General features: G+C 36.1%; 4 protein-coding genes and 1 pseudogene across 4 annotated transcripts; 3 read left to right on the forward strand and 2 right to left on the reverse strand.

Annotated features, from left to right (window-relative positions):
• Positions 1-4066: 4066 nt before the first annotated feature.
• Positions 4067-5894, reverse strand: LOC127128995 (uncharacterized). The gene is made up of 2 exons (XM_051058333.1): positions 5146-5894; positions 4067-5019 (listed from the first exon to the last, which is right to left on the reverse strand). Exons 1-2 carry the CDS (start codon positions 5569-5571, stop codon positions 5008-5010), a joined length of 438 nt encoding a protein of 145 aa, XP_050914290.1. The 5' UTR covers positions 5572-5894; the 3' UTR covers positions 4067-5007.
• Positions 5895-18462: 12568 nt separating this feature from the next.
• Positions 18463-20284, reverse strand: LOC127125811 (auxin response factor 8). The gene is made up of 2 exons (XM_051054636.1): positions 19157-20284; positions 18463-19040 (listed from the first exon to the last, which is right to left on the reverse strand). Exons 1-2 carry the CDS (start codon positions 20189-20191, stop codon positions 18546-18548), a joined length of 1530 nt encoding a protein of 509 aa, XP_050910593.1. The 5' UTR covers positions 20192-20284; the 3' UTR covers positions 18463-18545.
• A 75-nt stretch (positions 20285-20359) lies between these two features.
• On the forward strand, positions 20360-22071 carry LOC127125813 (auxin response factor 8). The gene is made up of 2 exons (XM_051054640.1): positions 20360-21409; positions 21526-22071. Exons 1-2 carry the CDS (start codon positions 20375-20377, stop codon positions 22018-22020), a joined length of 1530 nt encoding a protein of 509 aa, XP_050910597.1. The 5' UTR covers positions 20360-20374; the 3' UTR covers positions 22021-22071.
• A 1136-nt stretch (positions 22072-23207) lies between these two features.
• Positions 23208-39716, forward strand: LOC127125812 (triacylglycerol lipase 2). Its single transcript, XM_051054637.1, has 9 exons — positions 23208-23457; positions 23577-23678; positions 23755-23895; positions 23989-24099; positions 24197-24340; positions 24434-24474; positions 24605-24684; positions 39089-39184; positions 39285-39716. Exons 1-9 carry the CDS (start codon positions 23281-23283, stop codon positions 39602-39604), a joined length of 1212 nt encoding a protein of 403 aa, XP_050910594.1. The 5' UTR covers positions 23208-23280; the 3' UTR covers positions 39605-39716.
• An 11215-nt stretch (positions 39717-50931) lies between these two features.
• On the forward strand, positions 50932-58599 carry LOC127130060 (uncharacterized; annotated as a pseudogene).
• Positions 58600-72089: the final 13490 nt, after the last annotated feature.

Raw genomic sequence — 72089 nt, forward strand, 5'->3', positions numbered from 1 at the left:
TATGTTTTCCTGGTTTGAGAAATGTGGTGTGTTTAGAAAATATTTTGAAAGGAGAGTTTAACTTTGTAATGATTCTTGTACGAATGTATACAAAGTGTTTATCTCGTTTGATTTTGAAAGATGTTTAGAAAAATATAACTCGACGATGATTCTTGCGCGAATGTATACCAAGTGGTGATTTTCTAAAAGATGTTTTGAAAAGTGTGAGGTGTGAAAAGTATTTTAAGCTGTGAGCAAGCATTTAAGAGTTATACCTAACCAAGGTCTTTATAGGCATTTTCTATCCTTAGGAGGGTAAAACTGTCCTTACTATTGAGAAGTAAGTAGTCTTATCCTTTGGAGGTAAAGGGACATCGTGGGGTCATCGATTGGTCATTGAAGGCAACATTTGTAAGGATACCTTAGCATTCGAAGGGACGATCATCATTTAATCGTAGGCTACAACGAAGGGTCATCGAGGAACAAAGTCATATATTCGAAGGCAACGTTCGAGGGACAAGGTCATATATTCGAAGGCAACGTTCGAGGGACTATGATTTATCTTGTAGGGACATTGACCTTTTGATCGAAGGGATTATGACTTATCTGTTTAGGGATGATGATGATTTAATCGAAAGGGTCTTCGCTAAGGGTATCCCCACATTTGTGGGACATGACCGTAATATCGTAAGGCAACAAAGAGAGGGTTACCCTAGAGGTGCCAGTGTGAAAATGATTGGATTCAGATATATTATCTTGAATTAATTTATCTAAGTTCGATTATTTATCTTTCCATGCAATCCTATTAGCATACATGTAGACAGTTATATTCATAGTATGGAAAAATTAAAGTGCGAAAAATAAGACTACGCTATTACATGGGTTCGGGATGGGGGTACATAATTTAAAAGGGGATATAAAATATCTAAATCTTAATTAACGAGTACAAAATTAAAAGGGCATACAAAATAATAAAACCTAATTAAACTAAAAAGAAAGAAATAAAAAAAATTTAAGAATGAATTAAGAATCTTTTTAGTCTATAATAATAGATTTTTTTTTTTTTTATGAATTTATGGGAAAACTTAGACTAAATTGATAGAAATTTTAAAAGAAAAGAGAAAAAAAATATAATTAGATTTTTATTATTCAAAATAGCCCATTTTAATTAATTAAGTGATATATGAAAATTTAATTAATAAACTAGATTAAATTATATCCTAATTTAAATAAGTAATATAATATATTAATTAGAAAATTAATTAATGTGTTTTATTTTAATAATAGAAAAATAGTGGTGAATTAATTATAGTGGAAAGGGAGTAAACATAGTAAAAACACTGAAAAGCTAAAAAAATAGGTCTTGGGGGCTCAAACCCAGGACCTCTACGTTGCAGTGAGGGGGGGAGCTACCAACGAGCCACGTTGGTCCATTCGTTATTTATTCGCCTTCATTAAAATATATATTAATTCTACATGAATTTTTCCATTTTGACACAACACCACCATGCATGTTACAACTTTCTCTCTTACGGCAAGCTACTTTATTTTTCTCATGCTGTTTCTTTCATATGAATACAACAAACCTGTAACTTATATCAAACCACACACATAAAATAAGATCATATGTAATCATCATGCAATAATAAAAATAGCCATGCACAAATCAAGAAGCTTATATTATTTTACTCATGTATTAGTTCTCTTTACTGCAAGTGATAATGATAAAACAAAACCTTACACATACATGTTAAAGACAACCAAGGATTTATATTATCACCATTATATCATCATTATTATGTAATAACAACACGTGAAATAAACATAATCATGCTAGAAACAACACTCATATAATAATAATTAAATGGCAGATATAATTCTTTAATCATGCAAACAGAGTTTCTCCAACATGCTATGACATATCAAGAACAGATGCATACTTGAATAAAGCAATATCAACATCCACCAAACCATGAATACATCATCACAATATATAGATTAAACCAATATTATTCATGCATGAATTAAGGAGTATTGCAAGGTAATCATGCTGGATGCAAATTCCATAATGAACACTTACTGGGGATTTGATTCTTCTAGCTTGCTCACTGTATGTGTGTTGTTCTTATTCAGGCTATGAGTGCTTTATGGTTGCTTCTCTTTTCCCTGCCTGTGAATCTTCTTGCTTCTGCCTTGCCTTGTGTATCTTCTTCTACCGTATCTCTCCTCTTTTCCGTCTTCCCCTTCTCGCTGCAGCCATATGAAGTATTTATAATAGTGTGGATTAGGGTTTAACCTTGCTAAATATTTGGATTCCTTCCTATACTTTAGAGTTTAACCTTGCTAAATATTTGGATCCCTTCCTATACTTTAGGAGAGTTAGGGTTTAACCTTGCTAAATATTTGGATCCCTTCCTATACTTTAGGAGAGTTAGGGTTTAACCTTGCTAAATATTTATTAAATACAAATAATGAATAATTCAAATGACTTTTAACAAATAAAAATTAATTTAAATTTTAGTTACATAATTGAATTAAAATTTAAACCTATTTCTATTTTTACTTTCATCATTTAAAAAAAATCAAAATTATTCTTACTTATATCAACCAAAATTATTTTATAATTTATGGGCTTTTAAAAAAAATGTTACTCTTATAAATGAATTTTATTAGGTAAAAAACGTGAATTACTAAATAAATACTATGTATAAATAATGAATAAATGGAACATGGGTCACTAAATTATAATGAGCTTTAACAAATAAAATTAATTTAAAATTTTAATTATACAATTAAAATTTAAATCTATTTTTATTTATCATTAAATTAAAACTATTTTATTTATATATATAAAATTTATTTATATCATACAGATAACCAAAATTATTATTATTTTTATATTTGTATCACATAATAAATAAATTAAAATTTATAATTTATATGAGAATGTATGCTAATGAATGAATGCAAATGTGAAATGAATGCCATGCATGAATCAATTTATCATAAAAATTAACAGGCAAATTTTGGGGTATGACAGGTTCGATCTCCATTCCGGTTTTTAAAACATTGATATAAACACTTGTATTATTAGAGAATATAATTTTATTTTTTGTATTTTATTAATTATTAATTAGTTTCTTGAGTGATAATTATTATTTAAAAATAATTTTATTAATTATTAATTATTCTTATTTTATTAAATATTTAGTTTTTTATTTTTTATTAAATAAATATCATGCGAAATAGAAATTACATGGATTTTTTTTGAAAAAAGAATTATTAGTGGCGTATTTTCTACGTCGCTATTGATAATTTTATGCCGTGAATTTCACGTGGCTACCTAATTTACAATGACCCATATTCTCTCTATATCTAGATATTGCAGTGTGGTGGAGTCTATTTTTTAGCGACGTGAATATCATGCCACAATTTGGTGGCATGTTTTTCACATGATAGTGTGGTGCAATCTAATTTTTAGCAACGTGAATATCATGCCATAGTTTTGTGACTCTTCTCCACATGCCTTCACTTGATTAACTAATCGAGTGATTCTTGTTGTGAAACTGTTGATTGTCTCCTTTTCTTCCATTTGAAACAATTCACATTGACAATTGTGACTTTGTGAGTTTTGTAACCTCGCCACCTTTGTCTTGTCAGCCCTTGTGTATGCCTTCTCTAAGATTTCTCACGCTTTCCTTGACGATTCGCAATCACCAAATCTCTCAAAATTGTTAGGGATTTAAAATAGTGTCTTGAAATCTTTCTTCTTCTCTTCCTTATGTGTTTCTTTCTATGCATCTGTTGCACCTTCGATAAAAGGAATCACCCAATTCTTGATCCCTTTAAGAATATCTTGGTAACCAAACAACATTTTCATTTGTTTCACTATTTGTCATAATTATTCGTATTAAGGATGTGTAGGTTTGCAGGAGTTCTTTCATTAAAATTCATATTTCACGCTAGATGTTTGTGGATCCGAATAAAGCTCTTGATGCAAAATGTTGGAACTTGGAACTACAAGATTGCTGAATGATGGAGAAAATTAGAGTGTGGAGAGGGAAATAGGAAATTAAGAGAGAGATAATTGAGGGTGAAAATATTTTCATTAACTAAGATGAAGATGCCTCCATGACATTTATACAAACAATACAAAAGTGATTAAGACACAATACACACAATTACATAACTGAAAACAAAAAAACTAGGGCATGTAATCGATTACACAAAACCCGTAACCGATTACGGCTGACACTAAAATAAATCTCCTTTAAATGGTAACCGGTTACATGCAGATATTAATCAGTTACAGCTACGAAATTTTCATTGTTTCTTCAACTTAGAAGTGTCTTTGATCTTGCTGTAACCAGTTAGACCTTCGTGTTATCCGGTTACAACACTTGAATTATCAAAAATACTTTTAACAAAAGTGTGTATAAAAATTTTAGAATGATCATTCTTTAAAAAAAATTAAAAGATAAAAATGAAATATGAGATATTTAGGAGGAACATAAACATATCTATCGCGTTTTTTTTTTATATAATGTTTTTGCCACAAAAGTGTTATTTGTCAAAAAAATTTTTTTTAGCATTTTTGTATTGTAAGTTCTATCGATAATCAAAATACTATATTATTAAAAAAAAAATACTTATAAGCTAATAACCAATTGTTTATTATGTTGGGCATTTGTATGAATTCTAACCATCTTAGAAGTAATTATATAACATATTGGAGATTTATTTAAATTGAAAATAACTGGTTAAACTTACAATAATAGAACAAATTTTAGTTCACTGCGATAGACTAATAAATAAAGTTTCCCATGATAGATTCAAAGTTGTTGTTTAACAAGAATATGAAAACTCCAAAGTTGACTTTTGGAATGACAATGATTGAACTCAGAAAAACGGAGAATAACCTTGATTGTTCTTTTCTTTGTTAAGAAATTGATCACTGCTTTGATAATGTTTTGAAATCACTAATGATTGTCTTCCTTTAAATTAGGTTAACAAAAATAACCCTAAAATTTATCCGGCTTTCTGCGATAAAATGATGCATTAGATTATTATTTGTCGCATTATTCGAGACTACATTCTAAAAATTGATCCAAAAGTTACAAAAAGGCCATTGGTGTAAAAAATTGTGCAAAAAGATGGGAAAACTACCTGAAATGAAAACTGTCGAAAAATGTCTGACCCACCCATACCCGTCGTCGGGCCCGAACCTCCGCAGTCAACCCGTCGTCGTACAACACCGTCGATGACCTGCGGTTGTACAGTGTTGTGCCTCCGCAGAACCCTTTCGACACAGATAACGCCTGCCGCAGCCATTGGCCCGTGATGCGACACTGAACTCCGGCTCCAGCCATCACGGCATCGCCCAACCGCCGTAACTTTGTCGTGCGCACCCCGCGAACATTGTTTACCTCTATCGCGACATGGCCTGCCACAGGTGCGGCACCGTTCGTCTTCCGCAACCATCGTGACGCGGTTTCGCGACCCCTGGTCGCCGTCATCACGACGCAACACAGTTGTCGCAGCTCCGCCACCCGACCCTCCTTCTGCGATCTTGCAGTCGTCGACTTCCGCCATCGCGGCGCGACCCGGCTGTTGCTCCGCCGTACGGCCCCATCTCCGAATTTCTACGATCGTCAACTACCATTACGACCCAGCCTGGTCGCTGCCTCTCCTCCGCCCGTCCACCTTCTCTAACCTTCTCTAAGACTCAATTTTTTTTTATTTCTTTTGAATCTAATTTTTGAAAATTTTGTTTTTTCTAACTTTTGAAAATTTTGGGAAAATTACACGGTTCGTACAATTTTACAGAAATTGGAAAAACTGAAATGTACAAAAAAATGTTCCAATTTCTACACCGTACTCACAACGATCCACAATCTTATCACATAAAATTCACAACTCACATCAATACATCCTCTCTCTCTCTCTCTCTCTCTCTCTATATATATATATATATATATATATATATATATATATATATATATATATATATATATATATATATATATATATATTTAGGATCAAATGACAACAATGTGTCAAATTTAGTAGTATGACACATCTGACAACTCTTCACCACACATCCATATAACAAAATTCACAGTTGGATTGAAAACTATTATCATATAGATCATCTTTAGAAAATTTAACATCAATCAAAAATCATTTGATATGTCAACAAGATACATAAAAATTAACATCTTACAAAACTTTACCAAAACCGTTAATTTTGATATATATCGTTAACATATCAAATGATTTTCGATGGATGTTAAATTTTATAGAGATGATCTATATGAGAACGATGGATTTTGTTATGCGGATATGTGGTAAAGAGTTATCAGATGTGTCATGTTACTAAATTTGACACTTTAATTTCATTTGATCATGACCTATATATATCACTAACAAACCATTTACGGTGACCATATATGATTCATCCCAAATCTCATTTGGTTACCACATTTACGCAAAGAAACAAAACTATTTATTTGATACCAATGGCAATTTTTCCCAACCCCATTTGGCCAACATAATAATATACATTGACAAAATATTCCTTCAATCAATGCCAATAAGGTTTTACCCAAATCACATTTGGCCAAACATACCAAACAATTACAGGAAATCAAAGAAAGTTCTAAAATCACTCATGACGCCAACTTGACTGGTTTGCTCACCTTGAACTTCAATTTCTGCATCAAATTCATCAGCCAAACAGCTTGATAAGCTGACAAAGCACCAACTATATATCCAACTTCACATGTTGACAATGCAACCACTAGTTGCTTCTTGGAACACCAAGAAATAGGATCCCCCAGATACATATACATGTATCATGTAGTACTTCTTATGTCCACTTTATCCTCACACCATTCATAGTCTGAGTAGCAAATCAACTCAGCATCACCAGATACTCTACATGGAAACAAAATCTCATGCCTCAATGTTGCTTTAACATACCTCAGACTCCTGAATGCAGCTTGGTAATGTGACCACTTTAGTTTACTCATATATTAATATATATAATTTTATTGTTTTTTTTACAAACTAAAACATTGATTTTCACTAAAAACTAGTAAAAAAATTCGTGCCTACGCATGAGTTCTCGTCTGATACACACCTTTTTTTCACATATATATGAACTAGTTGTTTTATTAATAGTTGACTTTTTTCGTATATAAACATTATTTTTATTTTAACATCGTTTATAAAAATATGTGTATCAACGGTACACTTTTTACCATTTATAAAAAAAATTTATCAGCAGTAAACTTTTTCTCTTATAAAATTATTTATATCAAAGGAACATATTCCTATGCCTGAATAACTCAAGCTGCCAAATATAATTCACTGAAGCATCAACATAGATGGCATTGGCATCAAAAATAGATATTGAATTAAACAATTACCACTCCAGTCATTTAGTAGAACAAATCCAAAAACCTTATCAGAGTGAAGAGTGAATTCATGTTATTTATCTCTTCTTAGATTTTAATCTCTCTCCACAATATGCATTCTTTTAATATCGTCTGCATCTTTGCACCCCCTTTCAATAAGATTTCATTTCTTATGAGCCATATGGACCACATAGTTGCAAAATTGGATTCCCTGCATTAAAAAAACGCACATTCATACCTTCAAAGCATTGGTATCCGTTGGATAAAAATCTGATGGTCCACAAAATACAAATTATAATTTTTGATTTATAATTTAAAATATACAAAATGAATTTTAACATTTCGATCTTGATCAAATGACCACCGTGAATGTGTGCTGCTATAAAAAACAGAGAAACCTGGTCATATAGTTGCATCCAAAATAATAGCTTAAATTTCTCTGTGTTATTCCCTTTCATCTTCGCATAGAAACTAAGCAAATGAGCACCTATAGCTTCTCCATCCATCATCGTAAACACCTTAAGCCACCTAAAGATTCAGCGTCACACGAAAACAGAAATTGTGCAATGGAGAAAGAGGTGAAGATGGGAGTCATCAAGCCCCAAACACAGCGGACACACTAGATCATGATGCTAAGTTTGTAATTTGTTAAGGATCAATTATATTTTTTTCAAGTGACATATCCATTTTATTAAAATCACAACAAACCAATATCACTTCATAAAACCAGAACATAAATTGTTTTTTTTTTATAAACATCAATTTATAAATTGTTAAGGGAAATGCTAACAAATATTTCAAAGACACTCTTTAAAAACTTAAGAAAATAAGTTTCCGAAAATATATGTATTTAATGCATTGAAAATTATAATAATTGATTTTTTTATTTAAAAACTTTAAAAGAATGTCATCGAGGCACTGGTTATCTGACCCAATTGTTAATTCACTTTTGATAAAAATAAATAATTAGACATTAATTACCTTTTTTATTGAAGAGAGCTTAAAATGGTCTATGAAATGTTCATTACTGATGATTTTAGTCTCTTCTCTCACATTTAAGGTTGAAATTATCTTATCAATCAAGAATTCATTGATTTTGTAGGATGATAAAATCCTTTGATTACTAAATATATATTTGTTTTATTTTATTTTATTTTGGAAGAGGTAAAAGCAATTCTAAAAATCAAAATTGGATTTTTTATAGGTTTTTTCTTAAATCTAGAATCGATTTTGCTTTAAGAATAGATTTTAAATAAAATTAGGATTTGTAACTTTTAAATTTAAAACTGATTTTTACGTTGAAATTTGTTGTTAAATTTATTTTTATATAATTATATTTAAATATAAATTATTTTACATTTAACTTATTTTTAATTAGAATTAGTTCTACTAAATCAATTTATTCAAAATCGATTCTCATCACCCAAAAACAAAACAGTTTATAAGTTTTTTTGTTAGCTCTTTTCCTTGAATTATTTCATTAATCAGACTAACATGTTTTGTCTTAGAAGTCTCGTCCATTTTTATAATATATATTTCAATTTTGATTCCTAAGGTTGAAAATCAGATTTTTTTTTTACAATTTCTTAGCATTTAGGTTATAATATATTCATTATTAATTTCATCTCTGATTTAAGATTATTGATTTCAAAAATGAATTTAAAACAATTGGATGAAGCTAACAAGAAATTGTTGGATTAAATATTTACCGATATATTGTATATTTACAAAGGATACATAGGAGGTAAGACAAGATTCACTAAAGGCAAAAATAATCCATTTTTTAAAGGAAATTTTCAAAATACCCATGGTTTCAAAAAAATTCCCAAAGTACCCCACTTTTATGAGGAGGCGTCAATTCAATTGGCGATTCCTCTTAAAAATTGAATGGAGGCGCCAATCCAATTGGAGCCCATGTGTATTACTTGAGAGGAGGCGCCAATTGGATTGGATCCTCAGTGTAAAATGCAATTTTTTGTTATAAATAGATGTATTGTGTGAGTCATTCTTCCACATCTCATTTAATTAATTGATAATCATGTTTGGTGTTCGTCGCCAATACGGGAAGGTAATTTATGCGAGAGACAAATCTCAGATGTTGATGCTCTTCTCGAACATCAGTACGCTCGAGCAACTGAAGAGGGAGTTGGGTCGTTGGTTAGATGGGAAAATACCAGAAGGGGAAAAAATTAGAAGTATTGAGAAACTCGACAGTATCTTTGGTTGGATGCGAATGAAGCCTGATAAGGATGCTAGGGAAATGATGTTCGGTCGAGATGACATCAATTTGATTGTTGTAATCAGTTAGAAATATTTCTGTTTTGTACCGATGTTCGTTGCTTTGACTTATTTTGTACTGATGTTTGTTGTGAACCTCATTGTAACAAAAACTTAATGATATATAATGATTGAAGGTTACAGAAATACAATGTTACAAAAAGCTTAAGACCTAGATGATGCTCCTCGATTGGGACAATTGTTCTTGTTGTGTCCTGGTTGACGACAAATACTTCATAATCTTATCATTTTATCTGTGGATTCCATTTCTGTCCTGATACGTGTGCTGTTTGGCCTTCCTTTTTTCTTTCTACGCATCTCGTCGTTATGCCAAACTATATCACCTTCATATGGAGGCCAGTATTCCTTCATTGGTAGTACTGAGAAGCTTTGATTATATACATTCATGACGGTGACGACCTTGTACACATCAGATAAATGGTTGTAGGCGTCTTGACGAGTATATGCGCATGTTGCAATGACATGGGAGCAAGGAATGCGGAAGGCCTGGAATTTTCCACAGTCGCACCAACTTCTGTTTAGTCTAATATCATATGCTAAATTTGGTATCCCCTAGTTGTGGTTAATTGTTTCCTGGACGCTGAAATTTTGCCTATGACGGTCAAAGACTGTTACAGCGTGTGTGCTAGCTTTGATGCTCTCCTCTTTCATTACTTTCATGCAACACTCACTGAATACCCGCCCAGACATTAACATCGCACTCCATCTTTCACCTCTGGTTGCGAACGTAAAAGCCAACCTATAATAGGTCGACCTTACCAAGGCGGTTATTGGCAGATTTCTAATTCCTTTGAATACCCCGTTCATGCATTCCACAAGGTTTATTGTCATGTGGCCCCATTGACAACCTCTGTCAAATGCCTTTCTCCACTGCTCTACTGGTATGTTATTTAGCCATCTCCCTGCATCTTCATTAGATAGTCTAATTTCATCACGATAATATTGAAATGACGGTTGAGTTAGAGCATACCCAGCGTTCATCACCTTCTTACAAAGATTCTTATCTTTTATTGCACGCATGAAGTTTTGTGCAATATGTCTAATGCAATAGACATGGGTAGAAGGAGGATCATGTCATCCATTGTCATGGTTGTTGTAGGCACTCTCAATGGCAACATGTCTATCAGAAATCAAATAGAGATTGGCATGTGGAGCCACATGCGTTCTGAGATGTCGAAGAAAGAAACCCCATCCACCAGCCGTTTCACCTTCAACCAGAGCAAAGGCAATGGGAAAGACATTGTTGTTGGCGTCTTGTGCAACCTCCATTAGTAAAGTACCCTTGTATTTGTCGTATAACCAAGTTCCATCAATTTGAATAATAGGTTTGCAGAATGCGAAACCTTTGATGCATGGGTCAAATGCCAAAAAGAGACGGTGAAAGATTCTATTACCTGTAACACAGGTTCTGTCTGGCATCGTTGCTGACAATGTCTCCATAATTTCCACAGTACCTGCGAAATATGTTTTTAGTGCCCATAAAAACCGTGACAATTCTTTGTATGAATCCTCCCAGTTGTCGAATACCTGTTCAACAACCTTTGTCCTCACAATCCAAGCTTTCTTGTAAGATGGAGTATAATTATATATTGTTCTGATATGGGATATAATTATACTCACCTTCACTGATGGGTCTTTATTAACCAACGGCAGAATGTCTTGACATATCAATGCAACACTTAATTTACGGTGATCTTGTTCAATGTTAGTTGCAATGCAACTGTGAGGTGGGTCTATTGAAGCGATCTCCAAAGAGTCATTTTTATTTTTGTAAGACGCAACCAACCAAAAATTACAAAGGATGTTACGACATTCGATAACATGCCTTCTTGAATCAGTGTGTTTCACTGTAAAATCAGCAGAGTTGTTCATGTGGAATTTTTTGATAGCTCGCACACATTCTTCTTTGGTACAAAACATGTCTCCCACCTTTAATTTGCCTTCTGTTCGTGGATACGGGTTATAGAAAACATTGTTGGATGTTTCATCATCGTGCAGATCCATATTTGTCATATGTTGAGGTGGATTGTAGACATGACTAAGAGGTATTGGTGGTGGTTGATCATCATCTTCAATGTCGTTGTTCAACATGTGATCAACTTATATCGCTCTCCTCTTCTTCTTCATCAATGACGTCCACTTCCGCTTCTGCTTCTGGGTTGACGTCATCTGACCATTGTGAATCAAATTCACCAGATTCATCCTGATTGGTTATTTGAGACTGCTGAGATGGTATACATGGTTGAAGAGTAATGTACAACTCAATACAGTTGCAGCCTGAATGTTCATGATGAACAAACATGTATTCAACATCTTCATCGTCTCGTACCTTAAGCGGGAAAAACTTGCATTGACTATTCTAAAAAAATATTGGATTTTGATGCGTGATCTTTGACACAATACCCGATCCTATACATGATTGTATTCTTTTTTTCAAATGCAAGAAGGTTGCATTTCTCTTGATCGTAAGTCTAATGGTATAAGTGTTTCGAAAACAAAAACCATATAACTCAGACTCGTATGTTTCACCGTTGCAGTGAATGTTGACACTGTATTTTGGTGAAGATGACATTGTGTAGATGAAAACCATTTTCTTGCTGCAAATGAATGTGAGTGATGTGTCTTGGATGTTGATAGTAAGACACTTAAATATGTGAGTGAAGTGTCTCACATGCTAGCCAGCTCGAAGTGATGTGTCGCACATGCAAGATAGTCTGAAATGATGTGTCAACCATGCAAGCTACTAAGAAGTGACATGTTCAGCATGCAAGAGAGAGGACAACCACGTGTCACACATGCAGACACACACTCCAATTGAATTTGCGCCCCCATTCATTCCTTGCACATGGGCGCCAATCCATTTGGCGACACCTTGTCTTGCATGCATGCAGACCTCGAAACCAAGCAATCAGACCTAGGTCTTGCATGAATGTCCCTATAGAGGCGCCAATTTGAATGGTGACACCATGTACAAAATGCACATGGGCATCAATTCAATTGGAGACAACATGCAAACACAACTTTTCATGCTCTCATTCATTTGCCTATAAATACATCCACACCATCAACACTTCTTCCACACCATCACTCTCACTACTTATTCTACAATTTCATCTGCAATAACTTCTTGTAGTTTCATCTGCACCAACCACTTTCATCCCCGACAAAATGTCTATCCTCACAATGGGCGAATCACATAGAGGAACGGTTGCAAACATAACAACTTATGTAAGTGTTTTCTTCTTTTGTTATTTGTTTTAATAGAGTCCCTTTTAATAACATACCAACTTAGTCAAGTGTTTTGTTCTTTCTTTTATAGGATGTTTCAAGGTTCCGGACTCGGGTCCACGAATATGTCCATATGGACCCGATGATTCAACCTTATGTTGAACTCGCCGGTTTTGGTCATATAAGCAAGATTTTTTTCTTGGTCCGTAGATAACAAATTCATTCTTGCTTTATGTGAAAGATGGCGTCCAGAGACACACACATTTTGGTTCCCAACCGGTGAGTGTACCGTGACGTTAGAAGACGTTTACATGCTTTTGGGACTTCCTGTTGAAGGTAAGGCTGTTAATGGTAAAACCAACTATGCAAATTCAATTTGCATGGACCTCTTGGAGACTGATTTGTTATATGATAACTCAAGAGGTCAAGGTATACTCCTTTCATGCCTTAAGTCATACTATAATAGTTTATACTTAGATGAGCATTCTACCGAAGATGCTCGGATAATAAAAACTAGGTGTTACATTATGCTTTTAATTGGTTCATTTTTATTTCCCGAAGGTAGTGGTTCTAGCATGCATATTATGTATTTACATTTACTTAGACATGTAGATAGAATAGGAAGTTACAGTTGGGGATCTGCTTGTCTAGCCTATCTCTATAGCTCATTGTGCAAAAACTCACACAAAGACATTTACATTTTATGGATGTGTTGTTTTTCTACAAGTATGGGGTTGGTCAAGACTACCGTCCCTAGCACCCGTCAACAACAACCCTTTCATATTCCCGTATGCACAAAAGTAAGTTGTTTAAATTGCTATATATTTACTTACTTCTTCAAAGATTAATATCTCTACCTAATATTCTTACGTTTTTGGTGTAAATGGTATGCACATGGTATGAGTTATAACAGATGTCCTATACACTGTATTACTCAGTATCGCAATCTGTTGGATCACCTTCGACTAACAGACGTAAGGATACTAACTTCATTATTTTGTTATAATTTGTTAACTTCTTCTACCTAGATTATAATCCTATCTTCTTTAACATTTCAGTTCATTTGGCGTCCATACATTAATTTGGATCATGACCATGAGGTCAACACTGAAGACGCGGCTGTATGGACTAAATGCACACCGATAATACGGTTCACAACTGTGGAGATGCACAACAATGATCGTGTGAAGTTGCAGTTCGGTATTGCCCCAAAACATCCCAGATCCCCCAGCAAGCCTAGGAGAATGGCATCTGCGCAATGTTAACGACCAATGGAACTTCAATCTATGGCAAAGCTTCGCAAGATCGGAGTGTCGCAAATGGAAGCACTGCCATGACCATGACTTAACTGACGCAGTCATGGCAAATGAAGAAAAACCAAGTCGTACTTATATGACTTTGGTACAGATCGGTTGGTTTTCAGTTCATCGTCGAGGATATGTACCTGTACGACTCACGCCAACAAACTTACACACCTGACACCTCAACATCAAACCCCTAACAACAGTGCCAGACCGGATACACACAACCCCTTGTCTGTCAAATGTTCCGTTCAACCAACACACAAACATACAACCAAAATATGCCATACACCCAACCCAAATACCAAGAGCATACCCCATACCACCACCAACAAATTGACCATCAACCTGAGACCCAACATCGCTTCGCACCCACCACATCACCCTACCAAAGCCGCCTTAGCCAGAACACCCAACGATCATTCAACACCAACCGCCCCTCCTCCTACCATAGCCAAGAAGCCCAAACATCACAAAACCAAAACATCCAATAACCATATCTCTACCAAACACCCCAACAACCTTTCCAACCTTTCCTCGATGCATCATTCACACTCATGTCTCCCTTCAACCGTCCTAGTCGCCCACCAATGAGTCAACCATAACCCAACTACTCTGGCATGGGTCATGAACTCAACTACGACGGTACACCCTCGATGCATACTGAAGACTATGCCGAATTATCTGACTACCTAAACAGGCCATCTCCTTTAGTTGGTAGTGACGCTCCCGGCCCCTCAAATTCTCAAACACCAGTGGTGAATCATCAACGCGTGTTAGGGCCACGGGTTAGGGTAGTTATGGGATGTGGGACCGGAGGTCGGTTAGGTGAATCTTCTCATCATCATTAGGCTTTTTTGTGTAAACGGAAAATTTTATTAATATCAATTGGTCCTATTTCAAATTTATGTATCACGTAGACCATTTAGCAAAAAATATTGCATTTTACACTGAGGTGTCAATCTAATTGGCGCCTCCTCTCAAGTAGTACACATGGGAACCAATTGGATTGGCTAGGGCACATGCCCTAGCTAATCCAATTGGCGCCTCCATTCAATTTTTAAGAGGATTCGCCAATTGAATTGGCGCCTCCTCCTAAAAGTGGGGTAGTTTGAGAATTTTTTTGAAACGGGGGGTATTTTGGGAATTTCCTTGAAAAAGTGAGTTATTTTGGTAAAAAATTCCTTTATTTTCCTTTTCTTTTTAATCTTTTATTCACTCTAAGAAAACAATTAACATAAGCTAACATTCAAATCGCAAATTAGACTAAAAGGTTCTTGTTGAGTACATCGGACGTGAGGGGTGCTAATACTTCCCCTTGCGTAATCGACTCTCGAACACGAATATGGTTGCCACGATCATTATTATATTTTAAAAAGGTTTTATCGATATTTTTTTGTTCCTTTAGGATAAATAAAGTTCGGTGGCGACTCTGTTCGAACTATTTTTCTACGACCATCGCGAGGAATCGTATTTCTCAAGATGCGACATATAGGTTCTGATTCATCAATAATTAATCCTTACATGGGCGGAATTCAACAACGACCCTTCTTCTAGGGACTAAAAAAAATTACAGACCCATGAACATGAAAATTACTACCATTTATGGTAAGCAAAGAACAAACACCATGAAAGAGTTAACACCTTTAATTTCATCTTCTCTTTTTTCCAACTTCAATTTCATCTTCTCTTTTTTCCTATCTTCAAGATATTTAATGATGCAACCTAACTCTTGAACTACCTTTGAGCAATTGCTTCCAATTGAGTTTTTATGTTCAGTTGATGTGTTGCGTTCAAGTTCATCATCCCATATGAAAAGTTTCAACCTAATCCCGAATTAGAACACTTCGTTAATCTTCTTTTAGAGTTTTTAGTTGAATTTGAGATGAACATCCTCATTGTTTTATTGCAACCACAAACTGGGATATCAGACTTAGAGAAATTATCTACAGATAATGTTGCCATGGTTGAATCTGCACTAAGATTTGAAGATTTGAAGAGAGGAAGAAGAGAAGAAGAAGCGACGAAGAAGAGATGCAAAATGATACCTTTTTTGGATTTAGTCCTCTTTTTCAAAGCCTCTCCACTAGATTTTCCATGTATTACCCCCAAAAATTATAAAACAATTCCACGTGTGAGTCGATTGCCAAGTCACAGTTTTTTAACATAATTCTAATCTCAGGGACTTACGCCAACACAAAAGTGAGATATAGGGACTCAGACAAAAAAATAAAAAAAGATACATAGACTAATTTCAAAAACTCGATAACTTACAAAGATCAATAGACTATTTAAGCCTATTAAAATTATATTATCTCATATTAAAACAAACAAAAATGCATAGTGAAATTACATTACATTTCATTCATAAAGCTAACCAAAAAAGTAGTAAAATAAATAAAAACATTGAATATTGATAAAACATATTGAATTTAATTTACCCATAATAAAACATATTTATGTTTCTCATAAATATTTAATACATATATTAAAATATATTGAATAAAGTATATTTATAATAAAACATATTTTTTCAAATACTTTAAAAAAATGGATTATAAACTACCCAAATTTTTATTCATTTAAACGTTATAAAAATAAACTATTTTTTAGTATTAAAATAAATCTTGTAACTTTAATTATTTTAATTATTATCCATATAGCTTATAAATCAAAAAGATCACAACAAAGATTAATTTGAAGATTTCATTTTGATTAATTAAAATATTAAAATTTGATAATATGATCAAATCATTAATTTTTTATTTTATTTTTAATAGTAAATGAAAGTTAAACCGATTAAAAAAATATCTTTGTCCAATTTAAAAAAGCAGAGAAAAAAAAAACTAAAATGGAGAATGATGTATTTGAATCTGGTTGGATAAAAACCACAACTAAATTGAGAAGGTTGTGTTAGAAAATGATAATATATCATGGTTTTGGACTAAAAATATATTGAGTATCTCTTATCTTTATTCATAATAAAATGTTATAATAGTCGTAAATGAATTATCAATTAATTTATTTAAAAACCTATAAACAAAATAATAAATTGTTTAAAATTACTATAAATAATTTTTTTTTAAAAGGAAACAATAGATTTTTTCAACAACATAATTTATTTATTTCATAGAAGAAAAATAGACAAAAACCAAGAACTCATCAAATATCTTCAGTAAACTAAGTGATAAAATCCTTTTATAAATCAAGTCAATCCAATAACAAGCAATAGTAAGTAGAAACACAACAAATAAATTTAAACAGAATAAGTAAAAAGATGCATAAGCATTATATTTAGGTAATACATAATATTATGAACAAAAACTCTGGTTAGTAAAAAATAAAATATGATCTTTTGTAAGATATTTTTCTTTTCATGTGATCTTTTTTCTTTTAGACTTTTATGTGAACCTTTTTCAAATTGTTAAATCAATTGTATAGAAAAAACATAAACAATTATTATTTATTCTAAATAAAGCATAAACAAAAACATCATCAACAAATAACCATCAATCTTAAAAATAGGAACAAAATATAACAATCAATCTCAAAAAAAAAAACAAATTGGAGATAAAATCGTTCAAAGTCAAACGAAAATAATAAGGAATATTGTGCAACACAACAATGCACAAGATCCAATTTTTGTGATGAAAAATGAAATTGACTTCATAAAGGTTGAAACTTTTAATTCCATAATAATTATTTATACATTAAAAAGTGAAAAGAACACTTTTAAAATAAATTTTATTTATTAAAATGATTGTCTTATTGAAAAAGGGAAGAGTGCTATTTAGAGGGGATCACTCTCCTAGTTTCTCGGAAGAATTGAAGAAGGTGGTACCGAATACTCCAATTTCTAAGGTAAGATATCTTATATATATAACCAACAACGTGAGCTTGAATCCAAATTGTATCATTTTGTGTAGTTGTTTTAAAACATTTTCTATCTTTTTTTCTTCACTTTTCAGGAAACTAGCACAATTCTTGGTAATGTGCACCAATTTTTTGAGCCTTAGAATGCACATCATGCAAGATTGACAGCAACTTCTACTGCTTCAAGAACATCTTCAGCCTCCCCTACCCGTAATCTTATCACTTATTCTCAGTCCATTTTCTTTATCATTTTTTTGAAGTTTATTATCTATCTCTTCCGAAGTAGGATGATCCAATACGAATTCCATTTTCACTACCAAGTTTCCTCTTTGAGTGACATGATATAAAATTTCAGCTTTAGAATACACATGATGCAAGATGAATCAGAATTGAAAACAAACGTGTAATTGTAAGAATACATAGTTAACTTCTTATAAACCAAACATGTTTATAGGATCCACTCACATTTATTCAGTTTTTTCTTCACAGCATTTTCATGCCCCGGGTCAATCCTAATGGTTTGGCCTAAAAGCACAATCTGAGTCGGCTTTGCATGATCCTGCTTCTCTGATGCTGAGCACGAAACATTCTCACTGTCATTCGCCTTTTGCAATACAGCGTTACTCGGGACTGTCATCGATGGTGTAGCATTGTGATCAAATGGTTGTTGGAAATTAGGATTCAGGAGACCCAATGGAGACTCATTGATGTGAAGGTCTGATAAAGAGAGACCAAAAGGATCATGCCTGGCTCCCTGCATACCAGCAGGACTAGTTTCTGGTAAATGAAAAACTGGCATTGAAAATTGGCCATCAATGGGGAAAGCTTGATATTCAAGCAATCTCGGTTTCTTCCTTGACGGTGGCATGTTCGATACTATTTCCACTTGCCACGGATTCACCCTTTTCGTATTTTTAAGTAAATAAGATACATCCCAAGTAACCTAAAAAGTATGATATAAAAAATTATTAAAAGCAGAAACAAAGTTGAAAATGCAATTAGTTATATTTGATTATTACCTAGTTCAAAAGGAGTATGTAATGATAAACAAGTCTATACCTGCAGAAGTCTCCAAAGAGAGTCAGGCCATGCTGGATCAGCAGCCTGAACAGAAGCAATTGTTCCGATAAAGCAATGTGTCCTTGACGAGTCTTCCATTTCAATGGCCATCTTGAACCTCATTCCACAACACCGCCTAATTTGGAGTGCTTTTCTAATCAAAGAGGGTTTCACAAAAAACTCGGGAGTACCAACCCGAGGATAGTAAACGACATCAAACGGCTGCATATTGACAGCAAGTCTTACTGCTTCAAGAACATCTTCAGCCTTCACTTTTCCCCTCCCCATAATCTTATCACTTATTCTCCATCCATTTTCTTGATCATTTTGTTGAAGTTTATTATCTATCTCTTCTGAAGACGAGGTAAGTCCGAAGTAGGATGATCCAATACGAATTCCATTTTCACTACCAAGTTTCCTCTTTGATGAAGGGTTAACTCCAATATCGTTTTGTCTTTTAGACCTTCGAATTCCAACATGAATATCACCATTTTCAGCCCTCAAAAACACAAGGGAATCCCCCGAAACTAACTGCTTATCTTTTAGAAAATCACTCCACCCAGTTGTTAACATATGCACCTTTGGCGTGCCCCTACAAACATGTTTGAATTCCCATGTTTCACCGTGAACATCCGTGACATAAATGTCCTGGGAAGTATGGTTACCTAGATAATCTAATGGAGGAAAAATGGTTTCTACACAGATCTTAGGACAAAATAATCCACTAGAAGCATCAGTACGTGTCAAGGTTTTTGTATAAGATTTATATTTATTTCTAGTTACGGGCATATCATTGATGCCACCAACAGCGTCATCATCAAAACTAACGCCGGTATTACTCAGAGGAACAAGCCTAAGTTTTGCATACAATTCATCTGTGTGAGGATCAGCCCTATAATGGATTGCTGCAACTCTACATGAAATTTGGGATGGAATTTTGGAGTTAGCACTAAAATTGACAGGTTCACATGCATGCTCAGCATGACCTTGAGGGAAGTAGAAGATGCTAGAGTTAACTTTTGGAATCTGCACCATTGTTCCAGCAAGAGCATGCCACAGCTGAGGATCCACATCTTTGTTCCCATCAGTCTTCTTCTTCTTTGACTCTCTATTGCAACCTTTTTCTTTAACTTTTGGAAACAATGAGAGTCAAAGAAGAAGAAGACTGATGGGAACAAAGATGTGGATCCTCAGCTGTGGCATGCTCTTGCTGGAACAATGGTGCAGATTCCAAAAGTTAACTCTAGCATCTTCTACTTCCCTCAAGGTCATGCTGAGCATGCATGTGAACCTGTCAATTTTAGTGCTAACTCCAAAATTCCATCCCAAATTTCATGTAGAGTTGCAGCAATCCATTATAGGGCTGATCCTCACACAGATGAATTGTATGCAAAACTTAGGCTTGTTCCTCTGAGTAATACCGGCGTTAGTTTTGATGATGACGCTGTTGGTGGCATCAATGATATGCCCGTAACTAGAAATAAATATAAATCTTATACAAAAACCTTGACACGTACTGATGCTTCTAGTGGATTATTTTGTCCTAAGATCTGTGTAGAAACCATTTTTCCTCCATTAGATTATCTAGGTAACCATACTTCCCAGGACATTTATGTCACGGATGTTCACGGTGAAACATGGGAATTCAAACATGTTTGTAGGGGCACGCCAAAGGTGCATATGTTAACAACTGGGTGGAGTGATTTTCTAAAAGATAAGCAGTTAGTTTCGGGGGATTCCCTTGTGTTTTTGAGGGCTGAAAATGGTGATATTCATGTTGGAATTCGAAGGTCTAAAAGACAAAACGATATTGGAGTTAACCCTTCATCAAAGAGGAAACTTGGTAGTGAAAATGGAATTCGTATTGGATCATCCTACTTCGGACTTACCTCGTCTTCAGAAGAGATAGATAATAAACTTCAACAAAATGATCAAGAAAATGGATGGAGAATAAGTGATAAGATTATGGGGAGGGGAAAAGTGAAGGCTGAAGATGTTCTTGAAGCAGTAAGACTTGCTGTCAATATGCAGCCGTTTGATGTCGTTTACTATCCTCGGGTTGGTACTCCCGAGTTTTTTGTGAAACCCTCTTTGATTAGAAAAGCACTCCAAATTAGGCGGTGTTGTGGAATGAGGTTCAAGATGGCCATTGAAATGGAAGACTCGTCAAGGACACATTGCTTTATCGGAACAATTGCTTCTGTTCAGGCTGCTGATCCAGCATGGCCTGACTCTCTTTGGAGACTTCTGCAGGTATAGACTTGTTTATCATTACATACTCCTTTTGAACTAGGTAATAATCAAATATAACTAATTGCATTTTCAACTTTGTTTCTGCTTTTAATAATTTTTTATATCATACTTTTTAGGTTACTTGGGATGTATCTTATTTACTTAAAAATACGAAAAGGGTGAATCCGTGGCAAGTGGAAATAGTATCGAACATGCCACCGTCAAGGAAGAAACCGAGATTGCTTGAATATCAAGCTTTCCCCATTGATGGCCAATTTTCAATGCCAGTTTTTCATTTACCAGAAACTAGTCCTGCTGGTATGCAGGGAGCCAGGCATGATCCTTTTGGTCTCTCTTTATCAGACCTTCACATCAATGAGTCTCCATTGGGTCTCCTGAATCCTAATTTCCAACAACCATTTGATCACAATGCTACACCATCGATGACAGTCCCGAGTAACGCTGTATTGCAAAAGGCGAATGACAGTGAGAATGTTTCGTGCTCAGCATCAGAGAAGCAGGATCATGCAAAGCCGACTCAGATTGTGCTTTTAGGCCAAACCATTAGGATTGACCCGGGGCATGAAAATGCTGTGAAGAAAAAACTGAATAAATGTGAGTGGATCCTATAAACATGTTTGGTTTATAAGAAGTTAACTATGTATTCTTACAATTACACGTTTGTTTTCAATTCTGATTCATCTTGCATCATGTGTATTCTAAAGCTGAAATTTTATATCATGTCACTCAAAAAATTGGTGCACATCACCAAGAATTAAGCAAATAAAACACACAAGAGTTGACTAATCAACTTCAATAATATTAAAGCAAATGGAGAGTTTGAGATTTTCTCTACTCTGTTGTTAGTTCTAGCATCTCTCTTTTATTGACTGATCAATAGGGTGAACAAGTAATATTAGTATAAACGAAACTTAAATTTGAAATAGATGATTAGTATGGAATTAACATTATAATGACAGAAACAATGGAGATTGAGCATTCAGGTATTATTAGAAATGAATAAAATTTAGTATATTTTTTATATTGCAAAAACTGGTTCATCTCTTAGAAATTGATATATGATAATAATATATTTGGTGTTGTTTCAGGGAGTTCATCAAAAGAGGCAGCGTGACTGTTGTATTAGCAATGGAAGGAAGAATGAACTTTTGATCTTTTATCAGAACCTTTTAAAACACTCATTCCAACTACCAGTCATCATGTTGTGCATTTTTATCGAATATTTTCAAGTGTCACTGGATATGTTTACCACCTAATTTTAGTTATTGTAATATATAAAAAGATTAAAGAAATGTATAATGTTTTCTTAACCATGCTTAAGGAGATGCATAATATTTGTTGAGTAACAGTTTCTTAACAGAGACTACCAATTGCATAAAATTTGGAGTTTAAGTATTTGTTAAGATTAAGCCATAGTACATGTACAAACTCCATGCTTCTATGATAAGATAAGTCTCTAGTCTAAGTTTCTAATACAAGGCTTTGTTTGGTTTGTGATAAAAAAAAGGAACTATTACACAACATTTTCTTCATGGCACATGTTTTGGCTTTTTATATGCACCACATTGGTCTGGTCATAGGTCACCTCTGAAATTCATAACCATCCACGCATTTCATGTTAAGCTAAGGAATCATGTCACCAAAATCCAAAACACAGTAATTTAAAAGTATCCAACAATTATTGACCCCACAATTGCATTTTTTAAACCACTATGTCCAATCTATTGACAAAAAGGTGGTTCAAAACTCCTCATGTGAATAACTTTTTTAACTTTATGTTTATCTTTTCCTTCCTGTGTTTTTATTCTGTTTTCTTTTCATATAAATAATGTCTGAATTAGGAAGATTAATTCATCAAGAAAAAATAGAAGATGGCAAAGATTTCACTCTCAATAACACTTGTGATTCTCTTGTGTGGTTTAACTCTTGCATCAAGAACTAAAATATTACCCCTCAGCAACACTACTACTGCATTGGCTCCAGAACTCAATGATGGTGTTTGTTCATCACTAGTGAAAACACAAGGCTATGCTTGTGAAGAACACTTGGTATGTATACACTGTGCAACATTGCTTTCATCTGTTTCTGTTTTTTATTAGAAATCAGCAACTTTTAGAGAAATTTAGTACTTCTAACTAGCTTTTTATGTGTATGTGATTGCTTTTAGGTAACAACAAAAGATGGTTATGTTCTCAACATGCAGAGAATTCTACCAAGGGGGAAACCTGGAAATAGCATACCAGTTGTGCTACAGCATGGACTATTCATGGTTACTAACAAACTTTGTTTTTTGTTATTGTTGTTGTTGATGTTGGAAATTAATGTAATGTTGTATGTTTTTGTAGGATGGTGTGACATGGTTGTTGCTACCACCAAGCCAATCTCTTGCATTCCTTTTGGCAGATAATGGTTTTGACGTTTGGATTGCTAACTCGCGCGGAACCAAATATAGTTATCAACATACATCCTTTTCTAGTAACAGCTCGGTTAGTCCTCGAAATTGAAAATCTCCGAACACATTAGCACTTTTATGTAGGCCAATTTGAGTCCATTGCTTATATGAAGTTTCCATTGTTTAGGATTACTGGAATTGGTCATGGGATGAATTAGTTGCATATGATCTTCCAGCAACATTCGAGTACGTGCATGATCAAACTCGACAAAAACTACACTATGTTGGTCACTCACAGGTGATTCATTGGTGAAATTTTTTCATCTTTTCACCTCTCCATATGTATAATTCAACGCGATATTAAAGAACAAAGGTTTTTGGATTGTTTTTTGTAGGGAACTTTGGTTGCATTGGCTGCCTTTTCCAAAGATCAACAACTGGACAAATTGAGATCAGCTGCCTTGCTTTGTCCAATTGCTTATGTTGGTCAGATGACCTCACAAGTAGCTAAAAAGGCCGCAGATAATTTCATCGCAGAGGTAACTGTTGTTAATCATAGATACATTGTAGATATGATTATTACTCAAAATTCAAATTATTAACATTGAACATATGCGGTTCTTTCTCAACAGACACTATACAAGTTGGGAGTTTTCGAATTTAGTCTGAAAGGGTAAGCAATTCTTATTATCTTTTCCGTGACACACATTAAGCAAGTATAATAAGACTAATCTTATGATGCTGATTAATCATGAGTTCAGAAATATCGGCTTGACGCCATCTTTCCTCTAATGTTTGAATAGGGGATCTGTTGTAAAGTTTCTTAAGGACATGTGCGCGGGAACTTCCATTGATTGCACCAACTTGTTTACATCTTTCACAGGTTTTACGCATCTTCCAATTTAGCAATAAATCCTCATACAAAAGGTTTATGTTTCCCGTTTGTAATACCCCAAAATTTACCCTTCATTTTTCCTAAAAAAAAAAAAAAAAAAAAAAAAAAAAAAATTAAAATAAATAATTAAAATATAACAAATTATTTTGGACTTGGGTCTCCCTCATTCCAAGCCCACAAGTCCACGAAAATCAGCTATAAATATAAGAGTTTCAGTAGGGTTTCAGACACTTGGAAATTCCCTGAGAAATAGACTTGGAGTTCACGTGGAGTTTCAAACCTAGGAACTACTCTGCAGCAACCTTCGGGCAGCCCTGAGAAGTTCATTCCGCCTCACGCAAACCCTAAACGTTGCTTCGCCAATCCGGCCTTGTCTTCCAATTTTAACAGGTTTCTCATCAGGTATGCCTCTGTTCCTATTACTCTATGCCTCGGATTGAATACTGAATATATGAGGTAACCTCAGGTTTGGCCCACAGGGTTATATTTGTGTATGAATATGTGATTTATGCCTTGACTGTTTAACAATTTCGTTTATAAGGTGAATGCCATAGGATCTGGAATCTTTAACATCGTGCAGGTACCAATGGGAAATCCAAATCCCGCAGGTGCTCGCTAGCCGCTTCGCTAGGCGAGCACGCAGCGAAGCTTCGCTAGGCTTTCGCTAGGCGAAGCAGTCGCGAATGTGACAGTATCTGCTCTTATTCTGTTTTGTTCTAACCTGTTCTTTGTGTTGCCATGGCCTTGTTATCTTTTGATTTCATCCTGTTTGCCTAACCCCTTTTGTTGAGTTTTTGTGAGGGCTCACATATTCTCGTAGGGATACCCTCCGGAGGTTTATTCCGATTTCCCGTACTAATTGGTTTTCTTTGATGGCATCAGCTTGGGAGAATCTCAGGGTCGCTTATCCTTTAATTGCTGTAACTTCGGATCTTGATCCGTGTGGTATTTTACTTCTTCCCTTTTATTTCTACTGTTTCTTAGCTGGAAGACCTCGATAGGAGGCAATGTTTGAGCCCCTTTGTGGCATTTTTTCTATTTCAAGATATATGTTTTGTGTGATGTGATTGTTTCCCCATAGGATGCGAGGCTTCGCATAGTCTCCCGTTTGCATGCCAATTTAGGTAGCACTGTTCCTCCGCCTAGGACTTCCTTTTTGCATGCGCGTTCCTACAACGCAAACAAAACCTAAAACCCAAAGCAACACGTTTACTCCTTTTACTACAGGCGAGTAAGTCTCCAAAGGTCGAGCATCCGGTAGATTGCGTAGTAACGTTGTTCACCCCGTAACATAATCCATAACCCCGTAGTTAGTCGAACTACGGCTTGCTCTGATTCTCATTCCAGATGAGATACGTAGGCATAAGACGCGATGTCTTAGCGAGCACAATTACCCCCAACCCATAGGTCAGCCGAGCTACGAAGACTCTGATTCTCATATTCAGATGAGATACGTATGCAGTGGATGCGACATCCGCGCGAGTCATTTCTCTTAACCTTTTTAGTAAATAGCACATTAGGCAAAACCATACCCTTTAAACAGAAACCGCATAAGTGGATCCCGTAGAGTACTACGGATGCGTAGGGGTGCTAATACCTTCCCTTCGCATAACCGACTCCCGAACCCAAGATTTGGTTGCGAGACCTTGTCTTTTTCTTTCCTATTTTCAGGTTTACTTCGAGCGTTTCCTTTCCCTCCTTTGGGATAAATAACGCACGGTGGCGACTCTTCTGTCTTTTTTCTTCGCCGGTTGTTTTTTTTTTCGCACTGTATTTTTCAGGTTGCGACAGCTGGCGACTCTGCTGGGGACTTTAGAAGTTGACCTCTTGCTGGTCCATTTTCCCTAAGCGAGTCCCTCCTAGCTTGTGTGTTTTCTTGTTTATTGAGTGTTCATTCTTTTGTGCAGTTACTTATTTGCCTAATTGCATTCATGTACATATGTTTGCTGTATCTGCTGCTGTTTGTTTGTTTGTTGGGATGGGGTGTTCTACGAGAGATAAGCCCATTACCCAGGCTTGAGTGTACACACAGGTTTTAGAGTGGATGTTCATGAGGCTTGCGTGGCATGTTGCTGCGTTAAGTCGTTCGTGAAGAACCACACCCAGACGAGGTTTCTCTTGGATATACTATGTCCTACGGATGTTCCGTAACGACATAATATTCCCCTAGAAATTGTCGACTCTGGTGACCATTTCCCGAGAACTCAGTCGAGGCCTCTCCTCCGAGACGTGATTATGTTAGCTCTGGTGGGCGCATTCTCGCTGATCAATCCGAGGACCCCGAGACTGGGAACTTGCTTTAGGATGTCCTGTTGAGGGGAGTCAGTGGAGGTCTTTTATTCCGTAATAATGCCAAACCTTCAATGGTAAACGTATTATTCGCGACTGAAGGGCTGAAGTTGACGAACTTCTGTTCTTAGAACCTACCAGTGAGGGGCGGGCTAAATTCAGGAAACCTTAACCTCCAACCAACCCGGTTTTCTGGAGCAGTGCTTTGATCTCGTATTATATTCCTCAGTGGTTTTCTCTTCAGACAGTGCAACCTGACAAATGCTCAAGCAGATACAGCAATCCTGATTGACACGCCGCTGCATTACATTCACATCATCACATCATTCTGCATTCATATCATTTAACACATGTTTATCCATTTCTAGGGGGTTTACATCTTCTTCTTGATTCCGGTCGGGGTTTTTTTTCTGGTTCTCTTAAGATGGATATTGGCAGAAAGAGACTCGTCGCCTACAAGTTTCCGGTGGTCTGTCTGGAGCTCATTCAACAGTTAATGAAGTTAATGGATCCTGGTTCTCTAGAAGGATTCCGAGAGGATTACGGTTTGATTCTAAGTTTCGTCACGGTTCTTTCCAAAGATCAACATGATGCTCTCTTCACACTGCTACAGTTCTATGACCCTCCATTGAGGTGCTTCACATTCCCGGATTATGTTTTGGTCCCTACTTTGGAGGAGATTGCCAGTTTTCTCAGAATTCCCATCAAGTCACAGTTGCTATTCTACAGCTCGGAGTGTCTGCCCGATCTCAGCATGGTTGCTTCAACCACATATTTGAGGGAATCAGTTTTGAAGGCTAATATGTGTCAGAAGGGAGAAGTTAACGGTTTTCATCTGAGTTTCTTATTGGGAGAAGCAAAGAAGAAGCTTGAAGATGGTGACCAGAGGGGTTTCAATGCTGTGTTGGCTCTTTGTGTGTATGGGATTGTCTTGTTCCCTAATGTCGCCAAATTTATAGACGTAGATGCCATACGCCTCTTCGTGTTGGGAAATCCAGTGCCGACCTTGCTGGGAGATTTCTTTCATTCAGTGCACCACAGGAATAAGAATAGAAAAGGAGGATTGTTGAATTGTTGTGCGCCTTTGTTTTATAAGTGGTTCAGTTCTCACCTACCCAAGCAGGAGCATTCGTTGATGCCAAGGACTCGTTGAGTTGGTCGAAGAGATTGATGGGGTTAAGAGCTGAAGATATTTCTTGGTGGTCTGACCGGAGTTTGCTTCGGGCAGATATTATTCACAGTTGTGGGAACTTCCCGAATGTTCCGTTGGTAGGAAGAAGAGGAGGAATCAACTATAATCCTTCTCTTGCAGTTAGACAGTTTGGATATGCCTTAAGAACTCCACCTTTGGAAAAGGATGTGGAAGAATCTCTGTTTTTCCATTCTTCGCCTGATTTGACTGTATCCCGTAAGGCAGCTGAGGCCTGGCTCAAGGTGATCAAGAAAGGAAGATTTGTGCTTGGAAAAGGGGATTGTAGAACTTACCCTCAGTATGGAGAATGGCTTCAAGGAAGAATCGAAGAGTTTGGTCTACCGTTTCCTATTGAAGAACCTTTGTATCCACCTACTCTTGAGCAGTCAGCAACGGTGAGCCGAGAGGAGTATGACAAGTTGAAGAACACCACGGAAGGACTTCAAATCTAGAACTCGGAGTTAAGGGAGAAATTGCAAGACTGTATGCATCGATTCCATGAGTCAGAATATCAGAAGGAGGAAGCCGTCAAATTGCAAGAGGAAGCCGAAAGGAAATTTGCTGTGGAGGTGAATTTCTTCAGGAAGACAGACGAAGCCTTGAGATCATCCAGTTGTGAGTTGAGGCGAGTCAAGCAGCAGTTAATGGATGCTCGTGGTAAATTAGCTGGGTGGCAAGAGCGATGGGATGCATTTTCAACTTCTCGGAAGACAAAGGAGGAAGAGACGGTGGCTGAACTGACTGGTCAGATAGAGAAATTGAAGACTTTGCTGAAGGGGAAGAACCATGAGCTGCTGTGTACCCGATCAACTAATGGTTATATCACAGATCAACTCAATGAGGCTCAAGGATATATCGAAGAACTCAAGACGCTGGCAAGTTTGAAGAAATCCAGACTTGAAGAGGTATTTGGAGAAGATGATGGGAATTACTACAGAGAACACATCAACGAACTGGATAGGATCATTCACAAGAGGAATCTGCTTATCCGGCGTTTGACAGAATCTCCAGAGCATCCTGACACGGTGGCGCTACTGGATGAAGTGAGGAACGGTCCTTATGGGTTGCATACAGGAGGCTGATTTCTGATTTGCTTGTTCCTCTCTTTACTTACTGCTTTGGTGTTATGTAGTGATGATCCACAGGCTTGTTGTGGAGATCCTCCTTTGATGTATTTTTGGCTAAGGCCCTTTCCTTGAACTCATTTGTATGATGGTTTCCCTTTATTACATCTTGATCTCAGAAGTTTATCCATGACTCGGCCTTCTTGCACTACCCACCTGATGTGAGACTGGAATCAAGGGGGTAGAATACCTTTTGGAATTGATAAACATGTCATTACATTTACATATTCATTGTCATATCTTGCATAACAGGTACCGCTGCGGTGTTCTCATATTGTTTGGTGTTCCACTAGCAGGATAGCTGACTCAGGCATTCACCGATACGGTACCCGGAGGAATCAACAGAGAGCAATGGAAGGTGTACAAGCAAAGCTCGCTGAGATGAGGGCCCGCATGACCCAATTCATGGATGTGGTTCAAGGGGTGGCTCAGGGACAACAAGAGCTCAGGCAGATAATACAGGGGAATCCCCCTGCTCAACCAGAGACAGTGACTGATCCTCCAGCTGGAGAGGTTAACGGACCCAGTGGACCAGGGCCTATCCCGATCTCGCACGCCAACCCCGGTCAACAGCCCGTTCATGATGATCAGGACGATCAGTTTCCCCCACTTCAGGAAGACTTTGGCATGGGTCATGGCGTAGACCCCATGTTCAGGAGATTGGAAGAGAGGTTGAAGGCAGTGGAAGGACAGAATCCTTTGGGAGTAGACGTTGCTGACTTAGGGCTGGTCCCAGGTGTGAGAGTGCCACCGAAATTCAAAGTCCCGGTCTTTGACAAGTACAAGGGCAACTCTTGCCCCAAGACTCACGTGCAAGCCTATTTCCGTAAAATGGTTGCATACTCTGATGACGAGAAGCTACTTATGTACTTCTTACAGGACAGCCTAGCTGGGGCATCCTTGGAATGGTATATGAGGCTGGACAGAGCCCACATCCGTTGCTGGAGGGATTTGGCGGAGGCCTTCGTGAAGCAGTATCAGTATAATGCAGACATGGCTCCGGACAGAACTCAACTTCAGAATCTGTCTCTTAAAAGCAATGAGTGCTTCAGGGAATACGCTCAACGCTGGAGGGAGACATCTTCCCGTGTTCAGCCCCCTATGTTGGAGAAAGAAATGGCCAACATGTTCATGAATACGTTGCCTGGACCTTATCTGGAGCGTCTGATGGGGTGCAATGCTTCCAACTTTGCTGATGTGGTCTCTACCGGAGAGAGGGTGGAGAATTACCTGAAGACCTGCAAGATCCAAAGTGGAGGAGGATCTTCGTCAGGGGTAAAAAAGTCGTTCGTTGGAGGGCATAAGCAAAGAGAGGGGGGAGTGAATTCTTTGGCTTCCTATCAGAACAGAGGTGTTAGAAGGAATAATTTCCAGAATTATCATCAACAACCGTATGTTGCGGCTGTGACCATTCCAGCTGCAGTGCCACAACAACAACAACCACCGCAGCGTCAATTAGCTCAGTATCAACAGCAGCAACAACCGGGTAACAGACCCGCTTATCAACAGAGGCAAAGGATGATGGACCGGCGTTTCGACACCCTTCCAATGTCGTACGCCCAGTTACTTTCTAGTCTTCAACAACTACAACTTGTGCAACTGCGCACTCTGGCTCCTCCTGTTGGTAGACTTCCGGTGGGTTACGACGCCAACGCTAGGTGTAGCTTCCACTCTGGGGAACCTGGCCACAATATTGAGAACTGCAAAGCTTTTAAGCACGTAGTTCAGGACCTCATAGATTCAAAGGCCATCGACCTTGCACCGGCTCCGAATGTCGTTAACAATCCCATGCCCCAGCATGGTGGTGCGAACGTTAACATGATAGAGGGAAAAGCCAAGTCCATTAAGGATGTGTTGAAGTTGAAGACTCCATTGTTGGATATCAAAGGATGCTTGCTGAAGGCCGATGTCTTCCCCGGTTGTGGGAAGGGTTGTTTGGATTGTGCCACTCAGAGTGGAGGTTGTTTGAAACTACAGCAAGGTATCCAGGCCTTGCTCGACAAAGGTATCCTCCAGGTTGAAGATTTGTCTGTCCAAGAGTCTATGGAAGGGGTTGAGGGAGAAGTGTTTGAAGATGCTACTGATGAATTCGCAGATGTTGTTCCTGTTAATTTTGTGATTCCTGGTGAAGTCTCTGCAGTCAACGAAGAAGATGGGGATAGTGATTGTGACATTGACAACTGGGTGCGTCCGAGGATCCCGGGTGAAGTCATCAACAATTGGTCTTCTGAAGAGATTATCCAAGTCACTCTTCTCGAAGAGTAATTTTCTTTGTTTATTCATGCATATCCAAGTCTTACGTTCCGCCCAGGGCGTAATGACTCATTGTAGGGCCCATCTATGTGACACTTGCATTTTTATCATAAATAAAGGACGTATTTTTGCATTCAAATATTTCGTTCCCTGTCTTTCTATTTTTGCAGTTTTTCAAAATAAAAAAATGGCAATGTTTCGTTTAGTTTTCACTTCTTGTTCACACTCATAAGCACATACCATCACTCATGCAGATGCACAACACCGGATCCTATTGATAACGGTTCTGCTATGGCTCGTTTCGACTTTCAAAATCCAATCTTTCAAGCTGAAGAAGAGGGTGATGAAGACTGTGAACTCCCTGAAGAACTTACCAGGTTATTAAAACAAGAGGAAAGGGTTATTCAACCGCATCAAGAGTCTGTTGAAGTGATTAATCTCGGCACCGAAGACGCCAAGAGAGAAATCAAAATAGGGGTTGCTTTGGAAGATAATGTGAAGAAAGGGCTGATTAAATTGCTGCAAGAATACATTGACATCTTCGCCTGGTCTTATCAGGACATGCCTGGGCTGGACACAGACATCGTGGTACACCGCTTGCCTCTCAAAGAAGGTTGTCCTCCGGTCAAGCAGAAGCTCAGAAGAACAAGACCAGAGATGGCTGTCAAGATAAAGGAAGAAGTGCAAAAGCAGTTGGATGCAGGGTTTCTAGCAGTCACCAATTATCCGCCATGGGTTGCAAACATCGTCCCAGTACCTAAGAAGGATGGAAAGGTACGGATGTGTGTCGACTATCGGGATCTGAACAGAGCTAGCCCTAAAGATGATTTCCCATTACCTCACATCGACGTTTTGGTGGATAATACAGCTCAGTTCTCGGTATTCTCCTTCATGGATGGCTTTTCTGGCTATAATCAAATCAAGATGGCACCAGAAGACATGGAAAAGACAACTTTCATAACCCCGTGGGGCACCTTCTGCTACAAGGTGATGCCGTTTGGTCTGAAAAATGCCGGAGCAACATATCAACGAGCTATGGTAACTCTGTTCCATGATATGATTCATCATGAAATCGAGGTTTATGTGGATGATATGATTGCCAAATCTCAGACAGAAGAAGAACACTTGGTGAATTTGCAGAAATTGTTTGAGCGTTTGAGGAAATTCAAGCTGAGGCTTAATCCGAACAAGTGTACTTTCGAGATGAGATCGGGAAAATTGCTGGGTTTTATTGTTAGCGGAAAAGGGATTGAGGTGGATCCTGACAAAGTGAAAGCAATACAGGAAATGCCTGAGCCAAGAACAGAGAAGCAAGTCCGTAGTTTCTTAGGGAGGTTGAACTACATTGCAAGGTTCATCTCTCACCTAACAACCACGTGTGAGCCAATTTTCAAATTGCTGAGGAAAGATCAGGCTATCGGGTGGAATGAAGATTGTCAAAGGGCTTTTGAGAAGATAAAAGAGTATTTACAGAAACCTCCAATCCTTATACCTCCAGTTCCTGGGAGACCTCTGATAATGTACCTATCAGTGACTGAGAACTCGATGGGGTGTGTATTGGGACAACATGACGAGTCTGGTCGAAAAGAGCATGCCATATACTACCTTAGCAAAAAGTTTACCGACTGTGAAATCAAATATTCGCAGCTTGAGAAAACTTGATGTGCTTTGGCCTGGGCTGCTCGCCGACTGAGGCAGTATATGTTGAACCATACTACCTTGTTGATTTCTAAGATGGATCCAGTGAAATACATATTCGAGAAGCCAGCTCTCACCGGAAGGGTCGCTCGTTGGCAGATGATTTTAACAGAGTATGACATCCAGTATACGTCACAGAAGGCCATCAAAGGGAGTATTCTGTCAGACTACCTTGCCGAGCAACCGATTGATGATTATGAGCCAATGAAGTTTGAATTCCCTGATGAAGACATCATGTCCCTCAAGATGAAAGACTGTGAAGAGCCAGTTGTTGAGGAGGGACCTGATCCAAACGAAAAGTGGACTTTGTTGTTTGATGGGGCTGTCAATGCTAGAGGTAGTGGAATTGGCGCTGTCATTACTACTCCAAAGGGTGCCCACATGCCTTTCACCGCTCGTTTGACTTTTGAGTGCACAAATAATGAAGCTGAGTACGAGGCCTGTATCTTGGGTATTGAGCAAGCCATTGATCTGAGAATCAAGACTCTGGACATCTTCGGAGATTCAGCTCTGGTGATCAATCAAGTGAATGGTGATTGGAATACTCTCCAGCCCACTCTGGTCCCCTACAGAGACTACACGAGAAGACTGTTGACTTTCTTCACAACGGTAAAATTGTATCATATACCTCGTGATGAGAACCAGATGGCAAACGCACTTGCTACTCTATCCTCCATGATCAAGGTAATTCGTTGGAACCATGCTCCCAGGATCGATGTGATGCGCCTTGACAGGGCCGCGTATGTGTTTGCTGCTGAACTGGTAGTCGATGACAAGCCTTGGTATCACGATATCAAGTGCTTTCTGAAGAATCAAGAGTACCCTGCAGGGGCATCCAACAATGACAGAAAGACTTTGAGAAGATTGGCAGGCAGTTTCTTCTTGAACAAAGACGATGTGTTGTATAAGAGGAACTTCGACATGGTTTTGCTCAGATGTGTGGACAGACACGAGGCGGACATGTTAATGCAGGAAGTTCATGAAGGTTCCTTCGGTACTCATGCCGGTGGACATGCAATGGCTAAGAAATTGTTGAGAGCGGGTTATTATTGGATGACCATGGAATCAGATTGTTTCAAGTATGCTCGGAAGTGTCATAAATGCCAGATTTATGCTGATAAGGTGCATGTACCGCCGAATCCTCTGAATGTGATGGCTTCGCCGTGGCCGTTTGCTATGTGGGGTATTGACATGATTGGAAAGATTGAGCCGACTGCTTCCAATGGGCATCGCTTCATCCTTGTTGCCATCGACTATTTCACCAAATGGGTCGAAGCAGCGTCATTTGCGAATGTCACCAGACATGTGGTTGCCCGTTTCATCAAGAAAGAAATTATTTGTCGCTATGGGATTCCTGAAAGAATCATTACTGATAATGGTTCTAATCTCAACAACAAAATGATGAAGGAGTTGTGTCAGAACTTCAACATTCAGCATCACAATTCTTCCCCTTACCGCCCTAAGATGAACGGCGCTGTTGAGGCGGCAAATAAGAACATAAAGAAGATTGTGCAGAAGATGGTCGTTACGTACAGAGATTGGCATGAGATGCTACCCTTCGCCTTGCATGGGTACCGCACTTCAGTACGTACATCGACAGGGGCAACCCCTTACTCCCTTGTGTATGGTATGGAAGCGGTCCTACCTGTTGAAGTGGAGATTCCTTCTCTAAGAGTCCTGTTGGATGTCAAGTTAGATGAAGCTGAATGGATTCGGACAAGGTTCAATGAGTTGAGTCTTATCGAAGAGAAGCGAATGGCAGCCATTTGTCATGGGTAGTTGTATCAGAGTCGGATGAAGAGAGCTTTTGATCAGAAGGTGCGTCCTCGTTGTTTCCAAGTCGGAGATTTAGTGTTGAAAAGGATCCTTCCTCCTCAGACAGATCACAGGGGCAAGTGGACTCCTAACTATGATGGACCGTATATTGTCACCAAGGTTTTTGATGGTGGGGCTTTAATGCTTGCAACTATGGATGGTGAAAACTTCACTTCCCCTGTGAACTCAGACGCAGTTAAAAAATACTTCGCATAAAATAGACCCGCTGGACAGTAAAAAAGAGTAGTCCAGGCAAAAATGGGCGTCCCGGCGAACCAAGAAAATGAAAGGGTTCGGGCAAAAATTAGGGACAAAAATAAAAAAAAGATTGTACACCCGGTAAGTTGAAAACCTGAAAAGGCAACTTAGGCAAAAATGGGTATCCCGGTGGATCGAAAACCCGAAAAGGGCGATCCAGGCAAAAGTTAGGGATTAAGCGAATGACTGCGTTCTGAGTAGCTCTGAATCTCATCTCGTGCCAATGACTGGAAATTTTTGAAGGATAGGAAACAGTCCAATCACTCTTTCAGAAAGCTGATCATCTGGAGGATCTTGAAGACGGGCAAGTCATAGCAGAATTGGAACCCAATAGAAATCCACTTCACATTGCCATTAGATTAATTTTTGTTTTATCTATTGTGCGATTACCTATTTCCAGGGATTGCTTCTTAATGTAAATGCCTATTCAGAGGCCATTCAATCAATAAAATCATGTTATTCAGTATATCTCTGTTTTCATTTTCATTTTACTGTTTTGTTTGCGAAAATGACGTCCGAATTTTTGATAAACATTGCATCATGACACATAAGGGCTTTACAGGTACATGCTCAGTAAACATTTAAAATTGCTGTAAATTTTGAGTGCCTTGGATCGTCTATTCAGAACAGATACCCTCGGGGCATTTCTTTAAAATCCCCTTGCAGATGATCGTGAATATCTTCCCCAGAAGTCACCAACAGACTTCGGTGTCTTATCCCTGTAGAGCTAATTAGAGCGTTGGATTCTTCAATCCCCAGCAGGTTTTCACCACTGTACTTCCCCAAGCGTTTGTTTCAGGACATACACTCCCCAGTAGAGTTGACAGTGCCAGACTATATATCCCTAGCGGAGTTGACAGTGCCAGACTGTATCTTTCCAGCAGAAGTGGCTGCTCCTTAGAGTTCGATGCCAGATCGATAGTCCCAATGCCAGATCCATGGTTTCTTTCCTTGAAGCAGAACCTCGGTACCGTATCAGTGTTTGCTCCCCCTGCTGAGTCATCTCTCGCAAATCGTGGTTGCCAGAACCATTGTAGCTTTCCTCAGCAGCAGGCTTCCAATGCCATTCCTTCCCCGATCAGAGTCTCGGTATGGCCAGAACACCGCATGGCTAGTCATCTCCCCACAGAATTCTTTGCGCTGTGCATCTCCAACAGCCTTGCCAGGGTCCAGAAGATGGTGATCATTTCCCCAGCAGATCCCCTTGCCTCGGCTTGGCATTCTACCCAGCATTTCGCATCCCTGCATGTAGAATCATATTGCATTGCATCCTTCCAAATCGCGTAGCATTTCCATTTTCATGGAGCATTACGCCATTGAAAAATTCAAACATATGCATGTAAACATAAAACATTCTCGGTATCCCAAGTGATAAGCTAGAAGTTGTTTCCAGTACTCAGACTGAAGATTGTTCATGACTTAACTTTGTGTCATTGGCCCAGGCGCCGCCTCTATTATCATTCCCTATTTCTGCCGATGCTGACAGGCATGAAGTTTTCCGGTATCCAGACCGAAGTGGCGTTCAGGCCAGTTTTCCGGTATCCAGACCGAAGTGGCGTTCAGGCCAGTTTTCCGGTATCCAGACCGAAGTGGCATTCAGGCCAGTTTTCCGGTATCCAGACCGAAGTGGCGTTCAGGCCAGTTTTCCGGTATCCAGACCGAAGTGGCATTCAGGCCAGTTTTCCGATATTCAGATCGAAGTCCTTTCCAGTATTCAGACTGATGAGCGGCATTCCGGCCATGGTTATTTCTGTGTTACCATTTATTTTGGTATGCAAGTTAACATTCTTTATTCAGACTGACTCTCACCGTACCAGACGGATTCTTCTTTCAAGACCACCTCTTTGCCGATTCTGACAGACATTGTTACTTCATTTCACTTCAGTGCAAATTTTTGGGCTTTTATTGTATTCAATCCCTTGATACCTCGAAAGCACGAAAGCAGCTGTCATCTTCCTTCCGGGTCTCCAGTTGATTGAATAGGGGCAGCTGTAATACCCCAAAATTTACCCTTCATTTTTCCTAAAAAAAAAAAAAAAAAAAAAATTAAAATAAATAATTAAAATATAACAAATTATTTTGGACTTGGGTCTCCCTCATTCCAAGCCCACAAGTCCACGAAAATCAGCTATAAATATAAGAGTTTCAGTAGGGTTTCAGACACTTGGAAATTCCCTGAGAAATAGACTTGGAGTTCACGTGGAGTTTCAAACCTAGGAACTACTCTGCAGCAACCTTCGGGTAGCCCTGAGAAGTTCATTCCGCCTCACGCAAACCCTAAACGTTGCTTCGCCAATCCGGCCTTGTCTTCCAATTTTAACAGGTTTCTCATCAGGTATGCCTCTGTTCCTATTACTCTATGCCTCGGATTGAATACTGAATATATGAGGTAACCTCAGGTTTGGCCCACAGGGTTATATTTGTGTATGAATATGTGATTTATGCCTTGACTGTTTAACAATTTCGTTTATAAGGTGAATGACATAGGATCTGGAATCTTTAACATCGTGCAGGTACCAATGGGAAATCCAAATCCCGCAGGTGCTCGCTAGCCGCTTCGCTAGGCGAGCACGCAGCGAAGCTTCGCTAGGCTTTCGCTAGGCGAAGCAGTCGCGAATGTGACAGTATCTGCTCTTATTCCGTTTTGTTCTAACCTGTTCTTTGTGTTGCCATGGTCTTGTTATCTTTTGATTTCATCCTGTTTGCCTAACCCCTTTTGTTGAGTTTTTGTGAGGGCTCACATATTCTCGCAGGGATACCCTCCGGAGGTTTATTCCGATTTCCCGTACTGATTGGTTTTCTTTGATGGCATCAGCTTGGGAGAATCTCAGGGTCGCTTATCCTTTAATTGCTGTAACTTCGGATCTTGATCCGTGTGGTATTTTACTTCTTCCCTTTTATTTCTACTGTTTCTTAGCTGGAAGACCTCGATAGGAGGCAATGTTTGAGCCCCTTGGTGGCATTTTTTCTATTTCAAGATATATGTTTTGTGTGATGTGATTGTTTCCCCATAGGATGCGAGGCTTCGCATAGTCTCCCGTTTGCATGCCAATTTAGGTAGCACTGTTCCTCCGCCTAGGACTTCCTTTTTGCATGCGCGTTCCTACAACGCAAACAAAACCTAAAACCCAAAGCAACACGTTTACTCCTTCTACTACAGGCGAGTAAGTCTCCAAAGGTCGAGCATCCGGTAGATTGCGTAGTAACGTTGTTCACCCCGTAACATAATCCATAACCCCGTAGTTAGTCGAACTACGGCTTGCTCTGATTCTCATTCCAGATGAGATACGTAGGCATAAGACGCGATGTCTTAGCGAGCACAATTACCCCCAACCCATAGGTCAACCGAGCTACGAAGACTCTGATTCTCATATTCAGATGAGATACGTATGCAGTGGATGCGACATCCGCGCGAGTCATTTCTCTTAACCTTTTTAGTAAATAGCACATTAGGCAAAACCATACCCTTTAAACAGAAACCGCATAAGTGGATCCCGTAGAGTACTACGGATGCGTAGGGGTGCTAATACCTTCCCTTCGCATAACCGACTCCCGAACCCAAGATTTGGTTGCGAGACCTTGTCTTTTTCTTTCCTATTTTCAGGTTTACTTCGAGCGTTTCCTTTCCCTCCTTTGGGATAAATAACGCACGGTGGCGACTCTCCTGTCTTTTTTCTTCGCCGGTTGTTTTTTTTTTTCGCACTGTATTTTTCAGGTTGCGACACCGTTATCACCTACATTGATACTATTATAATACTTTCAGGTCCAAATTGTTGCGTAAACCCTTCGCTAATAAATACCTTTTTGGATCACGAGCCTCAATCATCAGCAACAAAGAACGTGATCCATTTATCTCAGAGTAAGTAGTCCTACGACAACAATGTGTAAAATAAATTCTAGAGTAATTGTTTGTTCTATAAGAAAGGAATTGAATTTGAAACCTATGAATATTATGACAGTGATCAGAGAAGGAACCGTATCAATGTTTGATTATGAGAACCAAGACGAGAATATTCGACACTATGGACAATCCACTCCGCCAATATACGACATGACAAGCCTTCCGAATGAGCTTCCTCTTTTTGTTAGTTATGGAGGTGCTGATGCTCTTTCTGATGTGAAAGATGTTCAACTTCTGTTAGAAAGTCTGAAAGATCATGAAGCAGATAAACTCGTAGTTCAGTATAGAAACGATTATGCACATGCAGATTTTGTTATGGGACAAAATGCTAAACAAGATGTATATGAACCACTCATATCGTTCTTTAAGCTTCAGTGATATTTCTACGGAATACTATATAGTACAATGCACACCTTATAGAATTTTTTGAAATTACTTTGTTTCCATGTTCTTAAGAAAGTTGACAAATACTGATGCTTCTAGTGGATTATTTTGTCCTAAGATCTGTGTAGAAACAATTTTTCCTCCATTAGATTATCTAGGTAACCATACTTCCCAGGACATTTATGTCACGGATGTTGTCGGAAAATATATTACTATTTCTGATTTTATTATTGTCTTTAATACTACCTTTATTTTTCTTTATTCTCAATTAAGAATAAAATAAATTATAATTATTGTATCTTCACTATATAAACCAGCTAAGGCCGATGAATAAAAAATAACAGCTTTTACCAATTTTTTTAATATGGTATCAAGAGCACTGGGTTAGGGGTTACCGTAAAAGTTTTCGGTTACCGTAAAAGTTTTCCTCAACCTATTTTTGTTGGGTTAGGGGTTACCATAAAATTTTCTTGTACGTATTTTTTGACCCAATTCACATACTCTATTAACCTCCTATGGCGAATGACAACAACATGTGGTCTCCCCTATCACAAGCCTACACTGGATCCAACCATGGCGACCAACCACAATCTGATTCGGGCGGTGGCCGTGGAAACGGCAGTGGCCGCGGAAACGGTGTACATGAGGAACCGTCGGTGGTCATAAACAATAGCAGTAATGACGACCAACAACAATCTGATTCGGGCTTCAGCCGTGGAATCGGCGGTGGCCGCGGAAACGGTGTACGTGAGGAACCGTCGGTGGTCATAAATAGTGGCAGTAATGACGGCAACAATGGAAACAGGAACAACATTGTTTTTGGTGACGGTTATTCCAACATAGGCGGTAATGATCGAGAGGGTTCCTCATACTCCCTCAAGGTCAATATCCCTAAAATGAATGGGCTCAAACCGTTCGATTGGTATTGGATAGCAAAGGAAAAATTGATTTCTTAACCGGAGCAGTAGCTGAACCGGCAACAGGAGACCCTCGTTACAAACAATGGAAGTCGGAAAACTCCTTGATTATTGTGTGGCTGGTAAGCTCTATGGAAACTGGAATAGGTAAGCCTTACATGTTTTTACCTTCTGCAAAGGATGTTTGGGAAGCTGTTAAGGAAACATACTCTGATATTCAAAACTCCTCTCAAATTTTTGGTTTAAAATCAAAGTTATGGCATGCGAAGCAAGGTGACAGGAGTGTAACTGCTTATTACAATGAACTGTTAACACTGTGGCAAGAGTTAGATCTCTGTTATGATGACAAGTGAAGGTGTACAGAAGACAGTGTTTTGTTTCTCAAGAGGCAAGAAAATGATTGTGTATTCATGTTTCTCGCTGGGCTCAATAAAGACCTTGATGAGGTAAGAGGTAAAGTTTTAGGAAAAGTACCATTGCCAACTCTTCGTGAAATTTTTGCAGAAATAAGAAGGGAAGAGGCACGACAAGGAATTATGATGGGTAAGACACAACGAAATTCTGAATCTGAAGGCTCAGCTCTGGCTACTAGGAACCTTGATGAGGGAAGAAGGTCAGACAAAGTTCCTTGGTGTGATCACTGCAAGCGCGAATGACATACACGTGAAACTTGTTGGAAGCTCAAAGGCAAACCTCCTAACTGGAAGAAGAAAAGTGGTCGTGCATTTTAGGCTAGTAATTCTGATCAAGGGCAGCAATCTCTTTCGTCTCAGTTCCCATTCACTACGGAGCAACTAGACAGACTGTACAAACTCCTTGAGTCTCCAACCCCTTCTTGCTCTATAGCAACAAAAGGTAATTCTGCATTTCTTAGTGTCAGTCCCAGTCATACTTGGATAGTAGATTCAGGAGCCTCCGATCACATGACAGGTGAATCTACTTTGTTCTCTTCATATAGTCTATGTGCAGGTAATCAAAAAATAAAAATTGCAGATGGCTCTTTTTCAGCCATTGCAGGTAAAGGGTCAGTTGTGTTGTCTCAAATGTTAACTCTTAAAAATGTCCTTCATGTTCCAAATTTATCTTGTAATTTAATATCCGTGAGTAAATTAGCCCAAGATATAAATTGTCAAACTAATTTTTTCCGATCTCACTGTGTCTTTCAGGATTTGAACTCGGGGAAGATGATTGGCAGTGCTAAGGAGAGTGGAGGACTCTACTACCTTGAAATTGGATCTGCATCACAACTACCTTCAAAAATAATAAGTTCCTGCTTTGAGTCTTTTTCCGTTTTGAATAATAAAGATGACAACATTATGGTATGGCATTTAAGATTAGGTCATCCTAGTTTTCGTTACTTAAAACACTTGTTTCCTAAGATATTTCACAATAAAAACTTTTCTTCGTTTAAATGTGAAGCATGTGAATTTGCAAAGCATCATCGTTCCCAGTTTTCAATACAACCTTATAAACCATCAAAGCCTTTTTCTATTATACACAGTGATGTTTGGGGCCCTAACCGTACAAGTACACTCTCTCTCAAAAAATGGTTTATCACATTTATAGACGACCATACAAGAGTATGTTGGGTGTACTTGTTAAAGGGAAAATCAGATGTTTGTCAGGTTGTAAAGAATTTTGTTTTAATGGTGCAGAACCAATTTCAAACAAATATCCAAATCTTTAGAAGTGATAATGGCAAAGAATATTTTAACACTATCCTGGGTGATTTTTTTCTAAAAAATGGGATTGTTCATCAAAGTTCATGTCCTAATACTCCTCAACAAAATGGAGTGGCCGAAAGGAAAAATAGACATTTACTAGAGGTTGCTAGAGCTCTACTTTTTTCAAATAAAGTACCAAATTATTTGTGGGGCGAAACTGTTTTAACAGCTGCGTATTTAATTAACAGAATGCCCTCCAAAATTCTCAATTTTCAAACTCCTATTAACGTCTTCAAAGAATGTTTTCCTAATACTCGTGTTTTAACTGATTTGACTTTAAAAATCTTTGGTTGCACAGTCTTTGTTCATGAACATAAAAATGTTGGAAAACTTGAGCCACGTGCTATAAAATGTGTCTTTGTTGGATACTCCCCAACCCAAAAAGGATATAAATGTTTTGATCCAAAAAATAAAAAAATATTTGTCACTATGGATGTTACATTCTTTGAAAATAAACCTTTTTTTGATGACACTCATCTTCAAGGGGGGGAGATAAACGAAGACTCGTTTCAAATTGAGGACATGAGTTTTTTAAATAACTTATCTTTACCAATATCACAAAATTCTAAGTTTTTTACACCTGCACCAATAGAAAATGGCCGCGATTCTTTATCTGATCCTACTCCTGTCATGAGTAAGGAACCTTGTGAATCCGAGCCTACATTTTCTCTTGTAGAAAATAATGAGAATCCTGAAAACGATGATAATGATGATCTAATTGAAATGCCACAAAATAATGAGTCACTTCAACAAAACAAATTTGAATTAGGAAACGGGACTTGGAAAGGAAAGGTTTTTGTGAAAAAGCACCATAAAGGAAAGGACAAGTCCACATCTCAACACTGCCAGGAATCTGAACCGGGAAATGATCAATTTCCTAACAAAAGAAAAGGTAAGTCTATCTCTGTTTCTGAGAGTCGTATTTTGTATCCTGATATAGATGATCCTGTTGCCATTAGAAAACCTGTCAGATCTTGCACTAAACATCCCATGTCCAATTTTATATCATATTCAAATTTGTCTTCATCTATGTCTGCCTTCACTTCAAAATTGTCTAGTGTAGAAATTCCAAAAAGTGTACAGGTTGCTCTAGAAATTCCAAAGTGGAGGGAAGCTGTACTTGAGGAGATGAAAGCTCTAGAAAAGAACAAAACTTGGAGTGTCACGCCACTACCAGATGGCAAGAAGACAGTTGGATGCAAATGGGTGTTTACTGTGAAGTATAATTCAGATGGGTCAATTGAAAGGTACAAGGCTCGCTTGGTGGCTAAAGGCTTTACTCAGACCTATGGTATAGATTACTCAGAGACATTTGCTCCTGTTGCAAAATTGAACACTGTCAGAATTCTTTTGTCTCTTGCTGCTAACCTGGATTGGCCTTTGCACCAGTTAGATGTTAAGAATGCCTTTCTTAATGGCGATCTAGAAGAAGAAATATATATGGACATTCCTCCTGGCTTTGAAAACAAATTTGGATCAAATGTGTGCAAACTAAATAAGTCTTTGTATGGATTAAAGCAGTCCCCTAGAGCTTGGTTTGAAAAATTCACTCAGTCCATGAAGAAACAAGGGTACATCCAAGGACAGGCTGACCACACCTTGTTCACAAAATTCTCCCACGATGGGAAAGTTGTTGTCCTGATTGTTTATGTTGATGATATTGTCCTTACTGGAGACGATACAGTGGAAATGGCAAGAGTAAAAGAGAAATTGGCAGTAGACTTTGAAATCAAGGATCTGGGATTCATGAGATATTTTCTAGGTATGGAGGTTGCTCGATCAAAAAATGGTATTGTGGTTTCACAGCAGAAATACATTATAGACTTGTTGAAAGAAACAGGAATGAGTGGATGTCGTCCTGCAGATACCCCTATGGATCCTAATGCTAAACTTTGGGGAGAAGGTAATGTTTCTGTTGATACTGGGAGATATCAGAGATTGGTTGGGAAATTGATTTATTTGTCACACACCCGACCTGATATTGCTTTCTCAGTTAGTGTAGTGAGTCAGTTTATGCATTCTCCTTTCGAGGAACATCTTGAGGCAGTATATAGGATACTGAGATATTTGAAGGGAAATCCTGGAAAAGGATTATTTTTTAAGAAGACTAGTGAAAAAAATGTGTCTATCTTCACCGATGCCGATTGGGCAGGTTCAGTCACAGATAGAAGATCAACATCTGGATATTGTACCTATGTTTGGGGTAATCTTGGGACATGGAGGAGCAAGAAACAAGGAGTTGTAGCAAGGAGTAGTGCAGAGGCCGAGTTTAGAGCTATGTCTCAAGGTATTTGTGAAGGATTATGGATCCTTAGAGTCCTAGAAGAACTTAAGATGAAAATTGAGCTTCCATTGAAATTGTACTCTGACAGTAAAGCTGCTATTAGCATAGCTCATAATCCAGTTCAACATGACAGAACCAAACATATCGAGATTGATCGATACTTCATAAAGGAGAAGTTAGATGCGGGAATCATATGTCTACCCTTCGTGACTTCAAATCAACAAACTGCGGATATCCTGACCAAAAGCTTGGCAAGGCCTACTTTTGAGTATTTAATAGACAAGTTGGGCATGATAGATATCTATGCACCAACTTGAGGGGGGGTGTTGGAAAATATATTATTTCCGATTTTATTATTGTCTTTAATACTACCTTTATTTTTCTTTATTCTCAATTAAGGATAAAATAAATTGTAATTATTGTATCTTCACTATATAAACCAGCTAAGGCTGATGAATAAAAAATAACAGCTTTTACCAATTTTTCTAATATGGTTCAGAGCCTGGTTCTAGTGGATTATTTTTTCCTAAGATCTGTGTAGAAACAATTTTTCCTCCATTAGATTATCTAGGTAACCATACTTCCCAGGACATTTATGTCACGGATGTTCATGGTGAAACATGGGAATTCAAACATGTTTGTAGGGGCACGCCAAAGGTGCATATGTTAACAACTGGGTAGAGTGATTTTGTAAAAGATAAGCTACTTGTTTCGGGGGATTCTCTTGTGTTTTTGAGGGCTGAAAATGGTGATCTTCATGTTGGAATTCGAAGGTCTAAAAGACAAAACGATATTGGAGTTAACCCTTCATCAAAGAGGAAACTTGGTAGTGAAAATGGAATTCGTATTGGATCATCCTACTTCGGACTTACCTCGTCTTCAGAAGAGATAGATAATAAACTTCAACAAAATGATCAAGAAAATGGATTGAGAATAAGTGATAAGATTATGGGGAGGGGAAAAGTGAAGGCTGAAGATGTTCTTGAAGCAGTAAGACTTGCTGTCAATATGCAGCCGTTTGATGTCGTTTACTATCCTCGGGTTGGTACTCCCGAGTTTTTTGTGAAACCCTCTTTGATTAGAAAAGCACTCCAAATTAGGCGGTGTTGTGGAATGAGGTTCAAGATGGCCATTGAAATGGAAGACTCGTCAAGGACACATTGCTTTATCGGAACAATTGCTTTTGTTCAGGCTGCTGATCCAGCATGGCCTGACTCTCTTTGGAGACTTCTGCAGGTATAGACTTGTTTATCATTACATACTCCTTTTGAACTCGGTTATAATCAAATATAACTAATTGCATTTTCAACTTTGTTTCTGCTTTTAATAATTTTTGATATCATACTTTTTAGGTTACTTGGGATGTATCTGATTTACTTAAAAATTCGAAAAGGGTGAATCCGTGGCAAGTGGAAATAGTATCGAACATTCCACCGTTAAGGAAGAAACCGAGATTGCTTGATCATCAAGCTTTCCCCATTGATGGCCAATTTTCAATGCCAATTTTTCATTTACCAGAAACTAGTCCTGCTGGTATGCAGGGAACCAGGCATGATCCTTTTGGTCTCTCTTTATCAGACCTTCACATCAATGAGTCTCCATTGGGTCTCCTGAATCCTAATTTCCAACAACCATTTGATCACAATGCTACACCATCGATGACAGTCCCGAGTAACGCTGTATTGCAAAAGGCGAATGACAGTGAGAATGTTTCGTGCTCAGCATCAGAGAAGCAGGATCATGCAAAGCCGACTCAAATTGTGCTTTTAGGCCAAACCATACGGAATGACCCGGGGCATGAAAATGCTGTGAAGAAAAATCTGAATAAATGTGAGTGGATCCTATAACCATAATTTCCTATAAACATGTTTGGTTTATAAGAAGTTAACTATGTATTCCAACAATTACACGTTTGTTTTCAATTCTGATTCATCTTGCATTATGTGTATTCTAAAGCTGAAATTTTATATCATGTCACTCAAAAAATTGGTGCGCATCACCAAGAATTAAGCAAATAAAACACACAAGAGTTGACTAATCAACTTCAACAATATTAAAGCAAATGGAGAGTTTAAGATTTGCTCTACTCTGTTGTTAGTTCTAGCATCTCTCTTTTATTGACTGATCAATAGGGTGAACAAGTAATATTAGTATAAACGAAACTTAAATTTGAAATAGATGATTAGTATGGAATTAACATTATAATGACAGAAACAATGGAGATTGAGCATTCAGGTATTATTAGAAATGAATAAAATTTAGTATCTTTTTTATATTGCAAAAACTGGTTCATCTCTTAGAAATTGATATATGATAATAATATATTTGGTGTTGTTTCAGGGAGTTCATCAAAAGAGGCAGCGTGACTGTTGTATTAGCAATGGAAGGAAGAATTATGATCTTGTAATGTGACAATCCAATAGCCATGATTTGCTATAAACATGATCTTGGGTTGATAAGAAGTTATCTATGTATTCTAGTTCAATTCTGATTCATCTGATATAAAGCTTTTATTTTAAGTTGATTTTTGTTTTGTTATGTTATTAAAAGTTTATGGTTTAGAGAATACATGCAACACTGATATTATAAAACATGGCTAATTAAGTTTTCAAGTACCCTTCAGAGTGTAGTGTGGAATAATGACAAATAATAACCTAATGACAAATAATCTAAAAACATAATAAAATAGGAAAATAAGAAAAAAAAATTAGATAAATTCCTAAATACAATTATAGAAGAATATGCATCAAAATACACTGATCACTTGTACCAATCATCATTCTCCTTTAGGTTTCATACTTATCCTTTTAGGACAATTTAATCGGAATCCATCTTGTGAATCAAGAGTTATTTGGTTGTGAAACCACACATTTAATTCATTTTGTTTCCAATCAGTCCAATACAATGATATCATGTCTTAGACCCCTCACTTACTGGTCTGTCTGTTTACTCTTTCGTTCAAAGTTCATTTACCTTTATGGTTTCCCATGCCACCATGTTCTCTTGGTACAAGTCACTTTGATCATCATTGCAGTTACACCCTTGAATTTGCGTTTGTCTTGTTAGTCCTAGTTGTGTCGGAAAACACCTATTTATTTCTTCCCTTTGTTTTCGTGGTTCCACGAACTACGATGCTCTGACTTTCTCATTGCACGATGAGAATACGCAGGCACAAGGCTTCGAACCATTGGTGAATACAATCCTAATTATTCCTTTTGTCTTGGGGCACCACCCAGATCTATCATGATCCATTATCTACCTTCAATCATAAACATTCATCCAAGTGACATATTGTTTCTTTGAAACCAAATAAAATTTCATTTGGAATTTCATATATACCCTTTTAGGACACTTGTCCACCTTTGTGCCAAGATATGTTTGCTATGGAACCAAACACTTATTTCCTTCTTTTTGGTTATGACAATATATTGGGTATACCTTTGTCCCTCCACATCTTAGTATATACCACATTTACTCTATGATACAAATTTACTTCCCTCCTAGGGATTCCAATATACGTTTACCTTTGGGTTTCAAATCATATCCTCAGTCACTTTTACCAAATCCTTCATTTCTGTGACTTTGGTTACCTTTCTCTATCATTTCATTCATCTTCATGATGCATTCGTAATTCTACCTTCATTCACTTCATATGATATACTCTTGCTTTGAGCCAAATACATTATCTCTTTGAGCTTCATCTTGTGTCTGCTTGTGAACCAAGAGATGTTTGCCTTAATGTCAAACACCTAATTCCTTCTTTTTGGTTATGACCATGCAGTGGGCATGCCTAATTTCCTCCACGTCTTAGTCTATACCATCTTTACTCTTGGGTTCAGATTTCATCCCTTTTAGAGTCAAACAATATTATCCTTTGGTTCAAACCATATTTGTTATCACACTTCTTTTCACCTCCAACCACTAGTTCTATTAACTATGGAACTCTGAATTCCTTATTGCACTATAATGATACGTATGCATGAGGGCCCTAACCCTCACCGAGCACTTTATCTTATTTTTTTTCTTTTTCTCTATTCTTTCGCGAGTAATCTTTAGATATAACATCCATCCGAGCAAAGAACAATCAAAACGGTTCCCGTTGAGTACGACAGATGTTAGGGGTGTTAATACCTTCCCCTTGCATAACCAACTTTCTTACTCAGTTTCTCTTTTCCCGGGTTTTATCGATGTTTTCTCTTTCCTTCGGGAATAAATAAAGTTCGATGGCGACTATATTGTATGTTCGAGCATGCGATGTGTTCGGGTATATTTCCACTATCTTCAATGACGTTCCTTTGAAGCTTTTATTCTCGGTCTTATTTCAATCGTTGCATGCACCAAAACGTAAAATAATTGAAAATGGCCCATAGTTTCAAGACAAATGGATCTGGAACATTATTGATTTTGGTGGACTCCTGGTTGTTTTTGCAGGTACATAATATAGAGAATTGACTACTATTCAGATAAATATTTGTCCAATTCATGATTCAGCGAATGCATCTGTGTGGTGGCATGATCTCCATGGTTTTTCTGTTAAATCAACATACTTCTTGATAAATATGCCGAAGATGGTTCGATATAGAAGAATAAAACCAAAGCGTTAAAACTAGAGTGGTCCTCTAATTTATCAAGCAATATTCAGACAATTGTCTGACAATTAATTCTTAACAGGTTACAAACTATAGACGAATTAGCGAAATATGGAGTGGCATCGGGACAGCATGATCAGGTTGTGTTTGGGGCCTAAGAAATCTCATCTTGACCTCTTTCTCCATTGAACAGTTTCCGCATGACACTCTAGGTGGCTTAAGGTATCTACAATAACAGACGAAGAATCTCTGGTGACTTATATTCTTAGCTTCAATACGAAGATGAAAGGCAAGAACGCCAAGAACTAAATATTGTTTAAAAGGTCCTTCTAAGAATCTCTCATGGGAATGGTTAGAGCTAGATCCTTATGATCTTTGAATATTAATAGGAATGAGTGGTTTATTTATCCCTTAACCACTTTTACTTTGTAATTAGTGTAATTTAGGTCGTTTATTTTTGTATTTGGGTTAAACACTAACTTCTAATACAATTATCATTACTTATCGGAAAAAAAAGTTTTAACTTACATCATCAATATTAATGGTGCACGAAATTGGTGGCACACAAAAATGGTAACATTAAATTTAATTAATGGTTCAGATTTATTAAAATGAAAATTTGAACATTTACACATTCTCTCGTACAAATTTTTTTAACTGATCAAAAATATGCAGGAGGTGGTTTTTTAAAATAAAGAAAAATGGGATAATAATTTCACAAATTTCAACCATGATAGATTTGAATACGGAGAAAATTATTTTTACATCAAATGCATTCAAAAATAATGGATACCCACACTTGAAAAATTTAATTCTTCACAAGATGTTAAATGGTGAATTCACGGGGGTTTCCAATAGATTTAAAAGAAAATGAAAGAAACACTTGTGGAAATATAAAATATAGAATAAATAATAGTTTTTCTTGTGTTATATGTGAATTAACGAAAACAACATTTCTATTAATTTAAACTATAGTTTTAAACTTAAAAATGATTATTAAGTTAGATATTGGTCACTTTCTGTCAAGGATTTGAAAGTAGAACTTTAAGGATTGTCCCGTAAAAGAATTATTTCTATAAGATTAAATTATGTTGGGACTTTGGTTAGTATAATTAGAGTAATGAACAACATAATATGAACAATAATTAATTTTTGCATAAAAATTATATGTTATTTTACGCAAACAAAAATTTAATGGTTAAACACTAAAAAATTATAAACTCTAAGCGAGACAAAATTTAAGTTCAGAAAGTTCTTATAGAAGTTGTGTTAAAATAAAAAAAAGTATTGATGAATTGGATTAAAAAACATGTGTCAATTGCATAAAATATTTAAGGTTGTTTTGTTAGACATTCCTATAAGTAGGGTTTGAGGGACAACAAAACCAACGTTTTCTGTTATGGTTTTATACACCGGGTCTCTATTTTAACGCAAACACTAAACCCTGTTTTTCTTTTCAACTAATTTTCAGGAGAAATTCATGGAAAGGTTTTTATTTATAAAGTTTATGAGCTTAATTTTTGTTTCCTGTTTATTCTACACACATAATACTTTTTTCATATACACTGAATCCTATTTCTTCAACTCTCCATTTTTCAATAGGTTCTTATTTTCACTATTTTTTCATCTTTCTTTATAACTTTTATTTGTAAAACTCAATCATGGCTGGTTACTATTTTTGTCTTGTTATAATTGGAAACAAAATAAATTTATTAAGCAAGAAATTCAATACAGTGACATTCTTTTTTTTCATGTTTTGATGCAGAATTCAATTTTAAAATGGCAAGAACCAACGGTTGCAGTCGAACTCGTCCTTCTAATAAAAAGAAGGATAATGAGTCAAAGAAGAGGTTGATCGATGGGAACAGAGATGTGGATCCTCAGTTATGGCATGCTGTTGCTGGAGGAATGGTTCGAATTCCAGAAATTAACTCTAACATCTTCTACTTCCCTCAAGGTCATGCCGAGCATGCATATGAACCTGTCCATTTTCCTGCCGACTTCAAAATTCCATCCCAAATTCCATGTAGGGTTGCAGCTATCCATTATAGGGCTGATCCTCACACAGATGAAGTGTATGCAAAACTCAGACTTGTTCCGCTACATATATGTGAAGTTAGTTTTGATGATGACGCTGTTGGTGGCGGCATTGATAACATGTCTGAAACTAAGTATCAGTCTTATACGAAAACCTTGACACAATCTGATGCAAACAATGGTGGTGGATTCTCTTGTCCTAGGAAATGTGCAGAAACACTTTTTCCTCCATTAGACTATTCAGATATGCTTCCTACTCAGGACATTTTTCCCATGGATGTGCATGGAGAAACATGGATATTCAGACATGCTTATAGGGGCATGCCGAAGCGGCATCTGTTAACAACTGGGTGGAGTGACTTTGTGACCGATAAGCTACTTGTTTCGGGGGATTCACTTGTGTTTGTGAGAGATGAACACAGTGATCTTCATGTTGGAATACGAAGGTCTAAAAAACGAAACGACTGTATATTTAACTTTTCATCAAAGAGGAAACTTGGACCATCCTACGGTGGACTTATTTCCTCTTTTGGAGAGTTGAGAATAAGTGATAAGGTAATGGGAGTTGGTAAAGTGAAGGCTGAAGATGTTATTGAAGCAGTAAAACTTTGTGTCAATATGAAACCGTTTGATGTGGTTTACTATCCTCGGGTTGGTACTCCTGAGTTTTTTGTGAAACCCTCTTTGATTAGAAAAGCCCTTCAGGTTAGGTGGTGTTGTGGAATGAGGTTCAACATGGCCATTGAAACGGAAGACTCGTCAAGGAAACATTGGTTTATGGGAACAATTGCTTCTGTTCAGGCTGCTGATCCAGCATGGCCTGACTCTCTTTGGAGACGTCTGCAGGTATATACATGATTATTACATACTCCTTTTGAACTCAAATTTATAAGCAAATATAACTAATTGTATTTTTATATTTTGCTTGATTAATCTTTTGATATAATGATAATTTTAGGTTACATGGGACCGACCTGATTTAGTTACAAATACCAAGATGCTGAATCCGTGGGAAGTCGAAGTAGTATCGGACATGCCTCCGTTCCCTTTTCTCCCTTTCTTGCCATCAAGTAAGAAACTGAGATGGGATCAACATCCAAGTTTTCCCATAAATGGCCAATTAGCAATGCCAACATTTCCAAACAATGAAACTCCAAATGTTGATAGTACTGTAGGCATGCAGGGAGCCAGGCATGATGATTTTAGTTTCTCCAAATCATCCTTTCACCTTGAGAAAATTCCATTAGAACTCTTTATGTCTCATTTCCGACAATCATTTGATCAGGATGCTTCAACATCCGCTACTGTCTCTAATAGACCAACATTGCAAAAGGATAGCAGCAGTGAGAATGTTTCAGACTGGATAACAATTTCTAAACAACCATTAGAGAAACTGGATCATGCGAAGCCGAAAGAGTTGATGCTTTTTGGCCAAACAATGAATCATGCGAAGCCGAAAGTGTTGGTGCTTTTTGGCCAAAGGATACCAATTGAAAATGCTGAGATGAAAATCACTAATTATTTGTCTAATCCTCTACCAGACCTGCCAAAACATTCCTATGGTGAGAGGCTAGAGTGTAATCCCGAGAACCAATGCAAAAAAGATACTTGTAATGAAGAAATAGTGGTGATTGAGCATTCAGGTATTATTAGAAATGAATAAAATTTAGTATCTTTGTTATATTGCAAAAACTGGTTCATCTCTTAGAAATTGATATATGATAATAATATTTTTGGTGTTGTTTCAGGGAGTTCATCAAAAGAGTCGGCGTGATTGTTGTATTAGCAATGGAAGGAAGAATTATGATCTTGTAATGTGACAATCCAATAGCCATAATTTGCTATAAACATGATCTTGGGTTGATAAGAAGTTATCTATGTATTCTAGTTCAATTCTGATTCATCTTATATAAAGCTTTTATTTTAAGTTGATTTTTGTTTTGTTATGTTATTAAAAGTTTATGGTTTAGAGAATACATGCAACACTCATATTATAAAACATGGCTAATTAAGTTTTCAAGTACCCTTCAGAGTGTAGTGTGGAATAATGACAAATAATAACTTAATGCCACATTTTGTCGCGGCCAGCCAGATAAATCTTAGGGTGGTTTTCATCAACCTAATTTAAGGAAGACATGTATTAGTGATTTCAAAACATTATCATGGCATTGTGCTCACATTCTTAACAAAGAACAATTAAGGTCTGAATTTTTTGCAATCATGGTTTTTCCGAGTTCAACAAGTCATATCAAAAGTCAACTTTGTATCTATTTTATATTGTTCATTGATATCGGTTATGTTGTAAATAATTACTAAAATCTTATATTATATAAGGCTTTAAGTTAATAGTAAACAATTGATGGAGCTAGCTACTGAAGCTTTGACTTCGTTTCTTATTGCACTTACTAAGCTCTTATGATACCACCCATAATGACAAAATGTTTTGACCCGAGAAAATCACCAATGTTAATGATGGGTTTAAATGATCTTATTTGGTCTGCAAAGTCACACTCATAGATTTCCAAACATGTATATAACCAGTGAGATATAATCATTCTTTAGAGTAAGTAGTATGGGACTTGGATTTGGTCTAATATCGAGAATCACCAATGTTAATTAATGAATAGATATCTGAGATTGGAGTAGGATGAAAAAAATGAGAGAGGAAGTACAAGAGGATATGTATCGAGTAGTATGTGGTTCATGTTGGGGAGACAGGAGAAGACGGAAGCGATACCAAAATCAATGTTCTAGTGAAGAAAATGTCATCGGTTTAGTATATTTTAAGTGTTTATACATTCGAACCAAAAGTTTAATTAGAGTGAATGACAGTAAGGAAATTTAGAAGTACTTGTAAGTTGTAAACTTTGTTATAGATAAAGCCAATTCACTTCATTTCTCTACCAAACGGATTGCAGAAGCTGGCAATAAGGGAAGGAGCGTTCACATGTTTTCTTCCAAGGCTTTTGGATGATTTTAGTCACATACGACAGGTTAGAGTCCTTTTTTTTTCTTTCCTTTCTTTTTCATGTAAAGTCATTTTTGTCTTGTCTTTATCACAACATGGTATTTTCATAGATGATACAGTGATGACTGTCTCTAATGACCTGACATTGCAAAAGGAGAGAACCCGTGAGAATGATTCGTGCTCGATATCAATTTCTACACAGCGGTCAGAGGAACTGGATCATGCGAAGCCGAAGCAGATTGTGTTGTTTGGACAAACAATACAAATTGGTCAGGACAAACAATACTTTGGAGCAGAAACAGTGGAGATTGAAAATTTTCAAGGACATAATTCACTAGATCAAACAGATTTTATTAAAGAAGGGAAAACATTGATTATTAATTCAAATATTAATAAGGGAAAAATCTAGGAATTTTGATGACTCTTGAAAATCACAATGTAAAATGAGAAAAATCATCCAAACGGCAAAAAAAATAAAATTATAGTCATGTGAAAGATTCATATTTTTCATACAAGAATCAGTGTAAGTATCATTATCCTATGATATGACCATGGAGGAGTTTGTGAAGAAGAACTATAGTTATATTGTAGAACAATATGATATTTATAAAGATGATGAAAAGTTAAGTGTTGGAGTTGTAGAACAATATCATATCTCCATACAAGACATAAGTTCATGAAATTCAAGAGAGAGTGAAGCAGTACATGGTTTTAGATTCTACGTTTTCTATTAATGTTCATTCTGTTGATGGATTCAAGGTGATGACAACAAATTGTATCAAGCTATTGAAGATGCTTTGTTTGAATTTGAACTACTAAATCATTTTGCATCAGCATTTAATAAAGTAAGCATATGGGACATTTCAAAATCAAATGTTTTCTTTAGGTAAGTCAAGCATATGTGAAAAGTAGAAGTTTAGGATCATCCTTATTATAACTAATATTTGGATGAATTTATATTTCACAGAAAACCATTTACATAATGTAAAAAAAACCAGAGCAGAATATATGTAAGTGAACTGTGAAAGTAAGCAAAGGAGTAGCTGAAAGCAAAGCCCCACATCGTTTATCTCAAAGAAAAAACTCAAGTGTTTATATAATCTGCAAGTAATGTCTGAATTGAAAAGATGTTCAACTGGGCTTCTTGCTCAAACTAAGCCCATAAATTTATTGAAAGAATTTAAATTAATTAAATTCTAAAAAATTGTCATATTTTTATCCTAAGTATACAAAAGTGGAGGGAGTTTTTAAAGTCAGAAACATACTCCCTTCTGACGATACTTGAAAAATATTGTAGGATCTATGCTTGGATATGATTCAAGTGAAATATCAATAAAATGAAAAGGAATTTCCTTGACATAATAATAATGCGTATGATGTTCACAAATTAAAATAATGCTTAAACTTGAAATAAGGAATTTCCTTGACATAAAAAGAGATATGTGCCCTCAATCAAATAGAAAGGAAGAAAAAGGTGAAATCGAAGAAACATGACGAAAACGCCAATGTTTATGGATTCTATTTCGTCTCATTCTCTCCTTTCTCTAACTTCATCCTCTCCCATCAGATTATGGCTTTTTTATTTTATTATTTTCATACTCTAATTTCTACTAATTTCTTATGAATGCTTTTTGTTAATTTCAATTTCTTCTTCTTCTTCTTCTTTGATTTTGGTCGGTTTATAACTGTTTGCTCTGAAGCTTGTGTTTCCTAATTTTATTCAAATGACCTGTTATCAATATATTCAAACAATGATTAAATGCTATACAAAAAAAATTGATTTATAATTTGTCTTAAAAGTAACTTCCGTTATTTTGTTGTTATAACCGTTTCAAAGCAGTTAGTTTTAAGTGTAACTCTTTCAAAGTACAGAGATTCTTACTATCTCAGAAACCATTTTACATCAACTTCTAAACTTTGTTATTCTAAACCCAATTCACTCTTGATTTCTGTAGCCTATATTTCTTACAAACCTTCCATTCAGTTGCTTAACTCACCATTACATCTCTCTCTTACTCATTGCAGAACCTGGCAACAAGGGAAGGTACTTTTCTTTTTCCTTTCTTTATATTCTTCATCTTTCTTTTTACTCTTTCTTCTACTCTTGTTTTATTTTCTATTTCATTTTTATTGCTTCATGCTCTTAAGTTTCAATTCTCTTTTCTTTATTCTTTGATATGTTAATGAACTCTGGAAGGGGTAGAATAGGCTGCATCTTTGAGTTACTGATATGGAAGTGATTATGTTATAGGGAGTATTGATTCAACAAAAATAATCCATTCTCTTGTGTTTCTTACACTTTTTGTTCTTTCTATGTGGTTTTACAAATTTCCAGTGCTATGACTATTGATTCAACAAAAAAAGTATACTGTGTGGTATTTCATTACAATCACTATTTCCGTAATTTCTCTCTAATTGATATCACAACTTTCCTTTTCATGCAGCAATCGATTTTAAAATGGCAGGATCTAGGAAAGGAAAAGAAAAAGCTTGCAATAGAGAGTCAAAGAAGAAGAAGAAAACAGATGGGAACAAAGATGTGGATCCTCAGCTGTGGCATGCTTTTGCTGGAACAATGGTGCAAATTCCAAAAGTTAACTCTAGCATCTTCTACTTCCCTCAAGGTCATGTTGAGCATGCATGTGAACCTGTCAATTTTAGTGCTGACTCCCGAATTCCATCCCAAATTCCATGTAGAGTTGCAGCAATCCATTATAGGGCTGATCCTGACACAGATGAATTGTATGCAAAACTCAGACTTGTTCCTCTGCAGATTAGTGAGGTTAGTTTTGATGATGGCGATGTTGCTGGCATCAATGATATGTCTGTAACTAAGAATAACTATCAATCTTATACGAAAACCTTGACAAAATCTGATGCAAACAATGGAGGTGGATTCATTTGTCCTAAGAATTGTGCAGAAACACTTTTTCCTCCATTAGACTATTCATTTACGCTTCCTTCTCAGCACATATATCCCACGGATGTGCATGGCGAAATGTGGAAATTCAGACATTCTTATAACAGCATGCGGAAGCAGCATCGGTTAACAGCTGGGTGGAGTGCTTTTGTAACCAACAAGCAACCTGTTTCAGGGGATTCACTTGTGTTTTTGAGAGCTGAAAACGGAGAACTTCATATTGGAATTAGAAGGTCTAAAAGAGGAAACGACTTTGGATTTAATCCTTCATCAAAGAGCAAACCTGGTAATGAAATTGGAACTCGTCTAGTACCATCCTACGGAGAACTTACCTCGTCTTCAAGAGAGAAAGACGATAAACCTCAAAAAACTAGTAAAGGAAATGAAATGGGAATTGGGAAAGTGAAGGCTGAAGATGTTATTGAAGCAGTAAAACTTGGTGTCAATATGCAGCCGTTTGATGTCGTTTACTATCCTTGGGTTGGTACTCCGAGTTTTTTGTGAAAAGCTCTTTAATTAGAACAGCATTTCAGATTAAGTGGTGTTCTGGAATGAGGTTCCAGATGGCCATTGAAACTAAAGATCCGTTAATGATAAATTGGTTAATGGGAACAATTGCTTCTGTTGAGGATGCTGATCCAGCATGGCCCGACTCTCTTTGGAGACGTCTGCAGGTATAGACATGTTTATCACATACTCCTTTTGAACTCAGATTTAGAAGCAAATATAACTAATTGTATTTACAACTTTGTTTGAGCTTTGAATAATCCCATACTTTTTAGGTTACATGGGATCTTCCTGATTTAATGACAAATACAAAAAGGCTGAATCACTGGCAAATTGAAATATTCCCGGCTATGTCACTTCCAATCTCTTTTTCCCCTTTCTTGCCTCAATACCTAACTTTTCCAAACAACTTTCAAACACCAAATGTACCAGAAACTAGTACTGCAAGCATGCAGGGAGCCAGGCATGATCATTTTAGTCACCTCGAAAACATTCCATTAGATAACCCAGCATTGCAAAAGGAGAGCACCAGTGAGAAGGATTCGCCCTCAATATCAATTTCTACACAACCGTTGGAGAAAGTGGATCATGCGAAGCCGAACCAGATTGTGCTTTTAGGACAAATAATACAAATTGACTCGGGAAATGAAAATGCTGAGAAGAAAATCACTAGTTCTTCTTCTGATCCTCTACAAGACCTGCCAAAACTTTCCTCTGGTGAGAGGCTGGAATGTGATCCCGAGAGCCAATGTAAAAAAGATACATTGCCAGGAGAAACAGTGGAGACTGAAGATTGAGGTAAGAGTTAGAAATGAATAAAGTGTAGTCTCCTCTAGTTCTTCTCTTAGAAATTGATATATCTGTTTCAGTGAATTCATCAAAAGAGGCAGGGAGACAGTAGTATCAGCAATGAAAGGAAGAAATCTGATCATGTACTGCAACATATACGTTGTTGCAAAGTTTGATTAGGAAAAAATCTGAGTGGATCCTATCGGCATAATTTCCTATAAACATGATTGGTTTATAAGAAGTTGTCTATGTATTCCAACTCTTGTACACTTTATTTCAATTAGCATTGTATGCATGCTAAGGCTGAAAGTTTATTTCACTTCTGTTTTTAGTCATGCAAATAAACTTTCTTACTTGATCTGAAAAAGTGAAGAATGGAAGAAAGAAAGGAAAAAAAAAGATCAAGTTTGGTAAGATAAAAGAAAGCAAACAAAACAAAACTAATTTTTTTAATTAGTATGCAAAAATATATAATTAATTTCATCAAAACAAAACAATTTTTATTAATTTTTTTATAAGTTTAAATAACATTCTAATTACAGAATTGGTCAAGTATATTTTTAGTGGAACTCAATGTTTAGTTTCCGAAGAAAACTATAATTACATGAATTGATAATTGAGTTGTCTTACATAATTAATAATGGGGCATGGCACAAGATGCAAAATTACTGTTATCACTTGACACCACATTACATTAACAAAGATACACAAATGATAAAATTGAAAGACATTTTTCTTTAACTTGTAAAGGGAACAAGTAATAATTACATAAAAAAAATATTAGGGTGACAGTACTTGGACTTGGATTGAAGGATTCTTATATGAAAAATCTAAGCTATGGAATATACCACCCTCTGGTGTGTAACATGAAAAATACCCTCTAAAATGTATATAAAGAAGAATAAGGCAAGTTCTGAGAATTTAGACCTTAATCAAAACCAAAACCTATACGAGAAAGAGAAGTAGAGTCAGAAATAAGAGTTAAAACTCCAACTTCCGCTAATGCTATCGGTAAGGAAGTATCATTACCACAATCGTCTAAAGAAAATCAGCTCACTATATTTCAATAAATGTTAATGTTGTTAAGAAAAAAAAAACACAATAGCAACACAAGAGATTAATTTGGAAATTCTACCATCAGAGAATAACTATGTAAAAATTATTATAACATATAAACTACCCTCTAAAGGTGAGAAAAATATTCAAGAAGGGGGTTGAATTGTGTATGCCAAAAAATCCGTTTCACTTCTGATTAAGAACTTCAGAATCTGAACCACATAACCAAACATATTATCCTGATTCCTCTCCTAAACTGAGAGTAGTTCAGCCCCTTGCCTCAACAAGAGCTTTTCACTGTAACCAAACAGATTACAATTGCTCAAGCACACTTGCAAGAGACTTCAATGCTCAATCAACGTAGAAAGAGACTTTTGTTCAAGCAACCTTGCAAGAGACTTCAACTCAATCAACCTAGAAAGAGACTTCACTTGCTCAAGTACACAGACAAGAGACTTCAATGCTCAAGCACGCAGGCAAGAGACTTCCTCTACTTTAAACAAATAATTTAGTAGAAAAGGTAACTACTATACTTTGATACACAATTTGAAGTATAACGGTTGTGCAACAATCACAAAGGTTTTCAATCTTTCTAAGATTTCTAATATAATATAAGATAAGAAATCTTAAGATATTGTGCTATAATAGTTACAAAAATAATAGCTCAGAGTTATGCCAAGATCTTATAATACGTTGTGATGTTGTAATTTGTAATCTTACTTCAAGTCTTCAGCTTCCTTTTATAGAAGAATAAAAAAGAGTCGTTGGAGGATTTGAACAACAACAAATTTAGTGAAGAAGTATGCTAAGAGAGACGTTGGAGACTAGCATCTGATTAGAAGTATTGTTCAATGGATAATGATATTGTTCACAACACCTTTCGAAGTACTAGGTATCTACCAAAAGGTAGAACAGACTGAAGAGATCACATCACCATCCCTTGAGCCTTGCAAAACCAAATCCTAGTTGACTTTGTCCAGAAATCTGTCGCTTTGACAAGATTAGTTAGCTTTGGTGCAGAGTACGGATCAGAAGTTGAGCTGTCACCAGAGGCTAGAACAACATACCAAAGTCTAAGCCTTCAGATGTTGATGAATACGTTCAGAGTTACCAGATTCTGATCATCCAAAATCTGAGTAACATTGCTTCTTCACTTATGCTTTTAACAGGATTAATTCATGATGAATTCTTAGCTTGTGATCCTGCACATTTGAACATATTATACCCATTTGTTCTATAAATACTTTGTTATCATCAAAACTCAGGTGATATGAACAATCTTGTTTCAACAATCTCCCTCTTTTTAATGATGACAAACAAATGTATTTAAGAATAATGGTTGGTCAGTTTTAACTAAATTGACAATATCAGAGTATGAGGTTTGTAAGCCCCTCTGAGTCTAATAGTCCATAGGTTTAGTTTTGTAAGCTCCCCCTAAGTTCTATCCAAGTTAATTTAAACTTATTTCGATAAAAAATAATATGTTCAAAAGAAAGCATTACCAAAATAATGAATAATTAGGGTTCTGGTAAATTAAAAGCATTAATAAATACTTTTAACATTCTTAAATATTTCCATGTATTTTCTACCCATTTTGTCATCAACAAAAAGTAAGTTCGGACATGTCAATATAGAAGAGGACAAAAAATAGTTAATAATACAAACACATATATGGAAAAAAAGTTAATCGTGCAAAAATATAGTATGAACAACCTTTACTCTTCCCAATACAGAGAAACGACTAAAATGGTTGAGCTATTTATGCGTTTCTCAAGATGTCACACCTCATTCAAGAATAGAAACCATCAGAAGTCATCATTACAAACATTAAATTCTCGAATGTTCCATCTTCCCATTGCAATGCACAAGACACTCAACATCCTCTATAAAAGCATACCATCAAAGATAAGTTCATGAAAGAAGGAATTTGTTAGCAAAGATAAGTTGTAAGATTAAGTATGTCAAATAATTAACTGAAGCAAAGTCAAGTGTTGACCTAGGACGGTGATACAAGAAGTGTTTATTTGCGGACTGGAGGAAATCCGGGGACGAATTTCAATTTAAGAGGGGTGTAATATCCCATATTCCCTTAAATGCTCAATTGGTTGTCAGTTGAGACCAACTGAATTCCTATGTACTCTATCTATTATCAGTTGTAACAATTTGAGCTTATATGTTCTCTAAGTGTTATCAGCTGGGACCAATAGAGTAACCAATGGATTTTGAAGAGATCAATCCTTATTAAAAGAGAAGGACCATTTTGATAATATTAATAATTGGTCAATTGGTACTGGAAGACAAAATATCAATTGAGATATTTTGTTACCAACTCTAAATACTAACCACACATTATATATTATATATTATATATTATATTGTATATATGCATGTGGTAGAGAAGAAAAAATGGATAAGAATAAAAGAAGATATATCAGAAAGAAGAAAAGAAAGGAAAGGAAAGGAAAGAAAGATAGAAAACTAGAAAAAAGAAGGAAAAAAGGAGAAGGGAGAAAGGAAGAAGAAAAGAAAAGGGAAAGGAAGCCATGGAACCACCACCACCCCCATCATAATATAATTTTCTTCATCATTTTCACCATCTTCTTGATTCAAGGTGAGTTCCTAGGTAGTTTAGCCATGGAGGAAACTTATGGTTTGTGTATTCTTGCTCCAACTATAGATTGATGATGATGATACTTGTGTTTGATTATTGTTGCAAAATGATTTGCGGTTCTATGTTGGTCGATTGACACCATGGACCAATCGATTGGTCCGTTCCGTTTTAGTGAAAAATCGTGGCAGAATGTTGATCCAATTGATTGGGCCATGACATCAATCGATTGGTTCCCCTGTTTTCACTCTAAAATGAGTTTCGTAACTCGGAATGAGGCCCGGTCGGATGCGTTGGAAAGATAGTTCAATTCTATATTGCTTGGTAATATAGAATCATGCTTATAAGTGAATTATAACTTACTTGTTGGTATTATACTATTATGTGTGTTTACAAATTATTTCCCTGTATCCACCATAAAACGGGAATGGTAACTGCGATAAACGTGACGTCGGACACATTGGAAAGGTAGTCCAATGCTTCATAAATTGATGAGAAGAAAAAAAATTGTACTATAGTTATTGTCTATGTTTTGGTATTGAATTGATTATGTGTATTCATGAACTATGTTGTGAAATTGTTGTATGTTGATTGTGTAAGTATAAGATTAAAATTTATGAGTGAGGTAAACCTAGGTGAATAATAGGTAAATGACTTAGAAAGATAACTTAAATCATGAAATGAGTTAGATAGTGATTCTTGGATGTAATCGTACCGCGGTGTGTACAATAGACAAGTAGTCACGGGAATGATACATTAACATGCTTTGTATGGAACATGTGTGATTTATCTATGAGAATGGATCATGTTATGATGCCATGAGAATTGATATGATATCATGAGAATTGTTTGATATTTGGTGATGAACATTTGTTCCAAAAGTCCCATTTGCTGTTGAGAATTGATCACGTATTCTGAATTAGTTGTGATTATGCACATACCACTTCAAGGGTTTAGGTAAAGCGATAAGTGGGGATATGGCACCAATGATTCGTGCCTCAATTGAGTTTGAGCCCCAACCATGGCAGACATGGGGGAAAGGTGGACACCTAGGTGGGTTAGAGGCCCATACAGTGAAAGATACCATAAGTGGGTTAGAGGCCCATACATGTGATGGTCGCTTGAACTGGGGATTAAGCCTCATAGAGGACCCGATATCCACCGTGAAAGTCGAATCATACGAGCATGCGTGAACCGAGTTGGCTTAGACATAAGTCCGGATTGATGTTTCGTGAATCTGAATAGTGATTTATTGAGTGGGTGCACGCAAGTGAGATGTTTCTATACATTGCAATTATCGCTTAGTTACTCAAGTCTAAGTTACAAGGTGCGAGTGATGCACAAGTAACGAAAGATGAATACTTGAGTTAGAATCGATTAGAAATCCTGCAGAGCTGAGTGGACCCATAGGATAGGAGAACTCACTGAGATTATTATCTCACCCCAATATTGTTGTTGATTTTTCAGGTGTTGTTTGTAGGTTATATTATACTAGAGGAGTTACGCATTGATGTTTCAAGGGAAGCTTTTATTGTGATCTTCCGTTGTGGATTTTGTGCAATTGTAAATATTGTACATAGTTCTTAGAGTTTTATTTAGGCATTATTGTATGACATGTGCCATATGTTGTATTTTATATTATGGACATGTATATAATCATGCTGTTAGGCACTTATGATTGTGTCAATACCAAATAATAACACTTGTATGATATTATTCTAGATATATATTATACGGGTTGTTACAGCACAGGTCGTGCTCTGATTCCAACTGAATGTGAGAAAAATACACAAGAGGGGGGGGGGGGGGGGGGGGGGGGGGGAGGAGTTGAATTATTAATTTCAAAAAAAATCGTTTCACTTCTGATTTAAGAACTTCAGAATCTGAACCATGTTCATAGTCTGATATCAGAATAAGGAACCCTCACTATTCTTCAAGTCTGATATCACCTAATTGTAGATAATTCCCCTTACCTCGAATTTACCGTAAATCTGATCTCTCTAAAAATCTCTTTGATTCCTTGCTCTCAAACCTTCACGATCCCATCAAGAACTCGGTCTCTTTCACATTCTGACAAAATTGGATTTAATTTAATTTTGTCACAACTTTTAGTATTTATATGAGCTCATTTTTTAAAATTATAGTTTTTGCCCAAATAAATCTAATTCTCTCCTTCTACCTTTTACTTTTCACTAATCATAAAATTGATCTTTTGATTTATTTAATCAATTAAATTATTATTTAAATCAAATAAATATTCAAATTAAATAAATATTTAATTAAATAATTATTTAATTACAATTTTCCACTACCTATTATTTTATTTTATTACCTAAAATTTAGCAATAATTAAAAATAATATTATCTATCTGATCTCTCAACTTATAACCACGATAATTAGTAAATTACCAAATTACTCATACATATCAAAATTTGCATAATTCTCATATAATCATCAAATCATGCAAATAATTAAATTGTTTAAATAACAAGTGGAGTGTTACACTTCCGGGGAGGAAACTCACTTTTAATTGTTTATGCCTTTTTGTGTTTTTTCTTTTTATAGGTAACATTTAGTTTCCAGCTTTTGTTGCGCGTCCCATCACCCGAGTGAGGTCTTGTGAGTTCACTCCCTCTTACTTGCACTAAAATATTCATGACAATGTTTGGTTCAATTTTGGGGATGGAGGCGGGGGATTTCTTTACTTTTCTTTTGATTTTTCTATTTTGTGTGTTTATGTTTTTTATTCTTTTAGTTGTCTCGATTAATTTTTCTTTTAAAAATACCATTTTTTCAAAAAAAAAAATTATGAATTAGGACCATTCAAAAAAACTTTGATCATGAGGAAATTGGAAATGTATATAGAGTTAGAGAGATGAGAGCTTTGATCATGATAAAAAAAAATTCTTGAAAAAGCTTTAATAAAAATTTGCAAGTTTGTATGCTCTTTGGATAATTTATGACGTACTCAATATAGTTCTTCTCAATTGGGGTACAACTTGACTTTTTTGGACGGGCCTACTTGTTTTACCAGTACAATAACATTAAGATTCGACAGTATACGTGGATGATAAATCTAAATATGTGTCTAGAGTTTAGCATCTAACATATATAAATCTTTGATATAGTTAAAAAAAATATTTCTAAATATCATTTCAAAACCATTAGAACAACTTATAAGTAGCTAATTCATAAATAAAAAATAAGAACGAATTGAATGATCAATATTAATGGAAAACTATAATGATCAATATTAATGGAAAACTATAACATACATAATGTCATCATCAAGATGAGTACATGAGAACAATAATAATAAATTGATAGCTTCATATGTCATATAAATACATTCTTTGATTTGTATTCCCTGAATGAGTCCTCTTTGGTTTTGAGATATGATGGATGTCATAATTTGTGCCAACCTATTAGTAATAATCTTTGTGATGATCTTAAATTTAAAATTAATCCACAGTATCTGCATTGTTGTACTTTGGGATCAGAACTATATTTTTGGAATTAAAGTTGGGAAGAATCTAACTTGAGCTGAAAAATTGCAGAGTAACATTTATCACATCATGAGCCACAATGTCCCAGTATGTTTGGAAGAAGTATGCATCAAAAGCATATGGAACTGGAGAATTCTCATTATTCAGGTTAAAGACTACACTTTTGATTTTTAAGGCCAAGTTACATCCAAAAGCCTTATTATGCAATAAATTAGTAGCTTCATATGTCATATAAATACGTTCTTTGATTTGTATTACATGAACGAATCCCCTTTGGTTTTGAGATATGATGGATGTCATAATTTGTGCCAATCTATTAATAATAATCTTTGTGATGTCTTAAATTTAAAATTCTGGATTGTTGTACTTTGGAATCAAAACTATATTTTTGGAATTGAAGTTGGGAAGAATCTAACTTGAGCTGAAAAATTACAGAGTAACATTTATCAAATCATGAGCCACAATGTCCTAGTATGTTTGGAAAAAGTATGCACTAAAATCACATGGAAGTGGATAATTCTCATTATTCATGTTAAAGACTACACTTTTGATTTTCTAAGAGTTAGGTGTCGCAGCACGAAAAAAAAAACCACGGGTTCGCTCGTCCGAGATGATAACAGAGTCGTCTCCAAAGTTTATTTATTCTAAAAGAAAATAGAAAATATCGATAAAATCTTTAAAGAAAATGAAAATGGTCGTCACAACCAAACTCGGGTTAGGGAGTCGGTTATGTGAGGGGAAGCTATTAGCATCTCACATCTGTTGTACTCAACAGGAACCATTTAGTTAAATTTGTGAATAGAATGTTAGATTAATCTTATTTGTTTTCTTTTAGTTATTAAAACTTTTAAAAAAAGGAGTTCACAAGTTTTTATATTAGAGTGCTTAACAAGATTGCGAGTCTTTCTCCTACGCATTCTCAAGTGCGATGAGGAATTTAAAACTATGTAATTTTGGGTTAAAAACCACATACTTGTTGGTTGATTTTAGTGAACGAATATTTTTGTTGCATCCTAGTGGTTACCCGTTGTTTGTATGCTTGCACGCTGGAGGATTAAATGTTCGTTTGTACCATGATAAAACATAAAAACCATTGTTCTTTTGTGAAAAGGTTTTTGATCGTGCGGGGGCGAGAAAAAGATAGTTTGATTGGTTGATATGTTGTTAGGCGAATGACAAATACTCGAGCAATGAAGCGTAAGCCAATCATTCCTTGAATCGATGAGCAAAAAGGTGTTCACCCCCATTCCCTTTTTCGTCTAAATTTGGATTTTTGAAAAGTATTGGTGGAAGACGAATGTTTGAAGCAGCGAGGCATGCGCCTCCCAGTTGATTATTCGAGGAGTAAAGGGATGTGTATCCCTTATTCCTTTTTCATCCAAGTTTGATTAAAGTGTTTTATTTGAAAGACGAATGTTCGAGCAATATGACATACGTCAACATCTCACTTATTCAAGAAGCAGAAGGATGTGCATCCCCCATTCCTTTTTCAACCGGTTTTATTGAGAAAAGACTTTCGAAGCATTTTCAATTAATTTTGAAAAGAAGAACTTGATGATATCAAGCATTTGATTCGCGTTATTTTGAAAAAGAGTAAAAGATTTCGAATTTAGTTTTGAAAATATTGATTTTAATCAAGAGTTTTTGTTTGAAAAAATGCTTGATTTTAAATATTAAAATATTTTGTTAATTAATCAAGTGATAAAAATAAAACCAATAATAAAAAACAAAGGGAGTGGGGTTGCGTGCTAATGGCAAAGGTGCTGCAAGGAATAAAAGAGAGATAACATGGGATAAAGGCCCACCACAAAAATAACATAGCAAAAAGAAAAAACAAGTGGGCAAATAACAATTGGCCTTGGGCGCTACAAGGCCCAAAGGGTGTCTGACCCAATCAACAATGCCAATGGAGTCAATATTGCTGACTTAAGGTGAAGGCTCATCTGATCTATGGGAAAGAAGGTGATGGCTCATGGCACTAAGGTGGAGATGCCCGTGTGAGGACCATAGTCAAAGGATTCAGTCAGATGATCTAAGGGCTTAAAGATAGCCATGTATGGCCAATGGCAACGATGAGAGATGGATCAAAAGGGGAAAAGACTTAAGTGAGTCTTATTTTACTTCTTCCCCTCACTTTCATTATTCCGTTCTCTCTCTCTTTTATCTCCTAGTTGTTGAGAATGTATCAAGTGTAAGTAATGTGAGTAATAGTCTTATATTTGTTGAAAATATGGAGGCTTGAGCATTTATAAGTGAGAGAACTCACTTACCTATCACCTTAAGGTTTTTGGTGAATATGTGGTGTGTCTCTCACAAAGGTGTTGCTATAAAAAAAAAGAAGTCATTCAATGTTCAATGCTCCCTAGTGAAAAACTTTTCCAACAAATGGTATCATGAACCTTTGATTCGAGAAGGGACCGACTTACTTGTATCGAAAGTCAACGGCGTCACAAGGGTGGTGAATAAGAAACGTTCCGTTGAAGAGTATCAACGACGTCAAAGTAGTGAATAGGAAACGTTCCGTGCGGTACAATAATTTGTGACAGTAAAAAGAACTTTCACTAGAAGATTAAAGATTTAACCGACTCAAACTATGGTTAAAGATTTAACCGACTCAAACTATGGTTAAAGATTTATAACTTGTCTTAAATATAACTTACATTATTTTCTTGTTATAACCCTTTTGATGCCCTTATTTTTAAGTAACCCTATTGCTTTAGTGTAACGGTTTCAAATTACAGGTTGTTGCTCACTATCTCATAAAATTCACACAATTTTACATCAAAGTTCTAAACAATGTGTTTCCTAATTTTATTTAAATAACTTGTTATTAATTTATTCAAACAATGGTTAAAGATTATAGTTAAAAGTGCTATGTGCCAAAAATAAATAAATTATAATTTGTCTTAAAAGTAACTTCCGTTATTTTGTTGTTATAACAGTTTCAAAGCAGTTATTTTTAAGTATAACTCTTTCAAACTACATAGACTCTCACTATCTCAGAAACAAATTTACATCAACTTTGTTATTCATTAGAAAGCTCCCCATCACATCTCTCTCTTAGGGATTGCAGAAGCTGGTAATAAGGAAAGGTACTTTCCTTTTCTTCTTTATCTTTCTTTTCTTTCTTCTACTCTTTTATTTTCTATTTCATTTTTATTGCTTCTTGCTTTTAAGTTTCAATTATCTTCTTTATGATACTGACAATGATTATGTTGTAGGGAACTTGGAAGGGGAGGGATCAGCTGCAACTTTGCGATACTGAGAGTTATTTTGTTGTAGGGAACTTTGCAGCGTTAGTCCTTAATACACATTATCTCATTTTGAAATTCTTGTGTTTGATATCATCATTTTTTTCTCTAATTTCTGTCTGATTGATATCACAACTTTCTAGCAATTGCAGGCTGTTTTTGGTTTTCTGGTTTCCTGGCCTTTGGGCTCTTTTTGTATAGACTGTTGCTAATTCTAGCATTTCTGTTTTGACTAACCAATAGAGTTAACAAGTAATAGTAGTATAAACAATACTTATATTTGGAATAAATAATTAGTATGCAAAAAATACAACTAGTTACATCAAAACAAAACAGAACAAATTTTATTAGTTTTTTTTATAAGTTTAAATAACATTAATGTTTAGTTTATAATGGGGGCATGAGACAGAAAATTACTGATATTACTGAAATCACATTCCATTAAGCAAATATCTAGTTGTTTTTCATCTAAGAGGTCTTTGGTCATTATTTATAGGAATTTTTTAATGAAAATTTTATATATATATATATATATATATATATATATATATATATATATATATATATATATATGATATTTACGTATCATACAAAAATATTAAAATGTCTCTTAAACTTTGGAGTTGCATCTTCGGACGCACCATGCACAAATGTGACACACCAAATGAATGCCACTATAGATGAATATTAAAAAAAAATCTGGAGATATATCTCTAGGTATTTTTAACAAATATATTGATAGTTGATCAACCGAGTGAACATTCCGGAGATGCATCTTCTAAAGTTTGGGGTGAGATTTTGAAATTTGTCGTTACCTTTGCGTGTAAGATATTTTCGGAGATGCATCTCCAGAATAATTTGATAAAACACAGAGTTGCATGACCACACAGTCATACTTATTTTTTACTCAAAATCCTCACCAAAAACTTTTTCATTCTCAATCCACATTTTCACTCGAAATCTTCAATCTTGTGTTTCATCACATCAAAGTAAGAAAAAGAAGTTGGAATTCCAGGTAAAATCATTTATTTCAAGCCTCATAGCTCACATTAATCTTGTTTTTTGTCTGAAAAACTAGCGTTTATTTCGGAGATACATTTCTGAAACGAGTATGAACTTACCCAAAAATGCATTTCCATCTGCCTGTGTTCATTTTTCAGTCCTCTTTATAATATTAGCGATTATTTACTATTATGTGATAATTATTTTCATTAGATATGGTGTATCCCGATGTTTTTCCAAACAAGTTGTGTCCCCCACTGTTAAAGGTGTTGTTGTGAAAACGGTATATGTTGGCAACCAATTTAAAAATGAGTAAGAGTTTGAATCTCGTGATCACTTGCTTCAATGGATTTGTACAAAGACCTCTAAACATAGATTTGATGTGGTTATCGGAAGACCCGATAATGGTTCGGATAGAAGATGTGATTTTGTGACAATGACGTGCGAAAGATGCAGGAAATGTAGACCTCTTCTCCAGAATTTTAAACGAGATGACACCGGTTAAAAAAATGTGAGTGTCCTCTAAGGTGCATGATTATATGTTGGGAAACAATAACTCGAGATTTAATGTCATATATGGTTTGCATAACCACGATTTGTGTGAAAAGTTAGTCAGTCATCCAATTACGTGTCGCATGTGCATACGTTACGAAAATGCATCTAAGGATATATATTGGAGATGCATCTCTGGTATTAAAAAAATCCAACTAATAAGACGTCACTTAGAATGCCCTACGTTATGTGTGTATTAGATGCGTTCGAAGATATATATCCAAAATCTAAGAGGCATTTTAGTATTTTCGCGTGGTGTATAAGTAATATATAAGATACATTAAGAAATTTTCTTATTTATTTGAATTCCTTTAAGAGATACCAGGTCTGTCAATACTTAGATCCATTAGGAAGTCTAAATATTTAAGTGTATTATCTTATTTTCTGAATATTCATAATGCATTTTTATTTCCTTGTTTTATTATTTTTAGTCTTAATTCTAATTAGTGCTGGTAGTAGAATCCTCCATCAAAATGGGTGAAAAGTGATCAAAACGATTTGAATTTAAAATAAAAAATAATAATTTTATGAATAATTTAAAGTATGAATTAAAATTTCAATTAAATCTTTAATTTATTTTAAATATCATCAAAATATTTCCATTATTAATTTAACGAAACAAGTTTTTATATCACTAATTACATATAGACGAAATGGAATAAATAATTTTCATGATTAATTTAATGAAATTAGTTTTAAATAATTTTAAGACATGTTGTAATCTTGACGAACTTTTGGAATTTACATCCTTATAAAAAATTATATAGAAAAATAAAAATTAATATAACATTTCATGCTTGTCTAGTTAAAAGTTATTTTGGAATACTATTTATATTTAAAATAAGGGTAATGCTAACCGGTGCTTTCGGGATACTGGTGGTTAAGAATTCCAAATAAAGAATATATGTTATGTTCAGTTCATTGAATAAACATAATATTCTTTTAAAAAGTTGATTATTTATATTTTCAGTGCATTGAATACACATATATAAGAAAAATATGTCTTTTTAATCTCTTAAATAATGTTCAACTTACCATTTTAATTTTTTAACCAGTATCACGGGGCACTCGTTAGCCTTTCCCTTAAAATAAAATTTATATATGATTTTTCATAATTTTTATTTCAATGTTAAATTAAATGGTGAGTTTTTTTTATTGACGAGAATAAAGCATGCATACTTATAACTATTAACATTCTCAATATTCTATTTTTACAATATTTTCTTTATATTTTTTTGTTTTATTTTTAAAAATAAATAATTTTTAGAGAGAGTCACAAGAATATTAAAATTTTACAAACACATTAATGATAAATTGATGATATTATTCTTGATAATATAATTTCAAGAACATTGTTTTGCGATTTTTTTTTCAAAATAATCATTTTTTTCAAAAAAAAATCGAAAATAATCAATTATTAAAAAAAAATTACCAAAATAACCGGGTTTTGAAGAGGATGCGCCAGATGAATTGACGCATCCCCAATGCATGAAGATTAGGCACCAATGCTAGTGGCGCCTACATTGGGCTCTCATGAGGAGGCGTCAATGCTAGTGGTGTCTGTGTGTGTTTGATTGTGTGGACGCCAATTCATCTGGCGCTTATGTGTGCTTGGTTGTGTGGGCGCCAATCCCTCAGGTGCCCACGTGTTTTGTAATGTTCCGTCTCTATAAATACCACGCCTTTGATACAATATTTTTCACTCAAACTCATCTCCTAATACCATAATTTGTCTAGTTCAACCATCATCAATTTCAATTTTTTCTAT

This window comes from Lathyrus oleraceus, chromosome 3 (genome assembly GCF_024323335.1).
Source record: "Lathyrus oleraceus cultivar Zhongwan6 chromosome 3, CAAS_Psat_ZW6_1.0, whole genome shotgun sequence".
In the NCBI taxonomy this organism is placed as follows: Eukaryota; Viridiplantae; Streptophyta; class Magnoliopsida; order Fabales; family Fabaceae; genus Lathyrus; species Lathyrus oleraceus.

Excerpts from the sequence above, each read along its gene's own strand:
- LOC127125811 (XM_051054636.1), bottom strand. The coding sequence starts at position 20,191 with ATGGTGCAGATTCCAAAAGTTAACTCTAGCATCTTCTACTTCCCTCAA. Across the intron at positions 19,041-19,156 it reads CTCTTTGGAGACTTCTGCAG|GTTACTTGGGATGTATCTTA; the intron begins GTATAGACTTGT and ends CATACTTTTTAG.
- LOC127125812 (XM_051054637.1), top strand. The coding sequence starts at position 23,281 with ATGGCAAAGATTTCACTCTCAATAACACTTGTGATTCTCTTGTGTGGT. Across the intron at positions 23,679-23,754 it reads TACAGCATGGACTATTCATG|GATGGTGTGACATGGTTGTT; the intron begins GTTACTAACAAA and ends ATGTTTTTGTAG. Across the intron at positions 24,100-24,196 it reads ACTATGTTGGTCACTCACAG|GGAACTTTGGTTGCATTGGC; the intron begins GTGATTCATTGG and ends TGTTTTTTGTAG.
- LOC127128995 (XM_051058333.1), bottom strand. The coding sequence starts at position 5,571 with ATGGCGGAAGTCGACGACTGCAAGATCGCAGAAGGAGGGTCGGGTGGC.
- LOC127125813 (XM_051054640.1), top strand. The coding sequence starts at position 20,375 with ATGGTGCAGATTCCAAAAGTTAACTCTAGCATCTTCTACTTCCCTCAA. Across the intron at positions 21,410-21,525 it reads CTCTTTGGAGACTTCTGCAG|GTTACTTGGGATGTATCTTA; the intron begins GTATAGACTTGT and ends CATACTTTTTAG.